The sequence below is a fragment of the Delphinapterus leucas genome, chromosome 9 (assembly GCF_059928025.1).
Source record: "Delphinapterus leucas isolate spDelLeu-1000000601 "Yukka" chromosome 9, BTC_Dleu_Yukka2, whole genome shotgun sequence".
Lineage (NCBI taxonomy): Eukaryota > Metazoa > Chordata > Mammalia > Artiodactyla > Monodontidae > Delphinapterus > Delphinapterus leucas.
In genome coordinates this window covers 82,332,666-82,404,754 of record NC_143137.1, presented here as the reverse complement: position 1 = coordinate 82,404,754, position 72,089 = coordinate 82,332,666, and the positions used below count along the sequence as shown (strand labels likewise).

General features: G+C 35.0%; 1 long non-coding RNA gene across 2 annotated transcripts; it reads left to right on the top strand.

Moving 5' to 3' along the window:
- The first annotated feature begins 15,228 nt into the window (after positions 1 to 15,228).
- LOC111164637 (uncharacterized) lies at positions 15,229 to 60,946 on the top strand. Of its 2 annotated transcripts, XR_016394370.1 has the most exons (9): positions 15,229 to 16,584; positions 37,859 to 38,006; positions 39,680 to 39,770; positions 41,783 to 41,829; positions 50,900 to 51,087; positions 52,095 to 52,213; positions 53,231 to 53,304; positions 54,776 to 54,937; positions 57,484 to 60,946. It is a non-coding gene; the product is annotated as an uncharacterized LOC111164637 (long non-coding RNA). The 2 variants fall into 2 exon arrangements; XR_016394369.1 differs by having other exon boundaries at positions 54,776 to 60,946.
- Positions 60,947 to 72,089: the final 11,143 nt, after the last annotated feature.

The following is a 72,089-nucleotide window of genomic DNA, read 5'->3' as shown; positions in this document are numbered from 1 at the left end:
AATATACAACTGGGAAAGAATAGTCTCTTCAACAAATGTTGCTGTAAAAACTGGACAGCCACATGCAAATGAATGAAACTAGACCACTGCCTTACACCATACGCAAAAATTTACGCAACATGCATTAAAGACTTGAATATTAGGCCTTAAACCATAAAACTCTTGGAAGAAAAGATATGCAGTAAACTCTTTGACATCAATCTTGGTGATAATTTTTCGAATTTTACAACAAAAGCGAAAAGAAAAGAGTAGAACTACATCAAACTCAAAAGTTCCTTCAGAGCAAAGGAAACCAATAAAATAAAGGGTAAATTATGGAATAAGAGAAAATATTTGCAAATCATATGTGTGATAAGGGGTTAATATGCAAAATACATAAAGAATAAAGAACTCGTAACACTGAATAGCAAAAAACAAAAACCAATCTTGTTAAAAAAGTGGCAGAAGATCTGAATAGACATTTTTCAAAAGAGATACAAATGACTTAACAGGTTCATGCAAAGATGCTCAACATCACTGATCATCAGGGAAATGCAAATCAAAACCACAATGAGATCTTGCCACACACCTATTAGAATGGCTGTCATCAAAAAGACAAGAAATAACAAGTTTTGGCAAGGATATGAAGAAAAGGAAACTATTGTGCACTGTTGTTGGAAATGTAAATTGAAGCACCCACTATGGAAAAACAGTTAGAGGTTTTTCCAAAAATTAAAAATAAAAATGTCATAAGATCCAGCAATACAACTTCTGGGTATTTATCAGAAGAAAACAAAAACACTAATTTTGAAAGATATATACATTTCCCATATTGTTGCAGTATTACTGACAATAGCCAAGATCAGGAAACAGCCTAAGCGTTCATTAATGAATAAATACAAAAAGAAATTGTGATAGAAATATACATATAGATAGATATATGTATCTATCAATCATCTATCTATCTACGGAATGGACTATTATTCAGCCATAAAAACTGAAATCTTTCCATTTGTGATACCATGGATGGACCTTAAGCGCATTATGCTAAGTGAAATAAGTCAAACAGATGAAGACAAACAGAGGGTGGTCTCATTTACATGCAGAATCCAAAAGGAAAAAAAAAAAGCTCATAAATACAGAAAACAAACTGGTGGTTTCCAGAGGCAAGGGGTGGGGGTAGACAAAATCAGTAAAGTGTGTCAGAAGGTACAAACTTCCAATAATAAAGTAAATAAATCCTGGGGATGTATTGTACATAATGATTCTAGTAAATAATACTGTATTGCACATTAGAAAGCTGCTAAGATAGTAAATCTTAAAAGTGTTTATCACAAGTATAAAGAATTATAACTATTTACAGTGATAGCTGTTAACTAGTCTTATTGTGGTGATCAGTTCACAGTGTATAATAACATCAAATCTTTATGTTGTACACCTGAAACTAAGGTAATGTTATAATGTCATCCCTAGGTATCTGCAGGGGATTGGTCCAGGACCTCTATGGATACCAATTCCCCAGGGATGCTCAAGTCCATTATATAAACTGGCATAGGGCCATTGGTCTTCCATGTCTACCATTCATATCTTCCAATTCAACCAACCACAGGCTGAACTCCGAGTTTGGTAGAATCTGTGGATGGGGAACCCATGGATATGGAGAGACAACTGTGTGTCAATTATACCATTTACAAAAAAAGTGTATTTAGCGCTGCTAATCAGAGAACAAATAACAAGGACAGATGAAACTAAGTGTAGAAGCTAATGTGACTAATTAAAGTAGAGCATTTGTCAAAAATAGGAAGGGATGGAAATATCAAGTATACATGAGGTAGTATGTGTAAGGTGTTACATTTATAGGAGGTATAGAGGTACCACATTTGTGCCGTCAGTATCACACAGAAAAAACAAAATCCATGCTCTCCATCAAGTCACTGGTTGTCTACAGCTCTGGCGATACTTGCCCCTGTGTCTCTCCAATACAATGAGAGAAGATTTTGACACCAAGCACCTTCTGTATTTTTGGCTCCCTTGTTCCTGAATCATGTACTTCAGGATTAAGGTATAATAGGGCTTTCACCCTGCTTGCACCCTGTCCTAAATTTGTAAACCTACCCCACATTTCTCACCTAACTTATCACTGTGTATTTTAAATTTCAGTTTAAAATTATGGTATTTAATCATCTAAAGCTCTGAGATTTTTTTTGTTCTAAGACCACTGGGATAGTGATTGGAAGTGTACTTGGAGGACACTGTTGCATCAAGGTAATTTCCTACACAGCTCTGTAGTTCCTATTTCAGGTTCAAAAACAAGTTTCTATTTATTTATCAATAGAATAATTTATCATGCAAAATATGAAGAAAATATTCAACAGACTTGTTACGTAAACAAAAAGTTACAAACAGTATATTCAGTATAAGGCCCAGATGGCAAATAATTTCTTTCAACAACCATTTGATAGTAATTGCCTGAAATCATTTGGATGAGAATGATTTAAACTTGTTGAGAAAGATACAATCTCCAAGATCTATGCAGATCAAAGGCTGTGAACAGTTAGCAAGGTCTATCATGAGAAATGTTAAGTGAGAAAATTCATGGATCCCTTGGGGAAGAAAAAACCGCTAAAGTAACTATGAAATGGGCAAGATGATGTGTGGCTTTAACCATTAACATCATTAAATGGAATAAAAATTTATGGTCAACTAGTTTAATTCACTGTCACACTGTAGATATATTTACAAACAAAAACTATCGAAGTTCAGCGTATACTGATAGTAGGGTTCATTTCTAAACATTAAAGCTCCATGTTTGACTCACTTTTATATACACGCTGAATATTTATTATTGATGAAAATGTGCATAAGGTTCTAAAACAAGAATCAGCAAACTTTTTCTGTAAAGGACAAGATAGGAAATACTGCAGGCTTTGTAGGTCATATGGCCTCAGTGGCAGTCGTGCTACTCATCTCTGTCACTGCAGCACAAAGCAGTCGTAGACAATATCAAACAAATGGGTGTGACTGTGTTCCAAGAAACATCTATTTATAAAACAGAGGGTGGACTAGAATTGGCCCACCTGCCACAGTTTCTTGATCCCTATACCAGAAGGTGCTTAAAATTTGTAGAACTTCATATAATGAACAATCATTTTGCGTGGCTTGGTTAGCCTGAAAGTCTCCTATAACACTACAGTTGTACTAACCTATCATAGCTATGTAAAGTATATGTCATGAAGAATTGGGGCTACATGAAATAGATACTTTTCAACTGACTGAATTGCTTTGCCACACCAACAAAGGAACTCTTGACTTTCAGAATTAGGGACCAGTGTTACCATCTGAACGGGGCTGCTCTGCTTGATACAATCTGAATGATTAAATAAGGAGTGTTAACCATATCTTGAATTGGTGGGGCTCTCCTAGTTCAAAACTCATTTGCTCTCTTCTCAGATATTCTTTATACTTGTTTGACAATAAAATTTTGATCTGCTTTTCTCTTTATGGGTAGACATTTGCAAATTCAGGCTTTTAGTATTTCAAAAAATTTTTCTTCAATAAAGTATTTTATTATTTTTTATCTTGTTTCTATTGTGAATAAATTTAAAACTCCAAATCTCCTTTCTCTAAATGCAATGGATAGACTGGTGCCTGGGGTTTGAATTCCAAGCCCACTGCTTACTGTTTGACCTTAGGAAAATTAATTAACCCCTCTATGTCTTAGTGCCCTTATCTGTAAAATGAAGATACTGGTACCTAAATCATGGAGTGGCTTTGAAGACTAAACAAGTTAATTCATGTCAACTGCTTTCCACAGTAAATGGAAGAGTAAGCACTCAAGTGCTAATTAAGACCTTGTAATTGTGGTAGATCATAGCATCTACGAGTTGATTGCCTAGTAACTCATATTTCTCCTCTGTCAAAATTGGTAGCCCTGGAAAAATTACTCAAATTAATCAACTTATGGAAAAAGCTGAAAGTTTATTATTACTACATTATACTATTATATCCTGGATTTAAATTTACCCTAGTTACAAGCTAGTAAGCTACCTTAAAATGTACATGGATGTTGGCAGAAGAGACATGACACTCCTGGGAGAGAGACAAAAATTCTCTTATAGATCAGTAAAAAGCTTGAATATCAGCCTATTTGCTTTCGCTTCCCTTGGACCTGAAGTCTCACATGGGAGGTGCAACAAGGTCAAATGGTTATTGTGCACATAGTGGGATTGTACTGCAGATCAGGAAGACTGAGTTTCAGGGATCTACCACTTGCACAGCAAGCAGTAAGCAAGGCCTCTTATGGTTTGGAGGGCAGGAGTGAGGCATTATATCATCCCTCCAGGTTCACCACTGAAAACATAAGCCGAAGAAAAGGCCCAGGTAATGAGCAGTTAGGAGCTGTTTTTCTTGGCACACCCAGCAAGACACGTAAGAAAACAATAAGCCCGACAACTACTATTTCTTTCATTTGTACAGCAGGCCCAGCAGTGTGTGATACGTTCATTTTTCTTTACTCTTTTAAGCTCTATGATAAACAGCTTGGTAAACTTGGGTTTAATGACTTTAAACTAATTTCTTCTTGGAATGTTTTTCAAGCTCTTAATGTGCTATAAATCTCCAAAAAGAAAAATTTACTGTTCAGTGTTTCCCAAACTTTTATGACCATGGGTTTCTTTTACTTAAGAAGAATTACTTACAAATACCAAGTGCATTTTTCAAAAGTACTGTTGCTGTTGCTATTCTGCTTGCTTCTCACTATTTCCTGATCTTTTAAGAAAAATCACTGTAATACACTTAATCTGTTCATGAATATACAGTGCCAAGGTCTAGTAGTTTTCTGGTGACATCCTTAAGATTTTCTATGGATAATATCCTATCATCTGCATCAATTAATTTGGTAAACTTACAGTTACAAAATTAATATAAAGAAATTTGTTGCATTTATATACACTAACAACAAAATAACAGATAGAAAAATAAAGGAAATAATCCTGTTTACTATAACATCAGAAAGAATAAACACCTATGAATAAACCTAGTTAAGAAGGCAAAAGACCTGTACTTGGAAAACTATAAGACTCTGATGAAAGAAATTGAAGATGAAACAAACAGTTGGAAAGATATACCTTGTTCTTGGATTGGAAGAGTTAATATTGTTAAAAAGACCAAACTACCCAAGGCAGTCTAGAGATTCAGTGTAATCCCTATCAAATTATCAATGACATTTTTCACAGAAATAGTAAAAAAATCTTTTTAAATTTCTGTGGAAACACAAAAGACCCCAAATAGCCAAAGCAACCTTGAGAAAGAAGAATAGACCTGGAAGAATCAGGCGCCCTGACTTCGGACTATACTACAAATCTACAGTCATCAAAACAGTATGGTACTGGCACAAAAACAGACGCTTAGATCAATGGAACAGGACAGAAAGCTCAGAAATAAACCCATCCACCTATGCTCAATTAATCTACAGAAAAGGAGGCAAGAATATACAATGAAGAAAAGGCACTCTCCATAACAAGTGGTACTGGGAAAACTGGACAGCTACATGTAAAAGAATGAAATTAGAACACTCCTTAACACCATACACAAAAATAAACTCAAAATGGATTAAAGACCTAAATGTAGGACTGGATACTATAAAACTCCTAGAAGAAAACATAGGCAGAACACTCTTTTACATAAATCACAGCAGTACCTTTTTGGATCCACCTCCTAGAGTAATGGAAATAAAAACAAAAATAAACAAATGGGACTTAATTAAAGTTAAAAGCACTTGCACAGCAAAGGAAACCATAAACAAAACAAAAATACAGCCTACTGAATGGGAGAAAATATTTGCAAACAATGCAACTGACAAGGGATTAATTTCCAAATATACAAACAGCTCACACAGTTCAATATCCAAAAAAAAAACACACAAAACAAACAACAACAACCACCCAATCAAAAAATGTGCAGAAGATCTAAACAGACATTTTTCCAAAGAGGACATACAGATGGCCAACAGGCACATGAAAAGATACTCAATATTGCTAATTACTAGAGAAAAGCAAATCAAAACTGCAGTGAGGGATCACCTCACACAGTTCAGAATGACCACCATTCTGAAAAGGGAACCCTCCTCCACTGAAGGTGGGAATGTAAATTGGTGCAGCAATTATGGAAAACAGAATGGAAGTTTCTTAAAAAAAGTAAAAATAGAATTGCCATATGATCCAGAGATCCCACTGCTGGGCTTACACCCAGAGAAAACTATAATTTGAAAAGACACAAGTACCTCAATGTTCTTAGCAGCACTGTTTACAACAGCCAAGACATGGAAGCAGCCTAAGTGTCCATCAACATATAAGTGGATAAAGAATATGTGGTATGAACACACAATGGAATATTACTGAGCCATAAAAAAGAATGAAACAATGCCATCTGCAGTAACATGGGTGGAAATAGAGATTAACATACTAAGTGAAGCCAGTCAGACAGAGAAAGACAAATATCACATGACATCACTTGTATGTGGAATATAAAAAATTGATACAAATGAACTTATTTACAAAACATAAATAGACTTACACACACAGAAAACAAACTTATGGTTACCAAAGGGGAAAGTGGGGGAAGGGAGAAATTAGGAGTTTGGGATTAAAATATACACACTACTATATATAAAATAGATAACCAACAAGGACCTACTGTATAGCACAGGAACTATACGCAATATCTTCTAAGAACATATAATGGATAAGAATCTTAAAAAGAACATATATATGCATATATATAACTGAATCACTTTGCTGTACACCTGAAACTAACACAGCATTGTAAATCAACTATATTTCAATAAAAATTATAAAATTAAAAAGGGAAAACAAAACTTATAAAATAAAGTGCCTAAGGCAGAAAGAGGTACATGTAAAGTGCTCAGTATTTGAAATAGTTGCCTTCCCTCTTCTGTGGCTTTCACTGGCATGCTAACCTTAATCATCCAATCATGGTAGTAACTGTACTGTTTTATTAACTTTTTGTACCATATAACACATTCCTGGACTACACAGCTACCATTTTTAAGTGAATGCTAAACATTCTTTTAATTCCCTGCTGTAACTTTCTGAAATTCTTCTCTTGCTCTTACATGTGGGATATCTTACTAATGATTATTCTTCCTTTACATTCAACACATCGTCACTCTGTGGCAAACTCTATTCACCATTGTACAATATTTAGATTAAGTTATCATGACATTCAGGAGACATCAATTAACGCCATGGCAATTTTGCTCATAAAAAGAAGTTAAGGAGTGTTATTAGCTGTGGCAGATACAGTGGTAGCCCCAAATATTTTGTCCACTCCCCTGCATCTGTCAGACCCCTACAATTCGAAGCAGTTATGCAATAAATGCTGGCTGACTGTCCGTGGATGGCAGCGCCACAGAATACTTCCTCAGAAGCACTGCAGAGCATTCAGGTTCTTATCAACTGCTGCCACACCTGACCACGTGCAGACGAGATGGTGGGCTCCCATCAGCTTGACTTCCTGGGTGACCGTGTGGAGCACAGCCCCACCAGCTCGCAAGTGTGAGGCATGTGTTATGAGAAAGAAATCAACTGTTGTGTTAAGCCATGCAGATTTCATTAAGTTATATTATCATGAAAACAAAACCAGTTTTGAATAATAAAAGGGCCCCCCCAAAGCTAGAAATTTTTTAATCCACCAACAGCCTATATACTCCCTGTGTTAATAAATTTGGAAACCTTGAAGGTGCTTGTTATTGAGAATTAAGATAACCTGTAGTAACGTTTACTAAATGGTGTCCCTTAGAACACTAATTCTTGGGTATAATAGATACTATATGTAAAAAATTGGTCTGCTGGAGAAATATTTGGGAAATACTGTAAACTAAATAGTAACCTTGAAGAGTCACTAAACATATAAGCATGATATATGTTCCAAGATGCCAATATTTCTTTAATCCAATTTTCTAAATGTAAGCATGGAAGACAGTGTTTTCTATTAAAAATTTGGGGTATCCAAGTGAAACAAAATCTATATTCACACAGAAACCTGAATGTAATGTTTATAAGAGCTTTTTTCTTCTGTAACCACCAAACACTGGAAACAACCAAGTGTTCCTCCCCTGGGAAATGGATAAACCAACTGTGGTCTATCCACACCATGAAAGAGCACTCAGCCACAGAAAGGAAAAAAGTGCTGATACACCCAACAATATGGGTAAACTTCAAATGTGTTACGCTAAGTGAAAGAAGCCATTCTCAAGAGGCCACATACTGTATAACAACATCCACTTGCATGACATCCTAGAAGAGGCAAAAAATACAAGCATAGTGAACAGATCTGGGTTCACCGGGTTAGCACTGGGGCGGGCTGGGGGGGTGGGGGCACAAAGAAATTACACGGGTGCTGGAAATTTTCTGCATGCTGTCTGTGCACGAGGCTGTAAGAACCTAGTCTATGCATGTGTAAAAATTCATCAAACTGTATACCAAAAAAGTGATTTTAACTGTACGTAAATGTGAAATGTTTAATTCCTATCAAAAAACTTAAAATACTAAAAAAGTATTTGGGGTAGTAACTTACAGAATTCCAGTTTGGAAAAGCCAGCATGAGGAAATGTTTAGTACTTCTTTTCAACAGGGCTGCTAAGTGATAGAGGGACTATGCATCTTTCATATATTTCAGGAGCTCCAGATAAATGGGTACAATATAAGGAAGATAAAGAAGATACATGTTGGCTCAAAAAAGAACCCTCTTTACTCCCTAAGAAAATGCTTGGATGGAAATTAATGAGGACAACCTTCAACTTCTGCTGGCAGCAGTCAAGTTCCAAACTAGAATAGATTATTTGTGGGAGTGCCTAAGGCACCTGAACCTTCACTTCCTAGTCATGACAAAAATTTCCTGTTACATATAAAATTTTGAAGCAGGTGAGCAAAGGGAAGTACAAGGTGCAACACACAAAAACACACGTGTGCATGAATACACGTGCATATGTACATACAAGGATACATATGAGTGTGAGTTTACATAGGTATGTGTATATAGATAAGATCATAAAAATGACTTCTTCCCCCTTCTTGTAGAGAGTTAAGTCAGCTTTGCAAAAGTTCAAGTCAAGATTAGGTCTGCCAACATTTTCAGCAGGCCCATGAAATTTACATATTAATCTGGCCCTGCCCACATGAGAGCTATCCACATATACAAAAGTGCTCTCTCTTTAATCTGTCTTTTACACACAGCTCCTACTGTGGCTTCTATAAAACATGTGGATAAGTTTATTTTATATCTTTAATGCAGTAGGTTTACTTTCATTCTGTGGTTTGATTCATTAAACTACATCGTTTAAGTCTAAATTTTAATGACCCTGATAGTCTACATTTCATCTTTAATGGTGTCCTTTAAATTTTCTTTTAAAGGTGATATCAGTAACCTCCATTTTAATCACTCAAGCTTTCAATGGCATTACCATACCCTGCTATGTCTTGTGCATTCAATATTCTCTTCTTAAATTATGTACATATGTTTTTATTTTTACCCTTGCATGTGAAGACCCTGCTCACGATACAAAGCAGGTATAACCTCCCATTGGTTTAATATTTCTATTAATGAACAAAGCAGCGATTGAAGAAATATGTTTGCTTATGTATATATGCACACAGACACACAATCATGTGTATTATGTATGTGCATAAATACCTGTGTGTAAATCTCTATGGTTAGTTACCCAAAGGATTAAAGTGATGAAACTTATTTTACCTTATGGTTTTACACTGGTAACTAATGTTTTGAGATACTTTACAGTGTATGTGTACAGCGTATGTGTTACAGGTCTTTAGAATGAATTTTATTTGTTTTATTTAATCTCAAAATAATTCTATTACTTGCCACTTACAGAATACTGTCATTGGTCATTCCTTCTTTGTTGTATATAGATATCATTTTCTTTTCTAATATCAGGTTATTTAAAATTGTTATTCAATGTGTACAAATGTCTTGAAAAGAATATGTAAAGTTGGTATTGATCAAGAACTCGTTTATATATATATATATATTTTTTTTTTTTCTTTTAGAATAGAGTATAGGTTCCTCAGTCAGTCTATCTGGGTTTCAGTCCTTCTTTTGCAAATATTAGCTGTGTGACCTCAACTAGTTCTCTAAAGAACATAGTAAGTGGTATGATAGGTCAATGAGATAACATATGTGAAACACTTATTTGGACAAATGGCAGATAGTAAGGTCCCAATACATATTCACTTTGTTACTGTATCATCACTGTAATTTATAGGTCTTTGTTTACCCATGTAATTCATAGGTCTTTGTTAGAATTGCAATGCATATAATATTAAAATTCTTTTCATTTGCTGGACTGTAAAAAAAGAAATGAATCTCTTTATAGACTTTATCTACTACAAAGAATCTATTGGGTTGGCCCAAAAGTTCATTCGGGTTTCTCTGTAAGATGTATGGAAAAAAATAAACAGAGCACTCTATGACATAAATCACAGCAAGATCCTTTTTGACCCACCTCCTAGAGAAATGGAAATAAAAACAAAAATAAACAAATGGGACCTAATGAAACTTCAAAGCTTTTGCACAGCAAAGGAAACCATAAACAAGACCAAAAGACAACCCTCAGAATGGGAGAAAATATTTGCAAATGAAGCAACTGACAAAGGATTAATCTCCAAAATTTACAAGCAGCTCATGCAGCTCAATATCAAAAAAACAAACAACCCAATCCAAAAATGGGCAGAAGACCTAAATTAGACATTTCTCCAAAGAAGATATACAGATTGCCAACAAACACATGAAAGAATGCTCAACATCAGTAATCATTAGAGAAATACAAATCATAACTACAATGAGATATCATCTCACACTGGTCAGAATGGCCATCATCAAAAAATCTAGAAACAATAAATGCTGGAGAGGGTGTGGAGAAAAGGGAACCCTTTTGCACTGTTGATGGGAATGTCAATTGATAGAGCCACTATGGAGAACAGTATGGAGGTTCCTTAAAAAACTAAAAATAGAACTACCATACGACCCAGCAATCCCACTCCTGGGCATATACCCTGAGAAAACCAAAATTCAAAAAGAGTCATGTACCAAAATGTTCATTGCAGCTCTATTTACAATAGCCCGGAGATGGAAACAACCTAAGTGTCCATCATCGGTTGAATGGATAAAGAAGATGTGGCACATATATACAATGGAATATTACTCAGCCATAAAAACAAACGAAATTGAGTTATTTGTAGTGATGTGGATGGACCTAGAGTCTGTCATACAGAGTGAAGTAAGTCAGAAAGAGAAAAATAAATACCGTTATGCTAACACATATATATAGAATCTAAAAAAAAAAAAAGGTCATGAAGAACGTAGGGGCAAGATGGGAATAAAGACACAGACCTACTAGAGAATGGACTTGAGGATATGGGGAGGGGGAAGAGTACGCTGGGACAAAGTGAGAGAGTGGCATGGACTTATATACACTACCAAACCTAAAATACATAGCTAATGGGAAGCAGCCGCATAGCACAGGGAGATCAGCTCGGTGCTTTGTGACCACCTAGAGGGGTGGGATAGCGAGGGTGGGAGGGAGGGAGACACAAGAGAGAAGAGATATGGGAACATATATATATGTATAACTGATTCACTTTGTTATAAGGCAGAAACTAACACACCATTGTAAAGCAATTACACTCCAATAAAGATGTTTAAAAAAAAAAAAGATGTTATGGAAAAACCTGAACGAACTTTTGGGCCAAGCCAATACATATAGCTTTATATTTTAAAATTTAAATCTACCATATGACTTTGTTTTCAGCTTAAGGCTTGTAGTTATTCTCTTTGACAAAAGAGGAAATCAGGAATATGATGACTGTGTGTTGCCCAGTTCACAAAACCCATTATTATTAATAAAGCTGTGGTCAGAACTTGGGCCATGTGATTCTTCTTCTAGAACTCCTATTATGCATCTGTCATCTGCTACTCAAATATGTTGGGATATTTACAATTACTCAACTTACTCTTTTACCTCCTTTACTTCACAAGTGTTAAATTCCATGAATCAGCTTATCTAGAAATACTGTTATAAAGGATTTTCTGAAACCATACAAATGCTAGACGAAAGTTTGTTCACTATTTTTCATATTCTTGGAGAAAGCCTTTCAAAACATGACACAATACTTAAAAGGAATTACTGTGAAAATTAATGGCATAAAAGTTGAAAATTTCAGTAATTTATAAAAATACAATAAAAATAAACTTTGAAATAGTCAAAAAAATTTTAATTGTCAACTGTAAGAAGGCTAGCTACTTCCTTACTAATTAATAAGGAAGGGACAAACCCACAAGGGGAAAAAAAGATATTATCATTAATATTTTAAAATGTAAATGCCAATATAATTAAGAAAATACGTTAAACTTCACTTAATTAAATATTTACCAATAAATGCTAAAAACTTAAAGTGCAGTATAAACCAGTGTGAGTGATGTATGGAGAGAGGCATTTTCACACATTGTTGTTTACCTGTATGAACTGAAATTTGGTAAAACTCTCCCTATCAAAACAAAAGTATGTACTTTCAAACCAGAAATTTCACTTTCTGTTTACTAGTGCCCAAGCACATAAACAAAACTATACAGGCATGAATTTTTAGCATTGTTTTTGTAAGATCAGAGAACTAGAAAAATCAAAAGTTTCATTAAAAATGATACTGGTCATTTAAAAGACAATACTACATTTATTATGGACTATTTTTTAATAATGGAAAAAAATAGAGTTAACACTATCAATGATATGAGAATAACCCCAAGGTACTTGATATTAAAAGAGGCAAGTTGCAGAAAGTATGATTCAGCTTATGTAATAGTCTATACACATATGTATATAAGTTTAAAATTCTTAAAATTAATGGAGGGTATGAGGACACACCTGACATTGCTCACTTCTGAGGAACAGAACTGGTGGTTGAACAAGACTTCTCATTTTATACCTCTAAACAGATAAAACTATCTCCCCTCCCATGAAGCCAACATTCTAGTAGATGCAGAGACAGGACAAAAAAATAGGTCAAATATATGTCTGATAGAGAGACGTAATCTCCAGGAGCTAGAGCAAAGAGAGAAAAGGGGAAAGGGACCTATGGAAAGGGAAGCACTTTGTTGCCTCATAATCAGGCCCCTGTCAAGTGTTGCACACAGCTCGCCTCAATTAATTCCTATTATGATTCTCTTATTTAGTTTTCTCCATTTTCTGATTAAGAAAATATGAATAAGTAGTTATTTAACTCCTAATCCCCAATCAATATAACTAGTGTTGGTAACATCAGGAGTCACTTATGTCTGTCTGTTTCCAAATTCTAAGTGGTCTTTCAGAAAAAAAAGAAGAGCTCCCGAAGCACTGTGCCTAAGCTGACTTTAGCACGTTGACAGTTTTAGCTTTCACTCCACTGAATTTGTCTAGTGCTCTAGTGGATTTACATAAGGCAAGGTATACCCTCATAAAAAATATCCTTTCAAAATATTGCACATATACAATCTTTTTAAAGTGGAAACCCCAACATACATTAGAAATGGGTACAGCATTTTTCTGCCTTATTGCTCAAGCTGAATGTTTTGCTCAAAATGTAAATATATGGTTGCAGACTATACATAGCTCGCATTTTCTGGGTCTTGTGTGCTAAGCTACTAAGGAACTGTTGTCTATGGGGCTGAACACTTAACAGCTGCCTTTGGGAATGTAAATTTGATTCTTTGGGCTGCTCATGGGAGGGTGTGACATTTTCCTCTTCAGAGACAGAGGACTGGATGGCATTAGGCCATTGATTAAATAGTGATCCAAGTAAATTCAGTGTCAACTTATGCATCTATTTTACATGTATTTTCTTCTGAATCACCTTTCTCTAATAGTCTTCATATTTTCATTATCATTTAACTATCCTTTCAATATGTTTAAGATATGCTGTTTAAAATGGCATCTGAACTCCTGTGTTGGTGGGCTATTTCTGAATTGTCACACTGGAGGGTCTGCATATGTGTATTTGTGAGAATTAAGGCTGAGAAGGAAATGTATCAAAGCAGATTAAATACAATAAAATAGACATTCTTAATCAAAATAATTATTAAATTAGCCTTTATACTACCTTTTTTACTAATACAACAAAAAGTTCACAGATATAAGGAAATCATCTTTTTAAATTACCTAAAATGTCCATAAATTACTCTTCTTAAATGAAAAGCATAATGAGATTACACAGGTCATTTCTACTTTATCGTAATTAAGTGGTCTGACATTGGAAAAAAGAATCTCAATATACCTAAAAATTTTTTTATAACTTATTAATTTTACAATAAATTTGTCAGTCAAAATACTCTGGAAAAATAATGCAACGCTTGAGGAAGAAGAGTGCTTTGGATTCCTTTCCAGTTGTATTGCACAGCTAGCAAATTGCACAGCTAGCAAATGAGGATCCAACACATGCCCAGAAGGGACAGCACAAGCAATCCAATGAGGACTGGTTTAAATATGACCTAATGAACTAAATGTATTTCTGCCTGTTACTGTTAGGTTGTCTTTCAAGGCTGACTTAGAGGTATTTATTCAGCTGGTCGGAATATCAATTCAAATAAATATCAATTCAAATATCAATTCAAATAAATTCAGAAATATCAATTCAATCTATCTGGTCTATTGTGTCATTTAGAGCTTCTGTTTCCTTATTTATGTTCATTTTGGATGATCTGTCCATTGGTGTAAGTGAGGTGTAAAGTCCCCCACTATTACTGTGTTACTGTTGATTTCCTCTTTTACAGCTGTTTGCAGTTGCCTTATGTATTGAGGTCCTCCTATTTTGGGTACATATACATTTATAATTGTTGTATCTTCTTCTTGGATTGATCCCTTGATCATTGTGTCATGTCCTTCCTTGTCTCTTGTAACATTCTTTATTTTAAAGTCTATTTTATCTGATATGAGGATTGCTACTCCAGCTTTCTTTTGATTTCTATTTGCATGGAATATCTTTTTCCATACCCTCACTTTCAGTCTGTATGTGTCCCTAGGTCTGAACTGGGTCTCTTGTAGACAGCATATATATGGGTCTTCTTTTTGTGTCCATTCAGCAAGCCTGTGTCTTTTGGTTGGAGCATTTAATCCATTCACGTTTAAGGTAATTATCAATATGTATGTTCCTATGACCATTTTCTTAATTGTTTTGGGTTTGTTTTTGTAGGTCCTTTTCTTCTCTTGTGTTTCTTGCCTAGAGAAGTTCCTTTAGCATTTGTTGTAGAGCTGGTTTAGTGGTGCTGAATTCGTTTAGCTTTTCTTTAGCTTTTGTCTGTAAAGATTTTGATCCCTTGAATCTGAATGAGATCCTTGCTGGGGTAGAGTACTCTTGGTTGTAGGTCCTTCCCTTTCATCACTTTAAGTGTATCATGTCACTCCCTTCTGGCTTGTAGCGTTTCTGCTGACAAATCAGCTGTTAACCTTATGGGAGTTTCCTTGTATGTTATTTGTCATTCTTCCCTTGCTGCTTTCAATACTTTTTCTTTGTCTTTAATTTTTGCCAATTTGATTACTATGTGTCTCAGCATGTTTCTACTTGTGTTTACCCTGTATGGGACTCGCTGTGCTTCCTGAACTTGGTTGGCTATTTCCTTTCCCATGTTAGGGAAGTTTCTGACTATAATCTCTTCAAATATTTTCTCTGGTCCTTTCTCTGTCTCTTCTCCTTCTGGGACCCCTATAATGAGAATGTTGTTGTGTTTAATATTGTCCCAGAAGTTTCTTAGGCTGTCTTCATTTCTTTTCATGCTTTTTCCTTTATTCTGTTCCGCAGCAGTGAGTTCCACCATTCTGTCTTCCAGGTCACTTAGCCGTTCTTCTGCCTCAGGTATTCTGCTATTGATTTCTTCTAGTATAGTTTTCATTTCAGTTATTGTATTGTACATCTCTGTTTGTTTGTTACTTAATTCTTCTGGGTCTTTGTTAAAACATTTCTTGCATCTTCTCGATCTTTGCCTCCATTCTTTTTTTGAGGTCCTGGATCATCTTCACTATCATTATTCTGAATTCTTTTTCTGGAAGGTTGCCTACATCCCCTTCATTTAGTTGTTTTTCTGGGGTTTTATCTTGTTCCTTCATCTGGTACATAGCCCTCTGCCTTTTCATATTGTCTATCTTTCTGTGAATGTGGTTTCTGTTCCACAGGCTGCAGGATTGTAGTTCTTGCTTCTGCTGTCTGCCCTCTGGTGGATGAGGCTATCTAAGAGGTTTGTGCAAGTTTCCTGATGGGAGGGACTGGTGGTGGGTAGAGCTGACTCTTGCTCTGGTGGGCAGAGCTCAGTTAAACTTTAATCCACTTGTCTGCTGATAGATGGGGCTGGGTTCCCTCCCTGTTGGTTGTTTGGCCTGAGGCAACCCAACACTGGAGTCTACCTGGGCTCTTTGTTGGGTATAATGACAGACTCTGGGAGGGCTCATGCCAAGGAGTACTTGCCAGAACTTCTGCTGCCAGTGTCCTTGTCCCCACGGTGAGCCACAGCCACCTCCTGTCTCTGCAGGACACCCTCCAATACTAGCAGGTAGGTCTGGTTCATTCTCCCCTGGGGTCACTGCTCCTTCCCATGGGTCCCGATGCACACACTTTGTGTGTGCCCTCCAAGAGTGGACTTTGTTTCCCCCAGTCCTGTCAAAGTCCTGCAATCAAATCCCACTAGCCTTCAAAGTCTGATTCTCTAGGAATTCCTCCTCCAGTTGCTGGATCCCTAGGTTGGGAAGCCTGATGTGGGGCTCAGAACCTTCACTCCAGTGGGTGGACTTCTGTGGTATAAGTGTTCTCCAGTCTGTGAGTCACCCACCCAGCAGTTATGGGATTTGATTTTACTGTGATTGCGCCCCTCTTACCATCTCATTGTGGCTTCTTTGTCTTTGGCTGTGGGGTATCTTTTTTGGTGAGTTCCAGTGTCTTCCTGTTGATTACTGTCCAGCAGCTAGTTGTGATTCTGGTGTTCTCACAAGAGGGAGTGAGAGCACATCCTTCTACTCTGCCATCTTGGTTCAGGGCCCATCCAAAACAACTTTTAAGTTGTTATATTTGAAAAACATAATTTAGTTATGTATATTATTGTTTTATATTATAGATATCTATAAACTTTTTTCTACTACATATTTTACCTCCATATATTCTGATAGGATGGAAATGCACAAGTATATTAAAAGGATTATGGTAAGTTCAAGAAAAAACTGTGTTGGAGATCTCATAATCTAGTTATTTAAACATTTTCCACAGAGCCCTTGGGTTCTGTGGGGATGACTCAGAGCCCAAATGAGATGTGACTGGAAGGGGAATGGGCCATAGTTCCCACTTTGACCAGAATAGCTGTTCTTTTAACTATCTTTACATATTGGGATCGCATGTAAAATACGTACTAGCCTAATGACCTTCTGTTTCCACATGATGAAACACAACCAGATTTAAATGACTGGTTTAACTAGCTTGGATGTGTATCTACATTTTACTCATGTCTAGGGAATCATGACTTTGTAAACACACCTAGATATCGTGTAAAGTAAGAGTGTGAAAAGGAACTTAATTAATTTTGAAAGCTAAATTTCACCACTCATATTCAACCTGTTGTTGTGGTAATTACACTCAAAACTCTAAAACTGAGTTTTATGGGCAGATACTGTATTTATTAGGTGAGGAAGATTGAGTATCAGAAGAATAATAGTGTGTGTCTAGTGGAAAACAGAGGTGTCTGATCTGGTTCCCTATTCTAAGGAAAAATGGAAAGAAGACTTATGGATAGAATAGGAAATTTGTGATACTCACTCATGAGTTAGAAAATGTCATCCAGGTCCTGGCATTCATTTATGGTACAAGTATATATTCTTGTAATCTGAAACTGTTTTAAAGTTTCGTAGTTCACATCCCAGGAAATTTTACCTCTGGGTGATGGCTTTTATTTATTTTTATTTTTTTTTAATTAGTTTATTTTTGGCTGTTTTGGGTCTTCATTGCTGCATGCGGGTTTCTCTAGTTGCAGTGAGCGGGGGCTACTTTTCATTGTGGTGCACAGGCTTCTCATTGCGGTGGCTTCTCTTGTTGTGGAGCATGGGCTCTAGGTGCACAGGCTTCAGTAGCTGTGGTGCGCGGGCTCAGTAGTTGTAGCGCATGGGCTTAGTTGCTCCATGGCATGTGCGATCTTCCCGGACCAGGGATCGAACCCGTGTCCCCTGCATTGGCAGGCAGATTCTTAACCAAAGAGCCATCAGGGAAGTCCCTGGGTGATGCCTTTTCTAGGTGGAGTTTCCCAGGGAACACAGCTCTATCCACACATGGGAATAATTACAGATTCCCTGGGAACTTTCTCTGTTGTTCTGAACTACGTATTGCAGATGCTTTTTAGAGCTCAGCCTCAGTTCCTACCACCAGTGCAACATAGTGCAAAGGCATACTGCTCATTCTAGAAACACTATGTAGATATGACAACAAAAAAAGAAACAGAAAAATTCTATTCTTCCTTCTTTCAAAGAAAGCCCACATGTAGATATACTCATGAATTCTACAAAAGAAATAGAATTTATGATCTGTGAACTGATAGGATACAGCTGATATCCCTACAGACTCAAGAAAAGTATGTGATTAGTGATATCTTAAAACATACTTTTTACTTTCTCTACTTGACATAAGTCTTAATAATTAATTTTCTTTCCAGCACCTTTGTTTTCTAAATTTAAGTATTTTAAACAAGCAGTAAATTACTACAGACATCAATATCTTGTCTATTTCTACGAAGAAGAAACAATAAAGAAAAAAGTTTAATCTAAAATTAGCAAATAAAATAAATTTTAATATGTAAGATGCTGCATTGTTAAGAAAACCAAGTAAGCAAGAAAATATTTTACTTGCTATAAATAACTGCATTTGAGAGAAAAGTGGGGACAAACCACGTAAGTGGAAAAGCTGTTGAATAGGATGTGCTGAGTAACCTGAACTTTCTTCTTATGTACTCAGTGCATGCCTTACATAATGGGTTTGTCCCTCTTTTGCTTCAGGTGAATAAAACTACAGGTGACCCTTGAACAAAACAGGTTGAAACTTCAAGGGTCCACTTTTATGTAGATTTTTTTCAATAAAAACTACAGTACTGCCCAATCCACAATGGGTCGTTGGTTGAATCCATGCAGAACCACAGATAAGGAAGGCTGACTATATAGTTATAATGTGGTTTTTCCACTGTGTACAGGGTCCGTGCCTATAACCCCTCTGTGTTATTCAAGGGTCAACTGTATTTATAATTTTGTAGTATGAAGCATAAGGTTAAAGTATGATTATGATAGCAATACTTATTCATGGTGACAAGGCACTGAAGCATAATAAATGTACCCAAGTACGGTAATCACTCCCTTATGCATGGGTGTCGTGGGGTACCTTCCAAGACTTTCAGCATGGCCCTGAAACCATGGATAGCACCAAACCCTAAGCAATACCCCTTATTCAAGATTTTGCTTTGGACAGTTTTAGTTGCCCTCAGTTGACCTTATGTGACTGTGGGTAACTGAAACCACAGAAAGCAAAGCTGCTGATAAAGCAGGACTACACTCATGTGAAATATCTTCCCTATTCTTAGAGGGTAAAAAATGGAAACTTACATCAAGGCAACAAAGTGCGTCACGCAGTTAAAAATTTGAAAAAGTAAATAAACTCAATCTTTTTCTGTTGAAAATATCAGTACACATGTGCAGGAATGTTAGAGTAACTCTTGTATCATTGCTTATGCATCATCCAGAGTTAGACTAGGAACTGCCTAACCATGCGATTCAACACAATAAATTATTGACACTTCTGTTTTCTGATGAACTTGACTCAACAGCAGTGGGCTGTGTACACTATGTCACTTCAGTTTTAACTTTAAAGCAGACAGAGTCTAGGCAGTATGCAGGTCTGCCCATGATTTGATGTCTCTCAGCTCAGGGTTCTTAGAAGTCATAATAATGAGTTTTCAGGTTTAAAGAGGGAGGCACTGAAGAACGTGTTGCCCCCCGGGTTCTCCAGTGGACTTTCTTGGGACTCTTTGCCCCTTGGGACTCTTTGCCCCTTGGGACTCTTCCCTACAGTCCATGGGGATGTTTGAATAAAGGAGAATGATTCTGGTAAAGGTCAGATAGATTGTCAACTAGGTGATGGCATAGGATCTGAAAAGTAGTAAATATACACACGTATATCCACTTTAGCAACAACCAAATTATAATTTTTAAATCATTTTATATTCCATCTGTCAGAACTGCAAAGGACATCGGGGTCTCAGGGTTGCCACCACTGTTGTAATCATAGTCACTCTGCTTGGTCCTCCGTGTAAGAATTTGAGTGAAGAGCCAGTTCAGCTGCTTAAATTAAAAACTACAGATCTCATCTTAGCATCTTGTGTTACACATGAGGAATTTGAGGTATAGAGCCATTAAGTGGCAGCATATCAGGCTTTGGTTTCATTTTCAGTCTACCAGTCTCAATTACACCAGGTTGGATCCCTTTATTTTAATGACCACCTTAGGTACAACTTGCAGGTGAAAACTGGGGAATGTTCTATGAAATGGGCATTCAGTAAAATATTACTTGATAAGCTCCCCTGAATATGATCACTTGTATACAGTACAGGACACCTGGGTGACATTCTCTACTTAGCAATTACAATGATTGTTTAAAAGATTATGTTCCACGAAAATTTTCAGGTGCTGTACAATTATCTACCTGAGAATATCTAGTCATTATTATCAGGTTTACATAACTTGTTCCATCGCATTATGACAACCCTGGCCAAAGCCATAGGAGGTAGCCTGTTATTCTTCACCCTCCACCCCCAAGCAATTAATAAAAAGCCCACCCTACTTGCTCAGTGACACATAAAATTCCACAGGAAAAATAAGTCACTTGTTTAGGCTTGTGAGTTTTTCACTTACAATGGAAAAAAAAAAAACCATGTGACACTCATGACTATTCAAGCTTCTTAGCCACCAGGACCTCAGTGTGAATCAGTTTGTTTATCCTGACCTACAGTGAAACAGGTAAAGGGAAATCCTAATAGATAAAAAGAGTAAAATATTAATAAATTGCCATGAAAATTTTTTATAACATTTGTCTTTCTGCATTTTGGGGAAACTCTATTTTCCCTTATTTTCTTAGCTATGCTGGTAATAATTCTGAAAAACTAAGTGGTTCCTAAAGTGGAAAGAAATACTAATAAATTCATAAGAGTTGTGTTTCTACCACAACAAAGCTATGGAGGGAAAATCTGAGACCATAACAAAATATAATTTTTATTACTATATTTACAAGGTTGACAAAAATATTATGTGTGCCTCTTTTTTGTCTATAGCCTCCATTCTGTTGGCATTTTTGTTTTTCCTGGCCAGGGGCATTTTGAAGTAGGGAATATTTGATTAAAAGCTACAAAGCACAATCTGCTTATCAATGTCAAGTCAACTCCATTTAAAAAAAATCCTGTTGCAACCAAAATAGCTCAAATGAGTATATTTTCAAATATTAGAGTAATAAATTCTTTGTTACAATAGGATCTACTCATTCCACTAAGAGTTTTCTTGCCATCTTTATGAAATAAGCATATATCATATAAAGATACAAAAGATAAGATTGACTAGGTGAAATACATACTGACACCATCTGGTTGATTTTAACAGAATTGTCATTAATCAGTTGTCCATGACAAAATGAACAATACTGCACTAGAATATGTTAAAATATATATATTTGAGACTAGTAAGAAAACAAGGCCTATCACAGAAACTAAGCATCCACTACCTTAAATATTTTCTTCACCATTTATCCACTATGCCTATATTGTCCCTCCCTCCTCTCCTCTCCTCACTGGTAACCACTAGTTTGTTGTCTATATCTATGAGCCTGCTGCTTTTTCCACTACTTTGTTGTATATTTTAGATTCCACATATAAGTCATATCATATAGTATTTGCCTTTTCCGTCTGTCTTATTTCACTTAACACAATGCCCTCCAAGTCCATCTATGTTGCTGCAAATAGCTAAAAAAATTCTCATGGCCGAGTATTTATTCCTTTGTGAAAATATACCACTTCTTTATCCATTCATCTGTTGATGGACACTGAAGATGCTTCCGTATCTTGGCAACTGAAAATAATGCAGCTATGAATACTAGGGTGCACGTATCTTCTCACATTAGTGTTTTTGCTTTTTTCACATATATAGCCAGGAGTGGAATTTCTGAGTCATATGGTAGTTCTATTTTCAGTTTTTTTGAGAAACCTCCACACTATTTTCCACAGTGGCTGCACCAATTTACATTACTACCAACAATGAATCAGGGTTCCCTTTTCTCCACATCCTCACCAACATTTCTTATTTGTCATGTTTTTAATGATAGCCATTCTGACAGGTGTGAGTGATATCTCATTGTGGTTTTGATTTGTATTTTCCTAATGATTAGCAATGTTGTATATCTTGTCATGTGCCCATTGGCCATCTGATATCCTCTTTTAAAAATGTCTAGTAAGTTCTTCTGCCCATTTTTAAAATAGGTTGTTAGGTTTTGGTTTTCTTTTGATGTTGAGTTGTATGAGATGTTTATATATTTTTGATATTAACCTCTTATCCATGGTCATAGCATTTACAAATATTTTCTTCCATTCAGTAAGTTGTGTTTTTGTGTTGTCAATCTTTCCTTTGTTCTGCAAAAGCTTTTAAGTTTCATTAGGTCCCATTTGTTTATTTTTGCTTTTATTTCCTTTGCTTTTTGAGACAGAGCTAAAAAAATATTGCTGCGATTTATGTCACAGAGCGTTCTGCCTATGTTTTCCTCTAGGGGTTTTATGATATCCAGTTTTAAATTTAGGTCTTTAATCCATTTTGAGTATATTTTTGTATATGGTATGAGGGAGTGTTTAGTTTCATTGATTCTCATGAGGTTGTCCAGCTTTTGCAACACAACTTGCTGAAGAGAATGTCTTTTCTCCATTGTATGTTCTTGTCTCCTTTGTTGAAGTTTAATTGATCATAGGTATGGGTTTATTTCTGGGCTCCCTATTCTGCTCCATTGATCTATGTATCTGTTTTTGTGCTAATACAATACTGTTTTGATTACTGGAACTTTGTATAATTCTCTGAAGTCAGGAAGCTTGATTCCTCTAGCTCCATTTTTTTTTCTCAAGTTTGTTTTGGTTATTTGGTGTCTCTTGTGTTTCCATAGAGATTTTTAAATTATTTATTCTAGCTTGTGGAAAATGCCATTGCTATTTTGATAGGGATTGCACCAAATCTCTAGTTTGCCTTAGGTGGTATTCTCATTTTAATAATATTCATCCAATCCATGAACACAGTATATCTTTGCATCTGTTTGTGTTGTCTTTAATTTCTTTCATCAGTGTCGTATAGTTTTCCAAGTACAGGTCTGTTACCTCCTTAGGTAGGTTTATTTCTAGGTATTACATTCTTTTTGATGCAGTGGTAAATGGGATTGTTTCCTTAATTTCTCTTTCTGATAGTTCCCTGTTAGTGTATAGAAATGCAACAGATGTCTATATTAATTTTGTATCCTGCAAGTTTACTGAATTCATTGATGAACTTTAGTAGTTTTCTGGGGGCATATTTAGGATTTTCTATGTATAAGATATGTCATTTGCAAACAGTGACAGTTTTACTTCTTCCTTTCCAATTTAGATTCTTTTTATTTCTTTTTCTTCTCTGATTGGTGAGGCTAGGACTTCCAAAACCATGTTGAAGAAAAGTGGAAAGAGTGTACATTCTTGTCTTGTTCCTTATCTTAGAGGAAATACTTTCAGCTTCTCACCATTGAGTATGATGTTAGCTGTGGTTTGTTATGCATGGCCTTCATTATGTTGAGGTAGGTTACCTCTGTGCCCACCTCCTGGAGAATTTTTATCATAAATGGATGTTGAGTTTTATCAAAAGCTTTTTCTGCATCTATTAAGATGATCATATGGTTTTTATTCTTCATTTTGTTAATGTGGTGTATCACACTGTTTGATTTGCAGATACTGAAAAATCCTTCCATCCCTAGAATAAATCCCACTTGATCATGATGTAAGATCCTTTTAACATATTGTTGGATTTGGTTTGCTAACATATTGTTAAGAATTTTTGCATCTATGTTCATCAGTGATATTGGCTTTTAGTTTTCTTTTTCTGTACTATGTCTGGTTTTGGTATCAGGATGACACTGGCCTCACAGAATGAGTTCGAAAGTATTCCTTCCTCTGCAATTTTTTGGAATAGTTTCAGAAGGATAGGTGTCAATTATTCTCTAAATATTTAGTAGAATTCACCTGTAAAGCCATCTGATCCTGTACTTTTATTTATTCGGAGTTTTTAAATTACTGATTGAATTTCATTACTCATAACTGGTCTGTTCATATTTTCTATTTCTTCCTGGTTCAGTCTTGGGAGACTGTATCTTAGAACTTGTCCATTTCTTAGTCTAGCTTGTCCATTTTACTGGCACACAGTTGTTCATAGTAGTCTCTTATGATCTTTTGTACGTCTGGGTGTCAGTTATAACTTATGCTTTTTCATTTCTGATTTTACTGATTTGGGCTATTTCTTTTTTTTCTTGATGAGTCTGGCTAAAGCTTTATCAAGTTTGTTTATCTTTTCAAAGAACCAGCTTTTAGTTTTATTGATTTTTTTTTTTTAGTTTCTATTTCATTTTTGTCTGCTCTGATGTTTATGATTTCTTTCTACTAACTGCAGGTTTCTTTTTGTTCTTCTTTCTCTAGTTCCTTTAGGTGTAAGTTAAGATTGTTTAACCGAGATTTTTCTTGTTTCCTGAGGTAAACTTGTATTACAGTAAACTTCTCTCTTAGAACTGCCTTTGCTGCAAAACACTGGTTTTGGATCATCATGTTTCATTCTCATTTCTCTCTAGGTAATTTTTGATTTCCACTTTGATTTCTTTAGTGATCCATTGGTTGTTTAGTAACATATTGTTTAGCCTCCACGTGTTTTGTTTTGTTTTGCTGCAGTTTTTTTCTTGCAGTTTATTTCAAGTCTCATTGCACTGTGGTCAGAAAAGGTGCTTAATATAATTTCAATTTTCTTAAATTTACCAAGGCTTCTTTTGTGGCCTAGCATGTGATCTGTCCTGGAGAATGTTCCAGGTGCACTTGGAATGAATGTGTATTCTGCTGCTCTCAAGTGGAATGTTCCATATAATCAATTAAGTCCATTTGGCCTAATGTGTCACTTAAGGCCAGTGTTTCCTTACTGATTTTATATGTGGATGATCTATATGATGTAAGAGGGGTGTTAAAAGTCCTCTACTATTATTGTGTTATTGTCAATTTCTCCTTTTATGTCCATTATTATGTGCCTTATATGTTTAGGTGCTCCTATTTTGGGTGCATATATATTTACAAGTATTATATCTTCTTCTTGGTTTGATCCCTTGATCATTATGGAGTGTCTTTCTCTGTCTCTTATAACTGTTTTTATTTTAAAATCTATTTTGTCTTATATAAGTATTGCTACTCTGGCTTTCTTCTGAATTCCTTTTGCATGGAATACCTTTTTCCACCCCTCGCTTTCAGTCTGTGTCTTTAGATCTGAAGTGAGTCTCTTGCTCACAGCGTATATATGGGTCTGTTTTTGTATCCATTCAGCCATTCTGTCTTTTGGTTGGAGCATTTAGTCCATTTACATTTCATGTAATTATTGATATTTATTTATATTGATATTTATGTTCTTATTGCCATTTTATTAATATTTTTGGATTCATTTTTGTAGGTCTTTTTCCTTCCCTTCCTCTTTTGTTCTCTTCTCTTGTAATTTGATGGCTATCTTTAGTGTTATGAGTTATTCTGTTTTCTTTTTTGTGTGTATATGTATTATAGACTTTTGATTTGTGGTTACCATGTGGTTTTTGTATAGCAGTCTATATATACATGTATGACTGTTTTAAGTTGTTGATCTCAATTTCAAATGCATTTTTAAAAACCTGCATTTGTACTCTCCTCCTCTCGTGATGACTTTTGATATTATATTTTAATCTAGTTATTTTTTGTATTCCTTAACTGCTTATTATTAATTGATTTTAATTATGTCCAAACCATATATTGATATGCTTTTGAATAAGAAATAACTGTATTTTGTGAGAGTATATTTACAGAAGTAGTTGCACTCTGGTTAATATTCAGAAAAGTAAAATGATATTTCTTATACATAGCTTAAACATAATTGTGTTTAATACTGATACAGGAATATTTGGCAAAACTGGTAAAAAATAATTTTTTGTTTGCTAAACTGCTTTTTAAAATATGTGTAATAATATATGATTGTCTTATAAATATTGATATTTCCTATTGATTAAGTTTTATACTTGACTCTTAAAAAATATTTTCAGAAATGATATATAGGACATACCCCAGTATATGCATAATAACTTGACTATAGTTTTAACTAAAAATAAAATGACTTGTATATAGACTTTGCACAACAAGCCAAAATTTATCTCAATCCTAGTTCTTTCTAATTCAGCTTCACACTCACCAACTTTAATTGATAAAGAGACAGAAAACTAGGATAAGGAGTAGCAGATCTGCTGAAGTCCTAAACCAGGGATGGAAAATTCAAATTTCAAGTGGCTTCAAGGGTCTGAAGACAAACTTAACAAAAAATTTTGAAGATGCCAAGAATAAGATAAAGTGAAGAGAGGCACTACTGGAATTTAAAAGTGTGTGCCCTGCCTAAAGGCATGTGTGTTCATTTTCTAAACCTAATGCTGGCCAAATAAAACATATCTGAGTGCTTGCCTCAGCTCTCAGCGTGGTTCAGATGTCAATGGTCTAGATGTTAGTAAGCACAGTGCACACTGGAGAACAAGAACTGGTTCATAAAATGGGCTAGACTACCAACTCACACTGCAATTTCTGTTCCTGCCAAGACCATTATCTGTCTCATCCATGTTTGACAAATAAATATGTAGATTTAATTTCAAATCAAGTTTCTTAGGACAAGAAGTTATTATTTTCCAATGCTTTGTTTTTGTTGCTTAGCTAAAATGCTTATGCTTTACAGTTTAAATAAATTGTCTCATTGTACCATTACAGCTGTTGTCTCAGTATAAAAGACAGAAAAATAGGACATTTTAAGGTACACTTTCTATACTTGCCTGCTATATTGGCTTAGTAATAATATAGTAATTTCTATCTTTTCTGTTACTAACAGATTGCCTATCTTCAACTGCATACATTTAACTGAAAAAGATATTATAAGTTGAATGCCATCTCCTTCCTTGGAATTGCCAGATTTCTTGATACCATTTTTTATACAGTTCAACAGAGACATACAGGTGATGGTGAGGTGACGGTTATCTGATGGTGTGACAGAGAATTGTCATTGCTCAACACACTTCTTATTCTATAAACTGTGCTTCCCTTCCGAATTTTCTGTGTAGAGAGAACAGGGTCAGTTCTAACACACAGACTATAACTTATATTATGTAAAAGTTTTCAGAATAGAAAAGTCACAACAATCTTCCAGTGCATAGCATTTTACATTAAGACTATTTTTTTCTGATACATAATTGATGATCAATAGCTGAATAGTGAACTATATTTTTTTATTATTATTAAACAATATTATACATATAGATTCTGTTAGATGGCAGGAGAGGTGCTAGCATCTATTTTAATTGTTTAATACGTATCTCTAAATTCACAATGGCTAATCCTGAGGAAATAAGAGTTTTCAGACATCAGAAATTTGCTTTTGTACAGAGGCTAAGAGAGAATAAAATAAATATTTATCTCAAGAAATATAAGTTTTAACTGGGGAAAAGCAAATTATAAAAAATATAGAGACCTGTGAAACTCTATAATTGAATTCTAAAGTATAGAATATGGAAAAATAAATGTTATTTAGAAAAAGAACTTTCTCAGAGTACTCAATAACTTCAGGAAGAAGGAGAGACTTGAGTTGCATTTTGAAGTATAAAACTTTGAGTGTCCAAAGTAGACTGCAGTAAAGGTGTCAAAGAACTGGTTAACGCGATGGATAAAGTTGTGGAAATGCAACTAAATGTGATGAGGGAAGGAACAATGTAGAAAATGTGCCAGAAATATAGGATTAACAAGAGAGATGATTAGAAAGACAACATGTGGTAAGATTTAGGAAGTTTTGAACATTACGCAGAAGACTTTAATTAATGACATGATAGGCAATAGTAGTTGGTGTATGTCTTCTGGTAGGGGTCAGATATAACAAAATCTGCATTTAGAGATTGATATCAAATATACTATATACTAATATACTATATACTAAATAATTAATTTAGTGTTATTTAGTGTTACTAAGAGCTTCATATATACAAATTCATTTAATCTTCACAAGTATCTATGAGAAGGTACTATTATTTTACCCATTTTATAGTCACACAACCTTAAATCAACTTGCCAACTCACCTAGCCAAAAAGAGGACGAGTCAGTTTCCAAACCTAGGCAATATGAAAGGAGGGACTTGCTGATTTACACAGCTTTGTACTCTGTAATTCTACAATAGTAAGTGTTGGAAAGTGAGGAGACCAAAAACAGGAAACACCAATATAGGACATGACCACTTCCAAGGAGAATTTAAGACTCTTTAGAAAGATCTTTGCACAGTCTGCACATAACAAAAGGCACCCTGGTCTAGTGTGGTGGAGTACATAGAACTGATGGGTGATGGGATGCAGTGGGATAGAGGGACTAAACAGGGAGAGAGAGGAGTAAAAAGAACAAACTGCAAAATGTCCAACTGAGTTACTGATAGAAATGTATACCTTAGGAGAAAAAGAAAGAGGTTTTATAAATGATTTGATATGAACATCAGTGTATATATCAAAGATCAGAGCTCAGATTTAATCTTTACTATAGAGATTACAGATAAAACTAAACAGTAGATTTGCTTTCTAGAGAGTCTGAATGTAGAGACAAAGGACCGAGAAATTGGCACACATCTCTGAGTTATGTGTAATCCCAGAGAGCAAAGCGTCTTACCCCTGCCTCAGGACCACTTAGGTTACTGCTGTTATTTTTACAAATGTATACAAGTTTTAGTACCGATCAGATTTTGTTTACCACTGAAATCAATGCAGATTACTTGCTTCATTTTATGGACTAATACCAAACTGAGAACATTATTAGCTGTATAAATGTGCCATTAAAAAAAGAAGAATTAAATTGCTTAATTTTAAAAGATCAGAAGATCATCTCATGTTGTTACCTAATTTTTAAAGTATAGAGTTGCGACTCTATGATGCCCTCTCATTCTAAAAGATGGCACCTTGACACTGGCCGTTGGAATAGCCTAAAATGGTCCATATATTTTACTTCATATATATATGTATTTCTTTACTCTTTATTTCCAAGGAATTTTTTTTAGGGACTTCGTGCTTTTTATGCATTGTATGTGAAAATTCCTTTACCAGTATTTTAGACTATGATTCCTACTAGATTTGTACGGACCCAGCAGGTTTATGCAATCTTGCTAGATAGACTAGAAGTCAATGGTATGAGCTATCACGAATGTGGAAAGTAGAAACTACCAAAGGACTTCAGAAAAAGGACAGGGAAGGGAATTAAAGATTTCTTTCTCGCAACATGCACAGACATACATATACATAATTCACACACGAGAAAAATTTTTGAACATGGGAAAACTGCTTGTAATTGGTCCAAATCAGAACAAATTTTAGTAGTGAGAGGAGAGGATGAATACTGTTTTCAGTATGTTTCTACTTTTTTAAGGAAGTTTTGATTTCACTAGATGGGGAGTAAATATTAAAATGATTAAATAACAGAAAAAGAAGTGTCATAAGATTTTACATGAGTTATTTCCACAGGACTGGTTTAGACAGTAATGTTAAGAACAAAGTAGTGAAAGCAATCTGGGAAGTAAATGAGATGAGAGTTCTCCCTAGAAAGGGTGGATAGAATTTGTATAATAATAGTAGCCAATGTTTATTGAATGCTTATTATATGCTAACACTATTTTCAGTGCTCACATTTACTAATTCTTATAACAACCTATGAGGATAAATATTTAATTACTCCATATTCTGCTTATTTTGACTTTCAAAAATACTAATTTTATACAGTTCAACCTAATATTAATATTTTTATTATACCCATTGCACAGATAAGGAAACAGAGGTACAAGGAAATTAAATAAACTGCCCAAGTTTAAATGGTTAGCATGTGACCAAATTGGGGATCAAACTCATAGCATCTAGTTTCATTGTTAACCACTTCACTCTAGGCTTTGAGTAAAGAAGCCAATGTATTCGATCAGGCTGGGACTAGGACAAGGAAATCTACTCAAAGATTAAAATCTGCTGTGTATGATTCTGTTTCTTGGAACTCTATAAGAGCCTTGAGAAATGGGATATATATATATTTTTACAAATGTATTCTAAACACTTCATGCATAAGAAGATATTAAATTTAATAGTTACACTAAAGTTGACCATCATGTTGATGAGTACTGTTTTCCTGTAACAGCAATAATGAAGTGACCATGTGACTAGATAGAAGATACTATTCTCCCAAACATCTGCTTTCAAATTAATGTAGCAAAGAGAAGTTTCAAGGTAAATGGCTTTCAATGCAGCTGCAGACCATGCCATGTAAGAGTCATCAGGCTGGAATCCAGTTATTACTAGGGCTGAATCTGAACATTTAAAGTCAGGGACACATACTGATGTACTTCTCAGACAAGTGAGAGGATCTTAAATTATATTATTTTTCTGTACACATATTTATCACCTTTGTACTTCAAATTTAGTGAAAGATGTGCAAAATAGACCAGATAGTCCAAGGTCAATTTAAAATCAAGGCCTCTTAAATTCACAAAGGACATAAAAACTTTTCCTCCTTTTAAAACTAAAGGAACTGGAGATAAAATTAGTCTTAGTACTCAAGTAGGCCAATACAATTTTCTAATACATACGGTAGTGTTACGATCAGAAGAAATTTATTTCTGTTCTGACTGCTTCAATATTTTTTTCTTTGTCTCTGAACAAATTATGGTATTATGGAAACTACACAAGATTGGAGTAAAAGGCCTGATTCTCCATTACCTACTACTAAATTGTCATACAACACTGAATCAGACATCTGTTTCTCTAGGACCCACTTCTACCTGTAAAAGAAATGGATGGGGTTAGATGACCCCATCTCTAACAGCTGATAATTCATGCACTGATTTCAACTCTTTGTGTTTCAACTTTCCCATTTAAAAAAAAAAATCTATCTATCTATCTATCTATCTATCTATCTATCTATGTCTCCAGATGAACAAACAAGGCAAAATGATTCATGGCATTTAGAAGAAAAAGCATGATACACTTATGATGCCTCTTGATAATAAATGCACAAGCATGATAGTTAGGGAGTTTTCTGTCCTGCCAAGTACATTCTATCACAGTGCCTTTTCAATATAAACATATATTGTGTTCCTCTCATTAAAAACTGAAATAAATACGTACCTTCAGAGGTACATGATAAACACTTAATATTGTATTAGTCCTTAAGATCCTATAGTGTGAGAGTAATCATGTGTATGTGTGTATGCTCATGTGTGTTTTCCCCTCATAAAGTCTCTTGAAATGGGTAAATTAACATAGTTTTCAGCTTCCATATAGATTTCAGCTATAACACTCTGATCATTTAGGGTAAACATCTTTACATTTAGAGGAATAGTAATAATACTTTATCTATGTGCAATTCTGTCTTAATTTTGGGCTTGCTATGGAAATAAGACATTTTAGGAGCAAATAAAAAGATTTCCAAGGACAATTGCTTGTAAAAATTAAGAAGGTCTCACATTGCTTTAGCAGCTCCAATGTACCCAGTGTAAAAGGATCGCAACAGCACAGGGTTTCGTAAAGGCGTTATACCCAATGTCCTGTTCTTCTCTAAGGATTCCCCTTATTTTCTACATTAAGCAATAAGTAAAGTATCCTGAAGACAGCTAACTCAATTTGAGTTCTACCAACTAAGTGCAGAGATGACAGAAACAAAAAAATTAGTAAAAACACGGTGTAAAAGAGGACCAGCCTAAGGATCAGAGACTAGGATCCTCGTCATGATTCTACTTCTAGGTATTTGCCTGGTTACCCTTGGGCCAGACACCTGGTTTCTCAGAGCCTCAGCACGCTCTCCTAGAAAATGTGCTAATGTCCAATGTCCTTTCCTGATCCATCATTCTATGAATTGATGCTTGCAGGTGAAGGAAACAAAGAAATCAGATTGTCCCTGTATTCATGGGTCTGGTTAGGCTCATTTTGTGTGAAATACTTTCCTCCCTCTTCCTCTAGCACTAAAGTAAGTTGGAACTTTACACCTGGGCATCCCTCCCAAGGTACTTACTTGGAAACACTGCCTGCTACAAAGTCACCTTTGTCTGCGTTAGCTACTAGAGCTCCAGAGGCTTCCTGCCCAGAGAGTGAAAGCCTTGCAAGGAATCCAGAAGAGCATCTATGATAACTCCCTCGTTTTACAGCTACTGAAATTGACCCAAGGGGTTTGGTGACTTTCTACTCAGTCCCAGCTCCTGAAGCACAGGAGAGATTTCTAATGTAGGGTTTTCTGATTCTGTCATTGGTATTTTTTTCCTGTTTTTTCTATCATTACTACAAGGGGCATCAATTATTTGAATGGATTTCACAAAAGAATAAAAGGAAAACTTCCTTCATCCTTTTATCTAAAAAGTAGTAACCTAATTGTACTGAATTAGACTGTTGTAATTTTTGGAAACATGTACTAACAGGTTGCTGTAAATATATTGAGAATTAGAGAAGCCACACTGAGCAGGATTTTGAAGGAGAAAAGTCAAATTTGTGTTTTTCTTAATCTAAAAAACGTTAAGTGATTTCCCCCTGAAGTATCCAACTTTTGAAAAAAGAGAAAAAGCTTCCAATACCACTAGATTTTTCTCTGTTTTTCTGTTTTTCCTTCTCAGTCCAACTCACTGAGGGCAGAAGAGAAGTTAATGTTCAACCTGATAAGAACTTTTTGGAAAAGGTTTAATAAAATTTCCTTAGTAAATTGTGAACTCTCAACATAAAGTCACTCTAAAGCTTGCCAACGGTTGGCCTTACAATCAACAGACATGTCTGCAATATTACACAGATTCTCTTTGTAAAAGATTAACTAAAAGAGATTGCTATCATAATTTGTTGAAAACATTTCTGTTGCAAACATATGGCAGGTTACAAAGGTTCTCACGAGCAAGATACTTGAGCTTAGTCCTTTAATTGAATAATTAAAGGTTTTAAACTCCAACAACTGCCCGTACCTACTACAAAGAAATAACCCAAACTTGTTTTCTTTTTCATAGGAAGCTGTCCTTGATGAAGGTACAATTGCTTTTAAAAATTGGGTTAAAACAGGCACAGAAGTTTACAGACAATTCTGAATCTTCGATGTGCAGAATCCAGAGGGCGTGGCAGTTAACAGCAGCAAAATTAAAGTTAAGCAAAGAGGTCCTTACACGTACAGGTGAACGAGTCCCCATAATAAGTGGCACTCTTTCCTTGACCATATGTATTTCTGAAAAAGCTTCCACTTGACAACTGCCACTGTATTGGAATATACTTGTTATTTTCTTGCCATTAATATACACTGAAATATTTGTTTCTGCCTATATAAAACCCTAATCTAAGGATTTAATGATGATAAGGAATATATATTTTATTATGAATTTACCAGCATCAATTAACTGCCCTACATTTAGGAAGTTACAGGAGTTTTACACTTGTGGCATGTATTCTCAACAAGTCTAAAATATGCATGCTAAATAGAAAAAAAACTATCACAATTTTAAAACCAGAGCACTTTAAAATCCTAAAATTGAAAGCGTAGGTTATATGAGTGGTTCTCCAAGGGTGGCTCCTGAACCAGCCACATCAGCATCTCCTGGGAACTAAGTAGAAATGTGAATTCTCAGGCCCCACCTTAGACCAAATGAATCAGAGACTCTTGGTTTGGAGCTCAGCAATGAGTTTTACAAATACTCTGGGGGATTTCAATACACACTCAGTTCTGAGAACCACAGCATTAAACTGATTCTACCTAACTACAATACCTGCTAAGGACTTCTATTCAAACTATTTTCCAGGTCTTAAGGGTATTTGTATTTATTCAATAGTTTCATTCTTATATTTTCTTCAGTACTGAGACTAAATAAGCTATACCTTTATCTTACATGCCTTAACAGTTTAATAGACTTTTGAACTCATTCTTAAACTATAAGAACTAAGGGAAAATAATTAGCCAGAACTTTTCAATTGTAAATTTTAAAAACTGATACCAGGGGATTTGAAGTGATTTACCATATTCATGCAAACTTAGGACTGATATCTCTTAGACTGTTGAGTACATTTTCTTCTATGTAAATTTTAGACTATGTGCCTTTTCTAACTATCAAAGTAAGGAAAGGAAAGACTGAGGAGCTAAAAACACTAAACCCAACCAAGGATTAGGAATACATTTATGGTGCCCATATGGGAACAGAGTTAAGTCCTGCTATATCATGTGTTATACAAATGTGTGATTTTTTTCCTCAAGAATAATTACAACTAGTTATACACTATGATCAAGCATTATTACAAAATTTCATATTTATAATGGTTTCTTCTAATTCATAGTTTAACTTCCTTATCTGTTTCAGATATTCTACAATTATATAATTTCTTTCCTCTCCATGCATTAATATGTTTCTAGATTGACAACTCACACACAAATATAATGAAATAACAGTAGTTGGAAGGGTGATGCCTGCTACCGCAGCACATGATATATAAGCTGCAGAGCACCTTGGTACCTATTCTGTTCTAGTAATTATCCCCACATCTCCTTGTCTTCAGGCACAGGTCTGCGACTATTCACAACTCTGTCAAAGAAGACTTGGTTTTCATTGTTACAGAAAAAAATCTTACCTTCAAAAATATTTTTATTTTTTTCAGGGTCTTATAGTTCTATGTCATTATCAAAAGCCTATATGAATATCTTGTTCAAAAAATGTTGTAGCTACGATGTGTACCTATGAAAATCTAGAATTCACATATGACCTAATAAGAATCTAAGCATAACTGTTTAAAAAATCACAACTCTGTGAACTGACCACGTGCAAGAAAAGAGAATAGTTTCTAGAATTTGAGAACTCATCACAGTTTTTGTTTGTTTGGAGGGGTTATGATTTTACCTTTAAGGATATTAATTGGAGTATGGGAAAACATGAACATAATATTGAATCCTGTCCTAGTCTTGCTTGATAGGTTATATAAATTTTATTCTTAGAGGCTTTAACCTATCTCTATCTGGGATGAAAGCAGGGTGGATTAGATATAATTGATTTACTTGGAGAAGCAATGAAGTGAGGGTTAGAGAAGTTGGATTTGCAGCTAAAGTACATAAACAATAAACTCCTATTTACATGACAATGTTAAAGGAAATTATGATCAACTATGAGTCATCTTGTCTCATGATGTCAACAAAACAGAGTCCTTAGTGTCTGCTTGGATGCCTTAAATAATGGGAAAACAACTGTTTACTTTTCAGAAAAAGTTAAGAGTTTGAGAGTCTTCCACGTGTTGAGGTGATCCTGCCTCTCCATCAGTTACACCCTGAACTCAGCTGAAGTTCTAAGTGGAGGAGGATGTCTCTCCTCAAACAGAACCACAGGCTTTATTTGGCTTTCTGCTGCTAAAGTGAGCTTGATGAAACTTTGATTGACAAGATGTGACATGGGTCAAAGCATAAAATTGCCTGGATTGAGATCTTAATGATATATATTCCAACCTATACCATTTCTGTGAAGACCTGGTACCTCCTTCAGAATATTCTCAGATCTAACATAAAAGATAATAATAATTTAAGTTACTTTGCTTTGACAGGAGTACATAGAAAGCAATACTGGGCTAAATCTGAGGCAAATTCCTCCCTTTGACCTTATTAACCAACACTTTCTAAAAGCTGTATATATTCTCATTTTTAACCCAAAAATTGAGTGATGATGTTCTCTCTTTAAAAGTACATTCTAAGCACAGGCCTCAGTTTGAAGGATTTTTCCCTTAGTGAGTGCCATCTACTGGTATAGCATTGTAAGTACAACCAAGTAAACTAGAATTTGGGTCACAATTATTTTTGCTATTATTTCAACTACTACATATATATCAATCTTCCTGAAAATTAAAGTATTTTAATTTTAAATGTTAATAATATGTAACCTAAGTTTAAAATACAATTATCTAAGAGAAAAGAGTAACTGACTACTAATAGACTGTCCTGGCTGCTGTTTCAGATTTTTATATTCTTTGTATGTCTATAGTACTCCAAGAACAGTAAATAATAAAGCTTTGATGAACTTATATTAGAAATAAGATCTTTCTATCTTTTTGTGAATTCCCTTTTTAAAGAATATGAACAATTAATTTATTTATTTATTCAAAAATATTTACCAAGTACTTACCATATACCAGACACTGCTTGGGGATACAAAACACACATAATACCTATCCTATAGGAATTTACTTTTTTATTATACCTGATTGAAATCAGGTCAGGTTTTCTTTGGTTTGCTTTGGTTTTTACACCTCAGTTTCATGTTTTTTCAGTCTTTACCTTAGTTAGATAACAACAGATATCTACTGTAGCCTCACAAAGCAGACATTCAAATATATGATAGAGCAATGAATACCCTATTTCATCTCAGTAAATATCTTGTACTTGCAAAAGATTTTTTTCCATAATAATCACCCTTCACCTCATTCCTTAAAAGTAGTTGGTATTTTCCAGGAGCTTAGAACTAATGAGTGTACAGTATATGGGGTAGGGATGGAGAGGAACTGATCTCCAAAGTGGAAACTGTATTCCATTAGCTATCTTTAATTCTCATTAAAATACTGGAAATTATGGAAAAGCCAGTACAGGAAAGTCTGTGCACTTTGAACAGTCTTTCTAATATAAGAAAACGTGCTCTTACTGTTCCCCTGTTTAAACCTCTCTGCTGTCTCCTCCTGACTCTCGGGATAAAAGCTAAACATTTAAGTATGGGATGCAACCCTTTTACGTTCCAGATGTTGCCTATTACAGTCGTTTTATTTCCACCACTCTCCTTACTCCTTAAACCAACTATATTGAAACATCTGCATTTCTAAAATTACACCTGGTTCCTACTTCTTACCTAATACATGCTATTTTCTACGCTATTTTACCCAACTAAACTTCTCTTTGTCATGCAGACCACTTATGTGGAATTGTATCTTTTTTTTTTTAATTTTTATTGGAGTATGGCTGCTTTACAATGCTGTGTTAGCCTCCACTGCACAACAAAATGAATCAGCCATACACATACAGATACCCTCCCTTTTGTACTTCCCTCCCATTTAGGTTACCACAGTGCATTAGGTAGAGTTCCTTGTGCTGTACAGTAAGTTCCTATCAGTTGTCTATTTTATACATAGTATCAATAATGCATACATGTCAATCGCAGTCTCCTATCTTGTCCATTATCCCCACCACAACCAACCCAAGCCTGGGTTTGTTCCTGTTCTGTGTTTTCCCACAGAATCTGTGTAACCCACTATAATAACACGTATTCCTTCTCCTCTGCTATGCACGTCTAAGGTTCCTCTTCTCAACTTTGCTAGAGGCTCAGCATTGGCCTACTGATCATTTTAACCTACTTGTTTAGCCTAATTTCTGACATAGTCTATGCGCTCAAAAATTATTTGTTGCATGAATAAAGAGCATTTGAGACTTAATGTTCATTTGCAACAATTATTTTGAATTTTATTTACTTTTGTTTTTCAGAGTTTGTTATCTAGCCAAGGAAAATATAACGTGGGACTCCGAGACCCACACAGTCCCTTTTCTGCAGCCCAACGGTGCCATCTTTGAACCCTCACTATCAGTTGGACCCGAGAATGACACTTTCACTGTTCTCAACCTGGCTGTAGCAGTGAGTAGACAAACAGCGAAATTACTGGTTTTGAAATCTCTAGAATCCTCTGTAATTAATCTTATGATTACAGCTATCATTAGATATTATTTATTTTGCATTTTTATGAAAATGTGCTCTTATGGCATTATTTTGAATTATGGCCCTTTCTTTTGTTAAGCTGAATTCTAGTATTTTCCATTTATTTGTTAAAAATCTGATACTGCAACTGGTGTCTTAAACCGTGATTTCTTTTTTGGAGACTGCACCCCATCTCTATCCAAATGTATTTATTCAAGGAGTACTCAATTTACTTATCAAAAGATCAAGCTCTTCTATGTTTCAAAAGAGAACTTTGAAAGAACTATTGTGGAGCTATAAGGATCCATTCTTGAGCTCGATTCCACACCCTATTACTACTACAGTTGGTGTGTTTTATCCTGTGAGTACCAAATATGAATGGCGATATTGTTAGACTTTAACTGGATAAATATGGTGGCATTGGCAATTCATAATTTTATTATTTAGTGTGTATTTCTGATCTGGGAATACATATTCTAATTACTTAAAAGTCTCTATCTCACATGAACTCAGCTATACTAGTTGGGGAAATTTACGTATCTGAATTTAACAATTAAAATTAAGAAGCTGACATTTAATCAAGTTTCCATTCTTTGACAAATACATAAATTGTCTAAAATTAAATTGTAAGCTGGTAAGGCTTTGAATACAGTTTTGGCTTTGATTTCCTATCTATAAATAATCAAGCTTAATGCCATATATTTGTGTTAAATGTATTTATCATATCATTCCTCCTTCTCTAGACCTCTTACAAATTTGTTTTAATGTAAACTTAAAAGTTACCCAAAATTTACATGAGAATGATAACTCAGCAATGTCATATGTTTATAAAATTAGTTGATATGAACTCCTAGTAATCTACAAATGTCATGAAATGGCAGTTAGGAGATTTTAAAAAATGTGAACTTGGTGATGTTTTTAGTTATAGCTTAACGTTTTGAGTCACGAATAGAACAAGATGACTATTGAACTGAAAAATTGAGTATGGTTCACTTGTCACTATATGAGATATTTGTTATATTTTCTAATTCATTGCTGTTATTCTATTTTAGATGGTTTTCAGGATTGCAAGCTTATATATCAATTAAATATAAGTATAGAAAGGCTTGAGGAATAATGAATTCAGTTACTATTATTTAACTCAAATACTCTTCTTTCCTTGGCTAATTCTGTTTTTAATTCTATGTACCTAATCTTTAGTAACCACTTATTAGAGATCATAACATTGAGAAAATTTCTAGAAATCTGTCATTGTTCTCATAGGTTTTGTTCACTATCCCCTCACCTCAATATAATAGGAGTAGTGATCACAATGGCCTTTCTGGCTTAATTACGACAAAGAGTGCTGGAGTTCGATCACGTGAGATTCTGATATTTGTTTTCTACCTTTGTCTCAGCATCTACAGCTATTTCTAGGCACGTTTTACATTCTGTCTTTTTAAAATGTTAAAGACCAATAATTTTAAAACTTTATTGCATATATCTTTCAAATCACATAAAATAATTATGAACAACCAGTGTTTGAGAAATGCAAAAGTGAGTTAATTACATATTTTATAACTTGGAAAATATGGCTTTTTCTAGAAGTAATTTTTTCTTGTACATCTTTTCAGACCACAATACTTCAGATGGAGTTTATAAAGTTTTCAATGGAAAAGATGACATAAGCAAAGTTGTCATAATTGACACATATAAAGGCAAAAAGTAAGTATCCAGGCAAAGTGTGTATGTGTATGTGTGTGTGTGTCACTAGGATACTCTAAGGCAGGTAAGAAACTTATTTAACAACTGGTAATGCACAGGCACCAACCCATGGAACAGGCCTGCCTGTATCTCAGCCCTAGAAACTCCTGTTCTGCCAGGTGTTAACCCTTTAGTTGTGATGACTGGTCACACTAGTGCATAGGTGCTGAGTATCAGCCCCACTTGAGGGTTGACGTTTATGAACAGGGTCTCTTACATAAAGAAATCTAAAGGGACTACTTCCATCTCTGCTGCATAACCAGCATTATTGTGCACTCATACAATTACATAACTGCAAATGAAAAGGAAGAAAGTCAATATGTCAACTTATCATCCAACAGGTAGGAAAATATATCTTACTGTTGTTTTCTTTCTTTACTAAACATGAAATATAAAAATTGTTCATTCCAGGGACATGACTAAATATGTCTATAAAAATGGAAGGTAAGTGAATCCATGCCAATGCTTTCATGACTTTCCCCTTCAAAATTTTCTTGAAATAATTTTATATACTGATAACTCAGATTTTTAAAACTTTATCAATATGAAAATGGAATTACTATTTCCTGCTCTAACATTGACATATTAAACTTGATAAAGAGTACGCCTCCTGTGAAGTAACAGTAGAATGAGATATGTTCATATAGCCATGATTTCCTACTTTTCCCTAGCTCCTGACTGTTTATCTGGAGACACCTAATTCATATGTCTAAAATAGGAAGAATCCCAATAAATATCAAGGAAAAAGCCTTTTCTCCTCAAAGTTAAAATGAGTTTTACATCAGTGATTTCCTGACGAAGAATAAAGTGATCAAAATCAAAAGAGATGAAATCTTTTTATTAATTAAGTAACCATTACCTCACACTGGGTTCCTACCTAAAATTTGCATAAAACAGTTAAATACTAACCCATGTAACCCTTTTTCTTCTACAGAGTCCATAGTCACATTTTTTTTATAGAAAAGTCTAATGGAGGAAAACAAACACTTCTAAATGCTCGTTTTAGAGGATATCACATAGTGTTTGTACACTGACGAAAGTGAGCATTTCTTCCATTTCAATATCACAGAGAGGTTTTGAGTAGAGTTACTATATGCTCCTAATCGGAGTAAGAATTTCACATGAGTTTAAGATTATGATAAGGTTAATTTAACTGACCACGGCAAGACTGAACATGATTAATAGCTTACTCTGTTTAAAAAAGAAGCAACAGCTTGCCTTGACATCTTACTGGATGTTATGTTAGGAGTTTGAAAAACCTGTTTTCCATCATCAAAAAGTGGCAAACTATCTCTACTGTTATATGTATATATACCAGGAAACAATACAAACATCTTAAATAGATACCAGAGTATAAATTAATAAACTTTGTCCTACTTTAATGTCAGTTCATGCAAGAGTTAAAAGAGGGGAAAAGTATAAACTGATTATCTGCATGTTTCCAATCGCTATCGATCAAACATCTGCTTCTTTCTGTCCTCCTCCACACTGCCCTCTTCTCCCTCATACTGAGTTTACATCAGTTACACTTAATATTTTCCTCCTATTCAGCTGAACACTCAACATACTATGATACAATACACTTCTCCCATTCCAACAAAAAAAACTTAACCCTAAGAAGAGGTCTAAATTTCTGATAAATATTTCTCAACCTTTTTTGAAGAACTCTGGCTGCTCCAAATTGTTTCTAACTAACAACATTTGGCAGTTTTTATTTTTTAATCTGGCCACTTAACAGGTATCAGGCACTGGTAACAGGCACTTCATTTATCTCAACAAGATGAAAACTTCAAACAAAACATAGACCAAGTGATTTAGAATATTTCTTAAACTTAGCATTTGTCACATCTAGTCTAATCAATATTTATTATTTTAGCAGAAGTACTGAATCATAACAGACAAAGTAATGTGAGATGGTGTTCTTGGAATGACAATGTTCATTTCCTTTTTTTTTTTTATTTTTTATTCCTTAGGCATGTCTCTTAGTGGGCAAGTGATTGTGACATGATTAACGGTACAGGTAAGGGCATTTGTTTTGTAGTAATAATCACAGTGAAATCACCTCCTTTCTCCCATAAATCCACCATCGTACCTACAATGTTCTGGAGGGGTATGCATTTACCTGTCTTTATATCCCTACAACATAATTCAGAATCTCTGTTCTTATACAGGCTTAGTAAATGTCTGTCTAATGTGACTGAATTTCTCAAGATTAACCACTGAGGATAAACCTTTACTGCATTCCTAGGGAAATGTTTGCTTTGTAAAAACTTTACTTAATTAACTGCCTTCCTGGCCGCAGAAGTAAGGGGTTAGAAAAACTTAGAGTAGTAGTTACTGTTCACATGTTTTGTATATACTGTAGAGATAATAATTTAAAACTGAAATAATTTAAAAATCAATATAATTACAAAAGGTAAACATACATCCAAGGGGAGGTTTCAATATGAAGTAGAATCAGTGAATATGCAAGTAGAGCTATCTATTTTGAATAAGATGATCAAAATTACAGAGAAAAGAACAACAGAAGCAACAAAAACAAGGTTACATATGTACTAACCAAGGTACTAACCATGAAAAATGTATGCACAAATGAACATTCTGAATTAGAGTTGGGAAGAAAGAAGGTGCTATGAACTTAGATTTAAAGTATAGTTAGATCCAACTTATTATTCTCCTTGAAGGAAAGCAAAGTACACATATGACTATTAGTTTAAGAATTAAGGTTTAAAAAGCAAGGGGAATCAAGATGAGGTAATTAAAATCAGAGGCGAGCTTTCAGCTACTAAGAAATATCAACAGAAGCAGAGCATAATGTTTACAAAGCTGGTGAGGCAATACTTTATAGGAAAATATATAATGAAGGTGAAAAATGTTAAAGTTATGTAAAAGGTAGGGAATAAAAATGAAACACAGGGAATGTTCATTTTCACAAAGGTATTGCTGAGTTTTGCATGTTTAATTTTGTTAACACTCTTCTAGGAAAAAAAAAAAAGCAAAAACACTGATTGATTGATTTGCAGAGCTTTGAGCCATGGGGATGGGTGAAGAAATTCCTTTCCAAGTGATGCATTTCTGTGAATAATGTCCCAATACCAATAAAGGTGTCCCAATACCACGAACTTTAGTAATTTTCTAAGAATAAACTTCAATCCTTCGATACAGAGAAAAATATACTGTGCTTCTTTTAAATAGTATTTATTATGAGTTTAAAAAATGTATTTAAAAACTTTGTCCGAAATTAAGAAGTAGTGAAGTTTTAAAACAGGAATTGGAGGATTCATTAATGACCATAATATAAATACATGAGCATCAGGCATGAAGTTTAAAGTATCTAAGAGGAAAATAGAAGTAAAACAAACAAGGAGCAGGGGTAGTTTGGACAGGCCAGGGACTCAGATAGAATCTGTGTGAGAGAGACTGTTGGTTATAGCACTAGGAAAATAGACTGATAAAATGGAAAAATTCCAACATTTTTATCATGATTTAGAAGTACTTCCTATACCTTCTTTAATAAGCTTAAAGAGACATAAAATGAAAATATTGATTTACATTTGAATGTATTTAAAAAAAAAAGAGTCCTGCTAGTATCCACTATCTTAGGGTCATGACCTTTACGGTGTCATTATGACATAATCTTTGATGATACTTCAGATGATTTTTAAGGCTTTTTGATGTATTATTTTCCTTTAACGGCTAAGGGGTTGGGAAGGCAGTTGTAGACAATGCCCATCTAGGGACCTATCTGGGGAGTATAAGTTAACCTTCAGTATCCCATTATCTCAATGTCAGGATCAAGTTCACTGTGATATTCTGTTATATTTCACTTAAGACAAGAGTATAAGTGAAATGTAAGAAGATTCCAAGGTGCAGTTACAAGAAAAAGAGCATGGTATTCATAACTGAAGGATGGGTCTTACTGTTTTGAACAAATACATTCAGTGGTGGCTCATTTTACTGATATTCATTTGTGGAGTAAATGGAGGTATTATCTAGTTATTTCTTCTTATATCCAGTGTGTGCCATGTATCTTAACAATTGTAGACATTCAATAAACTCAACAAATGCCCTTTTTATTTTGATGTATACATTTTCAAACTATTTGCATGAAATTCTGTTTAGTGAGAGAACTTCAATAAATGATTTAAAAAACATTAATCAGCCATAAGGTTAGGTGAATGAATCACAATTGACAGTAAGAACATTTACCAAAAGAACTTGTAAAGGAAGCTCAAGGTAAGGAAATTGCCACTCTACTGATTGGGTAGAAAAACACAATCACAGTTTTAACAACATATGATTTTGCCATTGTTTTTTTTAAAACTTTCATTTATTTTTAAGGAGTGGGAAATTTTAATACAAAATTGAATACCATTGAATATGTATAGTATACAGACTTGTTGAATATGGTAGCAGCTAGTAACCTGTTACTATTAAGCACCTGAAATGTGACTGGTACAAACTGAAATGTGCTATAAGTATAAAGTACACACTGGATCTTTAGATTTTGTTAATTTTTATATTGATTATACATTAAAATGATATTATTTTGGATATACTGGGTTAAATAAAATATAACTGATATTTTTATCAGTTTTAAATGTGGCTACTGGAGGATTTAAAAATTACATGTATACAAATTTCTGGATTGATTGGCTGGTAAGATTGCAGGATAGAAGGACGTGAGCTCACCCCTTCTTTCAAAAACACCCAAATCACAACTAACTGCTGAACAACCATCAACCAAAACAAAAACAAAACAAAAAAACACTAGAAACTTCCAAAAAAGATACCCTACATCCACAGACAAAGAAGAAGCCACAACAAGACAGTAGGAGGGGCACAATTGCTATAAAACTGAATCCCATACCTGTCAGGTGGGCAACCCACAAACCTGTCAGGTGGGCAACCCACAAACTGGAAAATAATAATACCAGAGAATTTCTCCCTCAGGATTGAAAGTCCTGAGCCCCATACCAGGCTTCCCAGCCCGGGGGTCTGGCAAAGGGAGGAGGAGCCCCCAGAGAATCTGGCTTTGAAGGGCCATGGTGTTTGATTGCAGGAATTCCACAGGACTGGGGGAAACAGAAGCTCCACTCTTGGAGGGCACACACAAGGTCCCAGGCACACCAGGACTTACAGAAAAAAGCAGTGACATCATATGACTCTGGGCCAGGTCTACCTGTTAGTATTGGAGGGCCTCCTGCTGAGGTGGGGGGCAGCTGTGGCTCATGGTGGAAACAAAGACACTGGCAGTGGCAATTCTGGTGAGTACTCATTGGCATGAACCCTCCTGGAGGCTGCCATTTCCTCCCCAAGGCCTAACCTGACCCAACAGCCTGTAAGCTCCAGTGCTGGGACACCTCAAGCAAAACAATGAAGAAGGCAGGAGCACAGCCACAACCATCAGCCAACGGGCTGCTTAACGTCTTCATGAGCATGGCCCTGCCCACCAGAGGGACAAAGCCCAGCTCAACCCACCAGTGGGCAGGAACAAGACCCTTCCACCAGGAAGCCTGCATAAGCTGCTTAGACAGCCCCATACACCAAGGGGCAGAGAGCAGAAGCAAGAACTACAATCCTGCAGAATGGAAATTGCAATCACAGAAAATTAGACAAATGAAATAGCAGAGAAGTATGTCCCAGATGAAGGGACAAGATAAAACCCCAGAAGAACAACTAAGTGAAATGGAGATAGGCAATCTACCCAAAAAAGAATTCAGAGTAGTGACAGTGAACATGATCCAATATCTTGGAAAAAGAATGAAGGCACAGATCAAGAAGATGCAAGAAATGTTTAACAAAGAACTAGAAGAACTAAAGAACAAACAAACAGAGCTGAACAATACAATAACTGAAATGAAAATTACACTAGATAGAATGAATAGCAGAGTAACTGAGGGAGAAGAACGGATAAGTGAGCTGAAAGCTGGAATGGTGGAAATCACTGCTGCAGAACAGAATAAAGAAAAAAGAATGAAAAGAAATGAAGACAGTCTAAGAGACCTCTGGGACACCATTAAACACACTAACGTTCGCTTTATAGTGGTCTCAGAAGGAGAAGAGAGAGAGAAAGGGCCCAAAAAATTACTGGAAGAGATAATAGCTGGAAACTTCCCTGACATGGGAAAGGAAACAGTCACCCAAGTACAGGAAGCACAGAGTCCAAGGCAGGATAAACCCAAGGAGGAACACACTGAGACACATAGTAGTCAAATTGACAAAAATTAAAGACAAAGAAAAAATATTAAAAGCAGCAAGGGGAAAACAACACATAACATACAAGGTAACTCCCATAAGATTATCAGCTGATTTCTCAGCAGAAACTGATTCAGCTGATTTCTCTGCAGGCCAGAAAGGAGTGGCATGACATATTTAAAGTGATAAAAGGGAAGAACCTACAACGAAGAATACTCTACCCAGCAAGGCTCACATTCAGATGCAAGAGAGAAATCAAAAGCTTTACAGACAAGCAAAAGCTAAGAGAATTCAGCATCACCAGACCAGCTTTGCAACAAATGCTAAAGGAACTTCTCTAAGTGGGAAACACAAGAGAAGAAAAGCACCTACAAAAACAAACCCAAAACAATTAAGAAAATGGTCACAGGAACATACATATCAATAATTACCTTAAATGTGAATGGATTAAATGCTCCAACCAAAAGACACAGGCTTGCTGAATGGATACAAAAACAAGACCCATATATATGCTGTCTACAAGAGACCCACTTCAGGCTGGAGTAGCAATACTCATATCAGACAAAATAGACATTAAAGACTGTTACAAGAGACAAGGAAGGACACTACATAATGATCAAGGGATCAATCCAAAAAGATAAAACAGTTGTAAATATATATGCACCCAAAACAGGAGCACCCTAATATATAAGGCAAATACTAATAGTCATAAAAGGAGAAATCAACAGTAACACAATAATAGTGGGGGACTTTAATACCCCACATTCATCAATGGACAAATCATCCAGAAAGAAGACCAAAGGAAACACAGGCTTTAAAACACAAATTAGACCAGATGGACTTAATTGATATTTAGAGAGCATTCCATCCAAAAGCAGCAGAATATACTGTTCCAAGTGCACATGGAACATTTTCCAGGCTTGATCACACATTGGGCCACAAAATGAGCCTCGGTAAACTTAAGAAAACTGATATTATATCAAGCATCTTTTCCAGCCACAATGCTATGAGATTAGAAAGCAACTATAAAAAAAAAAACACAGTTTGAGGCTAAACAACATGCTACTAAACAACCAATGGATCACTGAAGAAATCAAAGAGGAAATAAAAAAATACCTAGAGACAAATGAAAATGAAAACCTGACAATCCAAAAGCTATGGTAAGCAGCAAAAGCAGTTCTAAGAGGGAAGTTTAGAGCAATACAATCTTACCTCAGGAAACAAGAAAAATGTCAAATAAACAACCTAACCTTACACCTAAAGCAATTGGAGAAAGAAGAATAAACAAAACCTGAAGTTAGTAAAAGGAAAGAAATCATAAAAATCAGAGCAGAAATAAATGAAATAGAAATGAAGAAAACAATAGAAAAGATCAATAAAACTAAAAGTTGCTTCTTTGAAAAGGTAAACAAAATTGATAAACCTTTAGCCAGACTCATAAAGTAAAAAAAGGGAGTGGGCTCAAATCAATAAAATTAGAAGTGAAAAAGGAGAAAAGTTACAACAAACACCACAGAAATACAAAGAATTGTAAGAGACAACTACAAGTAAATATATGTCACTAACTGGACAATCTGGAAGAAATGGACAAATTCTTAGAAGGGTACAGTCTCCCAAGACTGCACCAAAAAGAAATAGAAAATATGAAAAGACCAATCACAAGTACTGAAATTGAAACTGATTAAAAACTCGCAAGAAACAAAAGTCTGGGATCAGATGACTTCACAAGTGAATTCTATCAAACGTTTAGAGAAGAGTTAACACCTCTCCTTCTCAAACTATTCAGAAAGTTGCAGAGGAAGGAATACTCCCAAACTCATTCTATGAGGATACCATCACCCTGATACTAAAACCAGACAAAGACACCACAAAAAAAGAAAATTACAAGCCAATATCACTGATGAACATAGACACAAAATTCCTAAACAAAATTCAAGCAAACCAAATCCAACAATACATTAAAAGGACAACACAACATGCTAAAGTGGGATTTATCCCAGGGATGCAAGGATTTTTCAATATCCGCAAATCAATCTGTGTGATACACCATGTTAACAAATGGAAGAATAAAAACCATATGATCATCTCAACAGATGCAGAAAAAGCTTTTGACAAAATTCAACATCCACTTATGAATAAAAAAAAAACTCTCCAGGAAGTGGCTATAGAGGTAACCTATCTGAACATAATAAAGGCTATATATGACAAAAATACAGTTAACATCATACTCAATGGTGAAAAGATGAATGCATTTCCTCTAAGATCAGGAACAAGACAAGGATGTCCACTCTTGCCACTATTATTCAACATAGTTGTGGAAGGCCTAGTCATGGCAATCAGAGAAGAAAAATAAATAAAAGGAATCCAAATTGGAAAAGAAGAAGTAAAACTGTCACTGTTTGCAGATGACATGACACTACACATAAAAAATCCTAAAGATGCTACCAGAAAACTACTAGAGCTCATCAATGAATCTGGTAAAGTTGCAAGATACAAAATTAATACACAGAAATCTCTTGCATTTGTATACACTAACAAGGAAAGATCAGAAAGAGAAATTAAGGAAACAACACCATTTACCATTTCATCAAAAAGAATAAAATACCTAGGAATAAACCTACTGAAGGAGACAAAAGACCTATACTCTGAAACTATAAGATGTTGATGAAAGAAATTGAAGATGACACAAACTGATGGAAAGATATACCATGTTCTTGTATTCAAAGAACCAATATTGTCAAAATGACTATACTACATAAGGCAATCTACAGATTCAATGCAATCCCTATCAAATTACCAATGGCATTTTTCACAGAACTAGGACAAAAATTTCAAAATGTGTATGGAGACACAAAAGACCCTGAGTAGCTAAAGCAATATTGAGAAAGAAAAACGAAGCTGGAGGATCAGGCTCCCTGACTTCAGACTATACTACAAAGCTACAGTCATCAAAACAGTATGGTACTGGCACAAAAACAGAAATATAGATCAATGGAACAGGCTAGAAAGCCCAGAAATAAACCCACAGACCTGTGGTCGATTAATCTATGACAAAGGAAGCAAGACTGCACAATGGAGAAAAGACAGTATCTTCAATAAATAGTGCTGGGAAAACTGGACAGCTACAAGTTAAAAAAAAATGAAATTAGAGCATCCTTTAACACCATAGACAAAAATAAACTCAAAATGGATTAAAGACCTAAATGTAAGACTGGATACTATAAAACTCTCAGAGGAAAACGTAGGCAGAACACTCTCTGATGTAAATTACAGCAATATCTTTTCTGAGCCATCTCCTACAGTAATGGAAATCACAAGAAAAATAAATAAATCCTAACTGAACTCAGAAGCTTTTGCACAGCAAAGTAAACCATAAACAAAACGAAAAGACAACTCACAGAATGGGAGAAGATATTTGCAAATAATGCAACCAACAAGGGATTAATGTCCAAAATCTTCAACAGCTCATGCAGCTCAATATCAAAAAAACAGGGCTTCCCTGGTGGCGCAGTGGTTGAGAGTCCGCCTGCCGATGCAGGGGACACGGGTTCGTGCCCTGGTCCGGGAAGATCCCACATGCCACAGAGCGGCTGGGCCCGTGAGCCATGGCTGCTGAGCCTGTGCGTCCGGAGCCTGTGCTCCGCAACGGGAGAGGCCACAACAGTGAGAGGCCCGCATACCGAAAAAAAAAAAAAATCATTAAATATCAAAAAAACAACCCAATCAAAAATTGGGCAGAAGATCTAAATAGACATTTCTCCAAAGAAGACAAACAGATGGCCAAGAGGCACATCAAAAGATGCTCAACATCGTCAACTATCAGAGAAATGCAAATCAAAACTACAATGAGATATCACCTCACACTGATAGGGATGGCCATCATCAAAAAATCCACAAATAAAGCCTGGGAAGGTTGTGGAGAAAAGGAAATCTTCCTACACTCTTGGTTGGAATGTAAACTGGTACAGCCACAATGGAGAACAGTATGGAGGTTCCTTAAGAAAATAAAAATAAAGCCACCATGTGATCCAGCAATCCCACCCCTGGGCATATATCCGGAGAAGAACGTGGTTCAAAAGGATACATGAACCCCAATATTCATTGCAGCGCTGTTGACAATAGCCAAGACATGGAAGCAACCTAAATGTCCATGGACAGATGAATGGATAAAGATGTGGTACATATATACAGTGGAATATTACTTGGCCATTAGAAAGTATGAAATAATGACATTTGCAGCAACATGGATGGACTTGGAGATATCATACTAAGTGAAGTAAGTCAGACAGATAAAGACAAATACCATGTGATATTGCTTATATGTAGATTCTAAAAAACATGATACAAATGAACTTATTTACAAAACAGAAACAGACTCACAGCTTAGACAACAAACTTAGGGGTTATGGTGGACACGTAGTAAACAATGGAGCGTAGGAGACATACAATAAACACCCACATGCACGGACCCCAGCAAGTGAGCAGCCTTTCTCTCCAGGATTAAGCCTTGGAAGATTGAAACTTTATTTTTATTTCATTTAAACTGGGCACAAATAAAGGATTTGAGGGAGTCATATAAATATTTAGTCCATAGAGGAAACTAACTATGAGAAATGTCTTCAATATAAATACTCTCTGGTAGTTCATAAGCAAAAAATAATCTGAGAAGCTTTTGAAAACAAAGATAAGAATAGCTCATACTCAAGTAGAGTTCTGCTAAGCCTTAAAATTTCCCAAGATTTTTTTCCCTAAGATTTAAGCATGAATTCTAACAAGATTATATCTAATTTTTGTAAGTTAAAGCAATAATATAAATTTAAAAATAGGAAAAAATGGATCTCCAGAATGAAGTTCAGTTTCCCAGAATGAAGCTCTTTCTTATCTGTGTTTAGGTCATTCTATGCTGTGTTTGAAGGCAAAATTGATCTGATAGGAATCCCTGTGTGTAGATTCATTTTTCCATCCAGGGCTTTTGCGTCTCCACTTCAAAATCCAGGCAACCATTGTTTCTGCACAGAAAAAATTACCTCCAAAGACTATACCTTATATGGGGTGCTAGATGTTAGCAAATGCAAAGAAGGTGAGCACAAGTTCTCAGTGTCACTATCCATGGCATAATTTGCATTATTCTTTAAAATGTAAACTTCACCCGGGATTCCTTTGCACTAGAAATTTAAAGTGAGAAAGCAATAAGGGCAGGAAGTTAGGGTGATGGTAGGATATTTTTGTTCTGATTTTTGTACCGCTTTCAAGCTCCCAGTTGTTTCAGTGTTGCAAAACTTAGTTACTGTTAGGTAAAACCATACTGATATTTCCCTGTGCTACTTTGGATAATATAACTTTAGGTCCTTCATGCATTTATTAATTGGATTATTTATTTTTTTGAGTTGTGTGAATGCCTTGTATATTTTGGATGTTAATCACTAATGGGATATGTGGTTTGCAAATATTTTGTCCCATCCCATAGGTAGCCTTTTCATTTTTGATGGTTTCCTTTGTTGTGCAGAAACCCTGTGCTCCTTTTAGATTTAGGGTAAAATGAAAATAGTTCCCAGAATACTTTGTGCATCCCAACTTATCCAGCTGACATTTTTCTACCCTAGAAAATGGTAAATAAAAATAAGTATATTTCAGGATGTCTCTGAAAGAAGAATTGACTCAAACACGAAATTTGGAGTCTATCTTATTTTGCTCACCTACTTCATGTTGGAGTTAGTGTGACTAAAGAGAGAAAAACCTCTTCAATAAATTCTCAGTCCATAGACATATTACTGCCTGAAACATGAAGGTATATGGTTGTAACTTTGTGTTCAACAGCTAAGCTTTACATATTTAAAATAAACACCAAAGCGATGAACAATAGACATCAATTGACTGGTTACTAGGAGAAGTTTAAACTTTATTTTTGTTCAAAAGTGATTAGATGTTGTAATCTTCCCTTACCCTGACCCTCCAATTAGTATTCAAAGCCAAATTTGCACTTCTTTTTTAACTTAAAAAGCTTTATTTTCAAGGAAATCTTTTCTGAGAGGTATGTGTAATGAGGAAAATGATTTATCCCGATTGTCTGTTAAAACTTGTTTTCAGGAAAACCCGTGTACATTTCACTTCCTCATTTTCTACATGCAAGTCCTGAAATTACAGAACCTTTTGAAGGCTTAAGTCCAAATGAAGAAGAACATAGCACGTACTTAGATGCTGAACCTGTAAGCAACTACATAATTGATCTGATTGGTTTAATATTGTTTTCTAAAAATGAAGGAAAAATTATATTATCTCCATTTTCTCAATCACATTTATTGATCATACTTATTACATCAAAATCTTGATAAATTACTTAACTTTTACCTCAATGAAAATTACATTGATCTCTTCCTATTGTTGCTTATGAAATGTCACAGTAATTCTATTCTAGTTTTTTAGCATGTGGAATTTTATAGACTTTTTAATTGTTCACAGGTCAGGGAGAGCAATGATGGAATGATTCTAACTGGCTTAAAACAATTTGGTATAAATTACAATTTTATGCTCATTTTATACTTAACTACAAGCATTGCTTTTATGAATTGACACTGTAGATTACAAAGGATTAAAAGAGATTTTATGGGTATATGTGTATTTGAGGCAAGATCTATTATACTTAGCGTCAGGAAAAAATCTATTAAATTTCCTATAGTGTAACAGTTTCACCTTTTAATTTATTTTAATATTCTCCTTTTCAAAATTTAAACGACATGCCAGAATTTTAGCAGGCATGTTTCAGTTTAAGTAATGATAGAAGTAGTATTATAATTATACTGATGATACACAGGTTCTGGCTGATATATAGTTGAACATGCATAGCTCAGGATTTAAATTGACTGTATGAGTTCTAGGTATCAGTATTGTTGTTGTTGTTGATCCTCCAAAACCAGATCAGAAAAATATCAAAAATCTAACTAAAGCTTAGACACGAGGCTGGGAAAAGGAATTGTGTGTGTGCATGTATACGCATATGCATATACATCTGTATATGTACAGGCATATACAAATAAAATTTAATTATGGAGAGTTATGTATGTGATATTTAATATGTTCAATTAATTATTTAATAAATTTCATAAGTTTCAAGTAGTACAGTTTCACCTTAGGTTCTACATAACAGTAAAAATAAATTTTGGATTTATAAAAGACTTTTTTTTTTAAAGGAAGTTGGTAATTATTTTAGTTTGTTCTCTTTTTAGGTATCTGGATTTACTTTATGATTTGAAAAACAGCTGCAGATCAATATACTGGTTAAGCCAGCAAGAAAAATTGAGTGAGTCTCTTGAACGAGCTTCATTATGATTTTTAGTATTTTCTTGTAAGAATATGAGTATATCTATGAAAGGAAGGGGAAAGAATATAAAATGTCAACTTCTCTTTGGCTTAATGTCATTAAATAATTATTAAATGCTTGTAACTTTCATTTGTAATTTAGAGTTATATATATTTTCTATTGAACTGGTATTTACACACATTTTGGAATGAGTATATGGTGGCATTGCTCATTTTGCTAGCTGTCCAAATAGTTCCATGACAATAGTTTCTAGAATTCATATTTTAGTTTCCTGGGCATAATTTGTGAAAGGGAAAATATATGCTTAGAAAGAGTTAATCTAATTAGAAATCTGTATTAGAAAGATTTATAAGAGTGAAAGATGTCTGAGAAACATACACATTAAAATTTAAATGATTTATTGCAGGGAACAAAAATTAGTTGCAAGAGTAACTAATTTCTGAACATTCATTTACACTAGTAATTACTAACATTTCTGTTATACATGTGTAATGTATTAGTATAAATTTTCATAATTATTTTCAATGTATATAACAGAGCATTAAGGGGTCTGACGCAGACTATATGATGCCTATTCTTTGGCTTAATGAGGTATTTTTTAATCTATTAGTCACTAAAAACAGTAAACTTCTTTGTATATAGAAAAAGCTTTTGATGTTTGAAAATTGAATAAGTATGTATAGTATTTGAAGTTGTATGAGTTTCCATTACCCATATGGACAAGTTCATATATTATTAATTATATAATTATTTTGAGAGAACCAAGACACACAGAAATGTCAGGATTATGTTAGATTTCAGTGTTTTTATTTTAGAAAGACAAAGTACTTCCTATCACTTAAGATTATTTTCATAATGCATCTATTAAACACTATTTCTTGTCATACTGCCTGTGATGGGAAAGAGTCAGGCAAATGTGAAACTCCAAATAACTCAATGTGAATTCTGAACTGCTAATAAAAGCCAACCAAGTTTATAAAGACCAGGTCTGAGTAGGTATAGGCAGTTTATCTATTACCTGACAAGATATTTTTAGTGTGAATCATGGAACTGATTAGGCACAGAATTAGGAAATGCATTTCATAAGCCTGTAGAGGAAGGAAACTGTTGATATTTGCCATTTCCCTCTGTCACTAGGAAACATCATTTGGAAAACTGGAAAATATTTCTGTAAGACCATTGTATTGATCAGTGAAGCCAATGTATTGAAAACTGCTATATAACATGTTTAAAGGGAAGAGGATTATATTTCTCTCTTTAAATATTCCACCTTGGCATTTATTACCTTGTTTGACATGCAAAAGGACTTCCATTGGTTTGTCTTACAGATAAAGACGACTAAAATGTATGCAGTGTTTTGAAAAAAGACTGATACATAAGTGGAGGGTTTTGACTATTTTGCTCCACTAAACTACCCAAATAATGCTAAAAATTATTAACTTGATTACAGACTGGCACCATTTGGTGATAAGAAGAGAGCAATGTTCATAAATCAAGTGACTGGAAAAATAAACCTCCTTGGTCTGGTAGAAATGATCTTAATGAGTGTTGGTGTGGTGATGTTTACTGCTTTTACGATTTCATACTGTGCATGAAGATCAAAGTAAAATAAGTAAGTATATAACAAAAATTATATAGAGCTTCAGTAACATTGGTTTATATATTAGCTGTTTTCATTTTATCAAAAAGAGGTTATAAATTAGGCTGCAAATATTTCTGAACATATCTGGTCAACTAATGTTTTTAATACATCCTTGAAGTTTTGAGATGCTTAATGTAAGTTAAAATATAAATGAAGGCTGAATGAGTAATAAGGCCTATTAATATCAAGCATATCACTATATTACATGTTTATTCTGGGAGGAATGGGCTAAAATATGAAATTGTCTCCCTTGAAAAGTTAGAATGTTGCACAAAAGCTATATATGTGCTAACTTCATTTCTTGATTATTTCTAGCTAATTATTTTAGAAATCACAAACAATTTATTATGTCACTGACTAGGAAAGGTTATGTAAAAATGAAAATGGTAGATATTTCGGGAGACTGAAATTTACAAGAGAAAAGAAAATAAAAATCAAAATTAAATAACCTAGAAATTAATGAGAAATAAAAACTCAGTAAATGATAGAGATAAAATAGGATAAATATGCTATTTTAAAATGAAGATAACATATTAATACAGAAACAGAATTTTAGCATATAGACATGCTGTCCAAAATCACGGCGTGCACCCTATATGTTTAAATGTGGAAGCCCTGATGAATGATTACAATTCATGAACTAAAACTGAATACAACAGTACAAGAAAATAGAAGAAAAACAATATTCAACGCAGGAAAACTGAATTACTCAGAGTTTACAGGAAAAAATCACGTAAATGTGGACAGTAGGAGTTTTAGCAAAACTGTAGAGGTGGTTCAGGCCTCTGTGTTTTAGACATTACTGCCTGTGGTCCCTTGTACATACAGGAATGACTGTCTGACCTTATCTCCCCTAAATGGAAGCCTTTCTTTAATAAACATACGTTGAATAAGTATGGGCTGCGGGGGGTAATTTTCCACTTAACCATAGTTTCCATCCTCCCTCCCTTCCTAGGAACCTCAAAAAATATATACAAAAAGAAAAAATATATATATATATACAATCAAAATAAAAGCAATATACTTAGTATGAAAATCACAACTTCAAAACAAGTCTTACCCTACTTCCAATCAGATTGCTGACTGTAAGCTGTCTTATACAGAAATTCTGGAGCTGCCACTGATAATTACTGACCTTCTTTTATGCACCAAAATTATGCTATTTTACATGAATTATCACAACTAATCTCTAATAAAATTTTATGTTTCCAATAGCCAGGGATTCATCAGCAACCATTCTATTTGAGACATTCCAGAAAATTTAAAATTTTAACAGTGAAAAACTGTCCATTTTCAAAATGTGAATCTAATCTAATATTAAAAAAATAAAGTGGAACATTTGGAACAATATTTGTGAGTATGTGAGACTGAGAGCTTGGGCCTAGGAAGGCAACTCAATCTTTTGTTCTGATGCTTTCTGCCTATATTTATTCACTAAAAAAAGGACTGAACGATTCTGCCTACAATCCTTTGAACAGAATATATTCAAAATGCTAATCTAATATATTCACATTATAATGAAGGAAATACTGCATCACCTTTAAAACCTGTCAGTCAATTAACAGATAAGTTATGATTAAACAAAGTAATTCATATGACTGTTTATATAATAGATAGAAAAGATTATCCACTTAAAAGCCAAATTACAAAAAAACCTTGTTCTAGTGATAAAATATGTTTTTCAAAACGAAGTATAGTAGTTGTAAAAATTTTCTGATACTATTCTCTACTAAAATTATATGATCTATTTCATCAGTGCTTAATGAGCCCTGAATGTCCAGTATCTTGGGTCTCTATGTGGCTAAATTAAGGTGAAAGATTGAAAACTTTCTAGAGTGTCTTTGTCAACAAGTATATTGACTTGGCTTAAACATTTGACAGTTACAAGGAAAAGTTACTGCTCTTTACACAATGATTTGTCTCTTTTTTTCTTTACAAATAGAGGAGAACACTGTTCTCTGTAGATTACATGATTTACTAGATTTAGAAGAATCACAGGTATAGATTTCCTTAAACAAGCCTCAGTTTTAGTATTGTTATAATTGTGCCTTTGGGCAGACTTTCACACAATTGAAAAAATAAGGAAATGGGTGTACAAGAGGGAATAAAGCAAAGATAGTGGAGCTAAGGTGTGCTTTTACTCAATGAATCACAAAGAGAGTAAGCCAATAGTCCTTTCAAAAGTAGCAGTATATACACTGCTAAATGGAGAATGGTCTGAAGGGACAGAAAAGAGTGGAAATGCTCATCCAGAGCAGATTTAATGAGCTACCCCTCCTTATCTGGCCATGTGCAGCTCTTGAGATCTGGGAAGCAGCCTTCCATGTATCCTGGAATGGGAAAATAACTGCCTTATCCATGAAGTTCATCAGAATTTTTCTCTGTAGCTTGAGAAACTGGGCTAACTTATAGAAAATATGATATCTTATCTATGTATAGAATTTGAGTATTACCTGTTTTATTTTTTCACAACTTTCTGATAAGTACTAAGTACTTACCTCTCTTCTACTTTCCAGGAAGCAAATGAGTCTTTACATTCATGCACCAAATACGTCAGGACCATTCTTAATATCGACCTACAAAATGAAGATTTGTATGCTTTATTTTTGCAAAACACACCTTATCTTATAGTTGAAGAACTGGGGGCACTTTTTTTTGCACTGAGCATCAGCACATTTCTAAAGGATTATTAGGATGCCAGTGAAGTCCATACTTCGAAAAAAAATAGGTACCTTTTAAAATTCAACAGGTACACACAACTGAATTGATATAAGTTGCTATAGACTTCACTTATTCATGATCCCATTATTTTTACTTGGTATTGATTCACTAATTAATTCCCTGGTGGCAAATTTGACAGAGGAGTAGGCAATATAAACAAATCCTGGACCCTGAACTCTTGTCTTCCTCATCAAAGAGGAAATACCATTACCTTCATCAGTGCCCCTGCAACACACAGACCCCAGGACTGTCAGGACATTGCATTTCACAAGCATCAACTATTTTGAAAGACATTTAAGAATGGTAACCAAATGTTTGGCCTATGAACCATTTATTATACATTACTTAAGTTTCCTTCTCTATGGAATCCTTTGTACAGCATCAGTAGGCACTATAACCATGCTCTTTACAAGAATATGGCTTATATTTTTGTCAATGATTCTGCAAATGGACATGTATAAGGACTTTGTCATTTTCCATGTTCTGCAACTCTTCTGGAAAACTGAGTAGATTTTGATCTGTTCACTCACTTGCATACAACTTATGCTTGGCAACTTCAGAATGCTGTGCTAGTATTAAGAGATATAAATGATAATAAAGAAATTATTGTGTGGAAGAGTACAAAGTGTAGAATGTGCATTCATAGTTATTTGTTGTAATATTTCTTGCTTTCATAGTAACTGCAGAAAGACTGGTTTCAATCATTAAAAGATGTCCTTTCTTAAATCCCTTAAATCCCATCAGTGCTTTGCCTAGTTCCTGTTATGTCACAAAACAGTCTAATTTTATGTCTGAAGTAGTCTATTTGAACTTTTATTTCTTTATGCATCTATATTCCTTTCTGAAACATTTTCTTCTGAAACATTCTTTCTAAATTCAATCTTGACCACTAAGCTAATTTTTAAAGCAAGTTGGGGGAAAAGGAATAAAAGATACTCGGTTACACCTTACTGACCAAGTATCTTTTATTCCTTGGTTTCATCCTTTTCAGCAGCAGGACTTAAGCTCTAGACTGTGAAGGATAACCCTACTTTCTTCAGCAGGGGTTCACTTTTGGCAGAGAGCACGAGTTCTCCTAAAAAGCTCCCCATAGAAAGGGAAGATGGACCACATTCTGTCTTATGCTTTACAAATAGAAATTTATAGGACAAAGTATTTGTAACTGATTTGTTTGGCTACTAAAATCAAGAATAATTCAGTCTCCTCATATTAGGTGCCACAGTAAATACTGAAAACCCCAAACCAAGATACCACCATTTCTGAAGGATCTTTGGAAAATCTGAAGATACTCAAAATATACTGATATAGTGTCCTTTCATTTAATTGGGAGGGGAAAAAAAGTATCCTCCTAAGATATGGACATGTGAGATCCTAGACATCCTCTTCTGATACTTGAAAGTCTACTCCCTTTGCATTAGGATATTTGTGGACATGTTGATCTAGCAGGAATATAAAGGATACTTTTTAAATTCTTAAAATAAGTAGGGCTGAATGATGTAAAGTAGAAATTCTTCAAAAGGAGTGAGAAATTGCGTACCCACCTCATGGTAGAACCATATAACCAATCAATGACTCAGATTTTTAAATCTTCATACAGAAATGAATCTCATAGTATTTATACATCAGGAAAAAGATTTTGACTTATGTGTCTTTAGTATTATTTAACTAAATATATGTATATTCTAATCTTCATCATTCCTCACCATATTTTCTTTAAACTCTATAAATTATGAACAAGATGAAAGAAAATCCATACACAAACATTAGTGAAATACATAAAAAACACCCAGTAGAAAATATGACACTTTCTTTAAAAAATGATAGATTTTTTAATGAAAAATATATTTGGACGTGTATGCATGTGAGTGAGTGAGTGTGTGTGTGTGTGTGTGTGTACGCACTGAGATGGGATGAGGCACTTTTGGAAATGCATTCAATGCATGACTCGTAGTTTGCCCTACAGAAAGTGTAATATAGCATCTGCAAAGGCGTTAACACAAATTAGAGAATCTATAGCATATTAAAATGGGTTAATGTTTACTCTTGCTGACAAGTACATGAAGAAAGAGAACAATGTACACAGCTTTCAGTTCTCAGAAAAAAAGAGGATTTCATTTCAGGAAAAAATGTAGCTATAGGCAAACTAGCTATCCCTGAAATTTTACACTTGTGAAGGTGCTGGATATTTGTGTTTAGATATAATCTGTCCCATTATCAATGTCTGATCTACACATTAATTATCTTTGGAGCTTCAGTTTGTTGCAGGTGTGTTACAACTCTCAGTTCAGTGTTTCCGGTTGAAGTTCAATGTAGGAGAGACACTGTGGCTGCTCTCTCTTCATCTGCCTCTTCTGGCCCGTCTACAACTCTAAATAACCACTTCACTCACTCCACTTAAATGATCACTGTCACTTACCCTTTTCTGCATACACTAACAGAACTACCTATGATTGTTTTTCTGAGTTATTTGCAGTGAGCTGAGCTAATGAACTAAAAATGAATTAGCGTTGAATATTGTTATGAAATACATACAGGCATACTCAGCTTTCTCCTTTCCTGACTCAACGGTAGCTGCCATTTTTAAATATTTGTGGACATAAAGACTTCCATGATTAGAATAATGATTTACTTTTCCTTTATAATTTTTGAATGTGTTTGACTTCAAAGTTGTTTGATATTGCTACTGTAATTCTATATTAGCTGCTTTTGTCTGTGCATGAATTATTGACATATTAACTCCTATTTTCTTTTCCCAACTGTTCTCAGATGCTAGTAAGCTTATGTGTGCATATTTCAGAAATGCTCTGTTCTACACACTCATGAAGAGGAATTGTGACATAGCTAGGAAAACATAAATGTTTTAAAGTTTTGTTTCTTTAATTCTGTGAAATCTGAGTCAGCAGCCTCAGAACACCTGAGAACTTTTTTAAAAACAGAATCTCAGATGCTAACCCAGACCTACTGAATCAGAATCTGTAGTTTAATAGGATCCTCAAGTGATTCACATATACAAAAAAAAATTGGAAAAGTCCTGATTTTAAGTCATACAGAAATTGGACCACCTATGTAACCATTTTATTTGACTTGTTGCTGCTATTACTTTGATTTATCAAGGACTTAAGAGAGCAAAGCTATATAAGCCTACTGAGACAAAAGGAAACCCATCAGACTTGAAAATCTGCTATAAATATTCCACTAAGTTTTGTCGTTTGCCTTGTTGAGGCTGTAAATGGTATTTTCAGATAGTATTAGAGCTAATCTATATGGCAGGGTAGAAGATGAAGTGCTACTAACTTTATTGTCTCAATTTTCTGGAATATGTTATTTGATCTGCTTGACAATATTTATGACAAATATTCATACTGACTGCATGTAAAGTAGGAGATAGTATCTCTTACCTGCCTCTGACCTAACACTGGAGACAGTCCCCAGAATTTATCTGAGATGGAAATTATCCACTGGAATAAAGGGACTCTTCAGCATCCAGGAGTTTTACATATCATATAAGTTATAAGGAATATATTAACAGCTATAGAGCTTTACTCTGGGCAAGATAATGGTCTGGATTGCTAGTTTGGAGGATGTCTAGAGTGGGATAAGGAGCGGGAGAAAAGGAGAAGCATACAAAGATGAAGGCTTATTTCTAGAGAAGAATGAGTGTCTATACAGTTATAGAAGAATAAATAAGGCCAGTGTGGAGGAGAGAACTATCTAGGCTCAAAGAGCCAAGTTGACAGCTACTGTTCTTCTCTAATCCTACCCTCAGTCTACACAGTTGAGGACCACAGTCATTATGAAAAGATGGGTCTACATGAAAGGATAGGAAATAAGTGGTGGGTCGTTTTATAAACTCCACCTCCTAAATATTAAAGAGGAGAATTTAGTTATTGGAGACTTTGAGGAACCATCTTAAAATAGAAATCTGGATTGTGAGAAAGTATTAAATATCTTCAGATTTTGATAGAGACCAGGGAGCAGGATTCTAAAAATTTTCTTATTTCTGAAACTTTCTGGAAATATTAACATATGTTAATGTTGCACATTTTTCCATAGATATCTGAATAATCATTTAAAATTAAAGGTCCTATAAGATTGTGAGAATTATCTGTATTGATAGTCAGCCACTTCCTTTTGCCCATCCCCATTCCCTTCCCACCCAAGCCTGCCACCAGCACACATGTAGCATGTTTCTAGAAGTATAAGGAGGGGTATCAGAGCAGTAACCAACTCAATGGGCAGTTGAGTCATTAGGATTCAGAAATTTCTTCTACAAATAATTTCTTGCTGAAATGTGTTATTTTTCTGTATTATTTATATTTGTTGTGTTATTACTGAATATTTAGCTCTGGTTCCAGTTGAAGATGGCAACATAGGAAGATCCTGAACTCACCTTAACTCACAGACACTTCAAATCTACAACTATATAAGAAACAATTTTCTCTGAATAAACTAAACGCTAGCTGAGCAATTCCTGCACATAGAGCAAGTGAGAAAAATCCACATCAAAGCAGGCAGGAGAGGCTGAGACACAATCTTGTCAAAAATCCCACCCCCAGCATGGCAACCAACATTCAGGAGGAGACTTAAAACCCGTATCTCTTCCCAGAGGAGCAAAGAGTTTGAACCCTACATTGAGCACCTTAGCTTTTAATATCTACACCTGAAAGGTGAGCCCCCAGAACATCCAGCTTTCTAAGCCAACAGGTCTTGCATCCACGAGACCCACAAGGGTATAACAAGCTGAGAAATGACTCTTAAAGGGCTCACACGCTCAGATTCACCTGCCCCAGGAGCAGGTACAAAAGTAGCAGAACAAGAGACACCCAGATTGTATATGAAAGAGGATCACTTGCTAACCTTAAAATGTCAGACTGAGGGGCAGGCATCTCATTTAACACACATACAGGGGCCTGCTGGGATACTTTCTGGGGACAGGGGCTGGTGACACCATCTTCACACTCTTCCTCTTCCTTGTTCCCTAGCCCCACCGTGGACACCATGCTTATGCTCTCCCTCTGCCTCACTCCAGCCAGCAGATGCCAATTTCACATTCTCCCTCTGCAGTGCTAAGGAGAACCTGTATCTCAGAGAGGGGAGCAAATTTACATGAATTTGGTGACTCTGCTTTTATATGTGGTGCCGTGATTTTGGAGGCTACTTCCCAGGGGATACCCCTTAACTGCCTGACTCTAGAGGCCAGATGGCCTTGTGTTCCCAAGTCTCATGGGACTGTGACAAATTAGAGAGACAGTTCTTGGTTGACTACCACCCCCAGGCCACTGCACAGAAAACAGACTGAAACACCCCCATTCTTTCTGTGACAGAGGCCTATTTGTTTATCCTGGAGCTTTGCTGAGGGGCAGACTTCAGGAATGGCACACATTTAGAGGTCTACGGAAATACTCTCATGGAACATAGGCTGGTGAATGCCAGCTCAGTTCTCTCTCTTTGTCTCACCACAGCTCACTGGTATCTCCCAGAAAGGAGCTTATTCACTTGGCTGAAGCCCTGATTTTTGCAACCGCCACCCAGGGGAACACCTCTGGAATATCTGTCTTTGGTAGCCAATGGTGCTTACAATTGTGGTCCCACAGGATAGTATGAATTTGCATATTTTAAAAGCTGCAGCCTGAGGTCTGGCTTCCAGTCAGCTTGAATCTAGGTGCTCACTGAACCCCTCCTCTTTGGGACACTATAGGTCTTGTACACCCTCAAATACTTGCAGCCATTAAAAATAAAACAGGCTGCTTGGACAATCACAGATATGTGAGAGACAAACAAGAGCTAGGGCACGAATGAGTGATATGGTTCATTTCCTGCACAAGATCACTCCTTCAAGACTGGAAGAGGTGGCTATTTCATCTAATGCACATAAACCAGCACAGAGAGTCAAGCAAAATAAAGAATTAAAGGACTATGTTTCACAAAAAGAACAAGATAAAACCTCAGGAAAGAAAACCTTAATGAAATGGAGATAAGTAATTTACCTGATAAAGAGTTCAAGGTAATGGTTGTAAAGATGCTCACCGAACTCAGGAGAACACAATGAGAACTTCAACACAGAGAGAGAAAATGTAAGAAAGTATGAAATAGCAGTCACAGAGCTGCAGAATACAATAACTGAACTGAAAAATACGCTAGATGTCTTAAATATTATAGTAAATGAAGCAGAAGAAAGAATCAATGAACTCAAAGACAGGGCAGTGGAACTCATCCAGTCAGAACACCAAAAAGAAAAAACAATGAAAAAACTGAAGATAGTTTAAGGGACTTATGGAGCAATATCAAGTGGACTAACAGTTGCATTATAGTGGTCCCAGAAGGAGAAGAGAGAAAGGCGCAGAGACTTTATTTGAAGAAATAGTGGATGAAAACTTTCTTAACTAGGGGAAGGAAAGAGACATCCAGATCCAGGAGCACACAGAGTTCCAAATAAGATGAACCCAAACAGACCCACACAAACACACATTATAAAACATCAAAAGTAAACAACAAGGAGAGAATCTTAAAAGCATTAAGAGAGAAACACCTTGTTCCATACAACAGAATCCCCATAAGACCATCAGCAGAACTTTCAGCAGAAACTTTGCAGTACTGATGGGAGAGGCATAATATATTCAAAGTGCAGAAAGAAAAAAAAAATCTTCCAAACAAGAATACTCTACCTGGCAAAGTTACTATTCAGAATTGAAAGAGAGATTTAAAATTTCCAGGCAAGCAAAAGCTAAAGGAAGAAATTACCTTTGAACCAGCCTTACAAGAAATGTTAAAGGGACCTTTTAAGATGAAAGAAGGGTGCTAATTAGTAACAGGTAAACATATGAAAGTATAAATCTCACTGGCAAAGGTAAACATTATATATGGTAAAGCTAGTATGAAGTTTAAAAGTCTAAAGTAGTAAAAATAACCATAACTACAATAATTACTTAATGGATATATAAGATAAAAACATGTAAAATGTGACATCAAAAACAAAATATTAGGGGGAGAGTGAAAATGTAGACCTGTAGGATGTGTTCAAACTTAAGTAGTTATCAAGATAAAATAGACCAGTATAAACATAAGTTGTTATATGTAAGCCTCATGGGAACCACAAAGCAAAAACCTATAATAGATGGACAAGAGAAAGAGAAAAAAAGCTAAGCTTACCACTAAAAATGTCATTAAAACAAAAAGGAAGGGAACAAGAGAAGAAAGAGAGAGAAACTACAAAATAGTCAGAAAACAATTTACAAAGTGACAGTAAATACATATCTATCAATAATTACTATAAATTTAAATAGACTAAATTCTCCAATCAAAAGCAAAGAGTGGCTAAATGGATTAAAAAGAAAAAGGTTCATCCATATGCTGCGAGCAAAAAACTTACTTCAAACATAAGAATGTATACGGACTAAAAGTTAAGGAATAGAAAAACATATTTCATGCAACTGGAAACCAAAAGAAAGCTGGGGTAGTTATGCTTATAGCAGACAAAAGAGACTTTAAAACAAAGACTGACAGAGACAAAGGAGAGCGTTACATAATAATAAAGGGGTCAATCTAAAAAGGATGAAGCATTGTAAATATTTATGCATCCAATACAGGAACACCTAAATACATAAACTAAATATTAACAAAAGTAAATGGAGAAATAGTCAGGTATACAATACTAGTAGGAGAATTTAATATCCTAGTTACATCAATGTATAGATCATCCAGACAGAAAATCAATAAGGAAACATTGGGCTTAAGTGATAAGTCAGGCAAGATGGACTTATATATAGATATAGATATGGATATGGATATACATATAGATATAGATAGATGTAGATAGAACATTCCGTCCAAAAGCAGAATACACATTCTTCTCAAGTGTACATGGATCTCCAGGATAGATCATATGTTAAACCACAAAACAACTTTTAATAAATTTAATAATACTTTAAGAAGATTAAAATAATATCAAGCATCTTTTCTGATCACAATGGTATGAAACTAGAAATCAATTTCAAGAACAAAACTGGGAAATTCACAAATATGTTCAGATTCCACAACATGCTACTATCCCAATGAACAACCAATGGGTCAAAGAAGAAATCAAAAGAGAAATCAAAAAATATCTTGAGGCAAATGAGAATATGTTTCAAAATATGTACAAAATACCAAAATTTATTGGACAGCAAAAGCAGTTTTAAGAGGGAGTTCACAGTGATAAATTTCTACCTCAAGAAACAAGAAATATCTCAAACCACCTACCCTCACACTTCAAGGAACTAAAAAAAGAAAAAAAAATGAACTCTTTAGTAGAAGGAAGGAAATAAAATCAGAGCAGAAATAAATGGAGACTAAAAGAAAATAGAAAAGTTCAATGAAACTAAGAGCTGATTTTCTGAAAAGAGAAATAAAATTGATGAATATTCAGCTACATACACCAAGAAAAAAAGAGGATCCAAATAAAAAAAAAACAAAAAACTAGAAATGAAAGAGAAGACATTACAGCTGATACCACAGAAATACAAATGTTCCTAAGAGGCAACTATTGACGATCATATGTCAAGAAATTTGAAAACCGAGAAGAAATGAATAAACTCCTAGAAACATACAAACTGCTAAGACTGAATAATGAAGAAACAGAAAAACTTAATAGACCAATTACTAGTAAAGAGATTGAATCAGTAATCTAAGACCTCTCGCCAAACAAAAGTTCAGGACCTGACAACTTCATTGGTGATTAACACCAAACACTGAAAGAAGAAATGATACCAATCCTTCTAAGATTTTTTCAAAAAATAGAAGAGGAGGGAACACTCCAAGCTCATTTTATGAGGCCAGCATTACCATGATACCAATACTAGATAAGGAAGCCACAACAAAAGAAAATTACAGGTCAATATCCCTGATGAACATAGATGAAAAAATCCTCAATAAAATATTAGCATAGCAAATTCAACAACACACTAAAAGGATCATACACCATGTTCAGTGGTATTTATTCCAGGGGTCCAAGGATGGTTCAAAATATTCAAATCAAACCCTGTGATATACCACACTGACAAAATGAAAGATAAAAATCATATCAAAATCTCAATAGATACTGAAAAACATTCACAAAAGTCAACATCCATGTATGATAAAATCTCTTAAAGTTAGAGGAAACTTACCTCAACATAATAAAGGCCATACATGACAAGCCCACAGCTAAAATGAAACTCAATAGTGTAAACATAAAAGCCTTTCCTCTAAGACTGGGAATAAGACTAGGGTGCCAACTCTTACCTCTTTTATTCAACATAGTATTCAAAGTCTTAGCCACAGCAATCAGACAAGAAATAAAAGGTGCAAAAACGAGGTGAAAAACCTGCACACTGAAAACTGTAAGACAATGAAGAATGAAATTGAAGAAGGCGGAAAGAAATGGAAAGATATTCCATCCTCATGAATTGGAAAAATTAATATTGTTAAAATGTCTGTAGTACCCAAAGCAAACTACAGATTCAACACAATCCCTATCAAAATTCCAATGGCATTTTTCACAGCAATTAAGCAAATAATCCTAAAATTTGTATGGAACCATAAAAGATCCTGAATAGCCAAAGCAATTTTGAGAAATAAGAGCAAAGCTGGAGATATAATGAACCCTGATTTCAAACTATATTACAAAGTTATAGTAATCAATGCAATATGGTATTAGCATAAAACAGACACATATATCAATGGAACAAAATAGAGAGCCCAGCAATTAACTCATGCATATATGATTGTCTAATTTAAAACAAAGGAGACAAAAATATACAATGGGGAAAGGAGAGTCTCCTCAGTAAATAGTGCTAGAAAAATTGGAGAGCCACATGCAAATGAATCAAATTAGCCCACCATCTTACAGCATACACAAAAATTAACTTAAAATGGATTAAAGACTTGAATGTAAGCCCTGAAACCATAAAACTCCTAGAAGAAAACATAGGCTATAAACTCCTTATCATCATTCTTGGTGAAGATTTCTTTAATTTGGCAACAAAAACAAAGGCAACAAAAGCCGAAACAAACAAATAGAACTATATCAAACTCTACATCTTCTGCAAGGCAAAGGAAACCAATAAAATTAAAAGGCAACCCTCATAATGGGAGAACATATTTGCAAACCATATATGTAACAAGGGATTAATACCCAAAATATATATAGAACTCATGAAACTGAATAGCAAAAAAAGCAACCTGATTTAAAAATAGGCAGAAGATCTGAATAGACATTTTTCAAAAGAAGACATAAGGATAGCCAACAGGTACATGCAAAGATGCTCAAACATCACTAACCATAAGGGAAATGCAAATCAAAACTACAGTGAGATCTCACCTCACAACTGTTAGAATACCAACCACGAAAATGACAAGAGATAACAAGTGTTGGCACGAATATGGACAAAAGGGAACTCCTGTGTCCTGTTTTTGGAAATGTAAATTGTGCAGCCACTTGGGAAATGGTTGGAGGTTCCTTAAAAAATTAAAAATAGAGCTACCATACTATCCAGCAATTCCATTTCTGGCTATTTATCCAGGGAAAACAAAAACACTGATTTGAAAGATATATGCACTCCTCATGCTCATTGCAGCATTACATACAAAAGCCAAAATCTGGAAATAACCTAAGCCTTCATCAGTGAATGAATGGATAAAGAATCTGATACACATACACATACACACACACACACACACACACACACACACACACACACACAGAATGGAATATTATTCAGCCGTGAAACTTGAAATCCTGCCATTTATGATAACACAGATGGACCTTGAGGGCATTATGCTAAATGAAATAAGTCAAACAGAGAATGACAAATACCATATGCTCTCACTTACATGTGGAATCCAAAAGAAAAAAGAAAACAACAAATTCATGAGTACAGAAAACACGTCAGTGGCTGTCAGAGGCAAGGGATGGGTGTGGGGGAAATGTGTGAAGGGAGTCTAAAGGTACAAACCTCCAGTTATAAAATAAATAAATCCTGAGCATGTAATGTACAACATTATGACTCTAGTTAATAATAATGTATTGCATATTTGAAAGCTGCTAATATAGTAAATCTTAAAAGTCTATCATAAGAAAAAATATTTGTAACCATTTACAGTGATAGCTGTTAACTAGACTGATTGTGGTGATCATTTTGCAGTATATACAAATATCAAATCATTATGTTATACACCTGAAACTAAGGTAATGTTAGACAGTCATCCTTAGGTATCTGCAGGGGACTGGTCCAGGACACCCACAGACACCGAAATTCAGGGATGCTCAAGTCCCTTATATATAAAATGGTATATAGTACAGTTGATCCTCCATGTCCACCGTCCACACCCCCAGATTCAACCAACCACAGACTGAACTCCAAGTCTGATTGAATCTGTGGGTGGGAAGCCTGTGGATATGGAGCAGTGACTGTCTTCAATTACACAAGTTTTTAAAAGTGTATTCAGCTATGCTAATAAGAGTAACAAATAACAAGAATAGATGAAACTAAGTGTGAAAGGAAGAAGCTAGTGTGACTCATTAGATATAAAGTTTAGCATTTTTTGAAAAAAGGGGTGGAAATGTCAAGTACACAAGAGTCAATAAATCTGTAAGACATTACATTTGTAGGAGACACAGAGGTATCCTATTTGTCCCCTGTCCGTATCACACAGGGAAATAAAAAAGTAAAAACTATGCTGTCCATCAGGTCACTGGTTGTCTGCTGCTGTGGCAATACTTGCTCCTGTGTCTCTCCAACACAACAAGGGTAGAATTAGACACCAAGCACCTTCTGTATTTTGGACTCCCCTGCTCTTGAATCATGTACCTCAGGATTCAGGTGTAGTGAGTCTTCTGCCTTGCTTGCACCCTGTCCAAAGTTTGGAAACCTACCCCATCTCTCTCTCCTAATTTCTCACTATGTATTTTAAACTGATTTTAAAATTACGGTATTCAACTATTTAAAGTTCTCTGAGATTTTTTGTTCTAAGACCTCTGGGAAAGTGCCTCAAAGTGTATTTGGAGGCCACTACTGTGTCAAGGTAATTTCCTACCCAACTCTATAGTTATGTTGGGATCAAAAACAAATTTCTGTTTATTTAGAGTAAGCCAGCATGCAAAATACAAGGAAAATATTCAACACACTTGCTAAATAAACAAAAATTACAAATAGTGTATGCAGTATAAAGCCCAGATGGCAAATAAGTTTCTTTTAGCAATGGTTTGATTGTAGTTGCCTGAAATCATTTGGTTGAGAAAGACTGAAACTGGCTGAGAAAGATAAATAGACAGTTCAAGATCTGTGTAGACCAAAGGCCACGAACAGATAGCAAGCTCTATCATGAGAAATGTTAAGAGAAAAATCCCTGGACCTCTAGGGAAAGGAAAAGTCCCTAAAGGTAACTATGAAATGGGCAAGTTAATGTGTAGGTTTAACCACTGACATCAGTAAATGAGATAAACATTTATGGTCAAATAATTTAACTCACTGTCACACTGTAGAAATATTTACAAATAAAAATTCTCAAAGTTCAGCATATACTAATAGTAAGGTTCACTTTTAGACATTAAAGCTGCATGTTTGACTCACTTTTATATACCCGCTGGAGAAGATATTTATTATTGATGAAAATGTGCTTAAAGGACTAAAACAGGAGCCAGCGAACTTTTTCTGTAAAGGACCCGATAGGAAATATTGCAGGTTTTGCAGGTCATATGGCCTCTGTGGCAGTTGCCCCTACTCAGCTCTGTCATTGTAGCACAAAGCAGTCATAGACAATACCCAACAAATGGGTGTGACTGTGTCACAATAAAAATTTATTCACAAAACAAAGGGTGAACTAGAATTGGCCCACATGCCAGTTTGTTGACCCCTGTAGCAGAAGGTGCTTCAATTTTGTAGCTCTTGGTATCACGAGTAATCATTTTGAGTGGCTTGGTTAACCTGAAAGTTTCCTACAACACTACAATTATGCTAACCAATCACAGCTATGTAAAGTATATGTTATGTTGAATTCGGACTACATAAAACAGCTATTCTTCAGCTGACTGAATTGCTTTGCCACACCAACAATGAACTCTGGACTTTGGGGATTAGAGGCCCATGTTACTATCTGAATGGGGCTGCTCTGCTTGATACGATCTGAATGATTAAATAAGAGGTGTTAACCATATCTTCAATCAGTAGGGCCCTCTCTTTTAGTTCAAAACTCATTTGCTCTCTTCTCAGGTATTCCTTACACTTGTTGGACAATTAAATTTTGATTTGCTTTTCTTTTAATGGGTAGAAATTTACAAATTCAAGTTTTTAATATTTCAAAAAATCTTTCTTCAATGAGATCTTTTATTATTATTTTTGTAACAATTGTTCTGGTTTCTACTGTGAATAAATTTTAAATTCCTATATCTCCTTTCTCTTTATGTGATGGATAGAAATTTGGTTCTGATACCTAGGTTTGAATTCCAGGCCTACCACATACTGTGCGACCTTGAGAAAATTAACTCCTCTGTGTCTTAGTTTCCTCATCTGTAAAATGAAGATACTGGCACCTCCATCATGGAATGCCTTTGAGTAGTAAACAAGTTAGTGCATATAAAGTCATTTCCACAGTAAATGAAAGAGAGCAACCACTCAAATGTTAATTAAGACTTGCCTATTTTAAAGAAGAATTAATACCTATCCTTCTGAAACTATTCCAAAAAATTGCAAAGGAAGAAATATTCTCAAACTCATGCTATGAAGCCACCATCACCCCAATACCAAAATCAGACAAAGATACTACAAAAAAAGAAAATTACAGGTCAATATCACTGATGAACATAGATGCAAAAATCCTGAACAAAATACTAGCAAACTGAATCCAACAGCACATTAAAAGGATAATACACCATGACCAAGTGGGATTTATCCCAGGCATGCAAGGATTTTTCAATATCCACAAATCAATCAGTGTGATACACCACATTAACAAATTGAAGAATAAAAACCATATGATCATCTCAACAGATGCAGAAAAAGCTTTTGACAAAATTCAACACCCATTTATGAGAAAAAGTCTCCAGAAAGTGGGCATAGAGGGAACCTACCTCAACATAATAAAAGCCATATACATCAAAAATACAGTTAACAACATACTCAATGGTGAAAAGATGAAAGCATTTCCTCTAAGTTCAGGAACAAGACAAAGAGGTCCACTCTCACCACTTTTATTCAACATAGTTTTGGAAGTCCTAGCCGTGGCAATCAGAGAAGAAAAAGAAATAAAAGGAATCTAAAACTGTCACTGTTTCCAGATGACATGATACTATACACAGAAAATCCTAAACATGCTACCAGAAAACTACTAGAGCTCATCCAGAAAATCGGTAAAGTTGAAGGATACAGAATTAATACACAGAAATCTC